The 57,418-nt window shown below is 54.9% G+C and overlaps 3 protein-coding genes across 4 annotated transcripts; 1 reads left to right on the forward strand and 2 right to left on the reverse strand.

Annotated features, from left to right (window-relative positions):
- Window positions 1–12,205: 12,205 nt before the first annotated feature.
- On the reverse strand, window positions 12,206–18,517 carry LOC112859405 (cytochrome P450 11B1, mitochondrial). Its single transcript, XM_025922616.2, has 9 exons — window positions 18,279–18,517; window positions 17,735–17,890; window positions 16,547–16,746; window positions 16,214–16,417; window positions 15,826–15,980; window positions 14,637–14,803; window positions 14,128–14,206; window positions 13,833–14,030; window positions 12,206–13,601 (listed from the first exon to the last, which is right to left on the reverse strand). The coding sequence occupies exons 1-9, from the start codon at window positions 18,515–18,517 to the stop codon at window positions 13,488–13,490; spliced, it is 1,512 nt and encodes a 503-aa protein (XP_025778401.2). The 3' UTR covers window positions 12,206–13,487.
- A 6,847-nt stretch (window positions 18,518–25,364) lies between these two features.
- Window positions 25,365–32,670, reverse strand: LOC147571775 (lymphocyte antigen 6K-like). 2 transcript variants are annotated; one of them, XM_086695499.1, is made up of 4 exons: window positions 32,597–32,670; window positions 27,749–27,844; window positions 26,887–26,991; window positions 25,365–25,721 (listed from the first exon to the last, which is right to left on the reverse strand). In XM_086695499.1, exons 2-4 carry the CDS (start codon window positions 27,822–27,824, stop codon window positions 25,462–25,464), a joined length of 441 nt encoding a protein of 146 aa, XP_086551625.1. In that variant the 5' UTR covers window positions 27,825–27,844; window positions 32,597–32,670; the 3' UTR covers window positions 25,365–25,461. The 2 variants fall into 2 exon arrangements, with proteins under 2 accessions (XP_086551625.1, XP_086551624.1); XM_086695498.1 differs by lacking the exon at window positions 32,597–32,670 and adding an exon at window positions 32,391–32,479.
- Window positions 32,671–34,404: 1,734 nt separating this feature from the next.
- LOC112859700 (glycosyl-phosphatidylinositol-anchored molecule-like protein) lies at window positions 34,405–43,432 on the forward strand. Its single transcript, XM_086695495.1, has 3 exons — window positions 34,405–34,495; window positions 35,042–35,149; window positions 42,979–43,432. The coding sequence occupies exons 1-3, from the start codon at window positions 34,432–34,434 to the stop codon at window positions 43,266–43,268; spliced, it is 462 nt and encodes a 153-aa protein (XP_086551621.1). The 5' UTR covers window positions 34,405–34,431; the 3' UTR covers window positions 43,269–43,432.
- Window positions 43,433–57,418: the final 13,986 nt, after the last annotated feature.

The following is a 57,418-nucleotide window of genomic DNA, read 5'->3' on the forward strand; positions in this document are numbered from 1 at the left end:
AGAGATTCTTTCATTTCAGGGCCCCAAACTATACCCAGTTTTGTTTTTTTTTTTAATTTTTTAATGTTTGTTTATTTTTGAGAGTGCACATGGGGGAGGGGCAGAGAGAGAGGGAGAAAGAGAGAGTCCCAAGCAGGTTCTGCACCGTCAGCACAGACTCCAATGTGGGGCTCCAGCACACAAACCGTGAGATCATGACCAGAGTGGAAATCAAGAGTTGGACGCTTAACCGACTGAGCCACCCAGACGCCTTTATTGCGACTGATTTTAAAAGTCATGATGTTTAAGGGCTTATTGCTGATACAGAGGAAAGTTTGTGATTTTTGTTTGCTGTTCTTACTACTTGAATGTCAAGTGTATGGATGAATCTATACAGGTATGTGTGTACGGATGTGCATACACACGTACATAGGAATGCACGCAGACGTGTACATGCATATGTGTGTGTGTTTGAAGATGAGAGGCTTCGGCATGTTTGCAAGTCGGTGGAAGTTCTCCAGCCCAGAAGCCATGGTCAAATGTGTGAGTGGGGTGCGCTTGGTGCTGTGGAGACCCCGGGAGGTCACGCGGCAGCCGGAACACCACTGAGTCCTGGCGGCCAGATGGGACCTGTGCTGCATTGTTAGGGGTTCGCGGGACTCCGGTGCCTCCATCTCACCTACAGAGAGTAATTTCTGGGACTCTTTTTTGTTATTTTTTAACTCTTCCGAGTTCATTGCTAAGAGCTGCCAGTTGGGTAATTAATTTACAGGTCTCCCATGGTGGGTCCGTGTGGGCTCAGGGCTTTGGAGCAGAAAGGCCCCCTTTCTTCTTTCTTCATTGTTGGTTTTCCCTTCCTTGTCAGGTGTGTTGTGACAGGCCTTCTTGATCGTACTCACTTTGTGTCCACTTTAGGAGGTGGTGGACAGTTGCCGTGACCCTGTCAAGTTGGGAAGTGGTCCTGGGACCCCCTCGGGTTGGGTCGTCCACCAGGAGGACTCCCAGCACCCCCGGGGGGCGTCACGCTCGCAGTCACGGTTTATCACGGGGAAAGGACACACACCACCATCAGCCAGGGGGAGGGGCGCACCGGGCAGGGCCCAGGAGGGTGCAAACCGTCCCCTCCCCGTGGGGCTGTGGGCAGCGTTGGCTCCCCTGGCAGCGACGTGATGGCACGCACCAGCGTCGCCAACCGGGGAAGGCCCCAGCCCCGGCGTGCGAGGCCTTTATCTGGCTTCCGTCGCGTAGACCTGGTTCACTGCCCGCGTGGCTGACCTCAGTCTCCGGCCCCTCGGGAGGCCGAGCCGATCCCGTGTGGCCCAGAGCCCCGGGGAAACAAGGACGCTGGACTCTGGATGTCCCCGGGCTTGGCAGTGACCTCCCAGCAGCTGAGGGCAGGGGCCAGACCTCCCTTGAGTAAGATTAATTTCTTTTACTCACAAGGAGCCACCTTCCTGCTCCCGTGGTGTACAAGCAGGCCCCCCTTCCTTGTCCCGGCACAGGTGTCCCTGGGGCCTTGCCAACTCCTGGCTTGGAGCTCAAGGGCACTACCACTCCTCCCGTGTAACAGCCTGAACTGTGTCCCTCCCACGTTCAGATGTTGAAGCTCTAACCCTCAGGACCTCAGAAGGTGACTGTGTTTGGAGATGGGCCTTTAAAGAGGTGATTAAGGAAAAATGGGGTCCTACGGGTGACCTTAAACTAATATAGTCGGTGCCTTATAAGAAGGGGAAATTAGAACACAGACACCCCCACCCCCCACCCCCACCCCTCCCCAGGGTGGCGGGTGGCGCCCACATGAGGACACCGGGAAGCGGGGGAAGGGGGCGGAGACACAAGCACACGCCGGGGGGTGGGGCTCAGGAGGACCCAGCCCTGACTGCTCCTGGGTCGCAGACTTCCAGCTGCCGCAGCCTCCTGGCTGTGCCCGGGGGCACTTTGTTACAGCGGTCCGAGCACTCTAGCATCCAGCCTCTCAAGTCCTTTCACCATACAGAGGAGGGTGACCTGGACGCCGGTTCTCACCAGCGGTTTGGGGACTAAAGGAAGTGGGAGCCCGCACCCTGAGCGACTTCTCCCCCAGCGTTTAGTATTGTCTTTGTGGAAAGCCCCGCCCCTCCCCCCGTGTAGGGGGACCCCAGGTGGGGTCCGTGCCAGGGGCCCATGAAGAGCACGCTCCTGCCCCCTGCGCCACCCTCGGCCTTGCCCCCGTCGGGGGTCTGAGTTTCGGTTGCCGCAGCCTGGCCAGCCCCGCCGGGGTACCTCCTCTGGCCGCCCTGGTCCCCGTTGCCCAGGGGGGGGGAGGAGGCCAGGCCACCGGTGCCCTGGCTGGTCCAACTCCTGGCACCTGGGACTGTGGCCACCGTCTCCCCAGAGGGCACCCAAGTCACCCCCCCACCCCCAGCACCCTGAGCACTTCCTGTCCAGCCTGCTGCAGCCATTACACTACTTTGCGGGTTTTAATGGTTTCAGAAGGCAGAAGGAGGCATTTCCCCAGAGGCTTGGAACCCAGCACAGAACACATCCCCATCTGTTCCCCATGGCCACGCGGGGCACGCAGCTGGATTTCGGGTCTGGTTCTCTTATAGTTTCTTTCTTTTTAAAAAATGGTTTTATTATTTATTTATTTGAGAGAGAGAGAAAGAGAGAGAGTACATGCGCAGGGGAGCGCACGTGTGCGTCGGAAGGGGCAGAGGGAGAGAGAGAACCCTCACTGTCCGCTCAGAGCCTGACGCGGGGCTCCCACCCACGGCCCGTGAGGTCATGACCTAAGCCAACGTCAAGAGTCTGACACTTAAGTGACTGAGTCCCCCTGGAGACCCTGGGGTCTGGCTCTCTTGATGCTGAGGCGGAACTCACATGCATGAACTTTATTCCAGAAGCATCCCTGGGGGAGCAGCGAGGGGGGGGCAGCTGGACAGGGACAAGAGGGGCCACAGGAAGGGCCCAGTGCAGGCAGCGTCCCAGCCTGACCGGGGGCTCTGGGGTGTAAGTCAGGCCTCAGGCTTTACGCTCCTGAGCTGTGCCCTGGCCGCCGTGGACCATCCAGGAGACTCCTGTGCACGGCTGGGGAGGCAGCTCCCTGCGCGCCAGGGCAGGGCTGGCGCTGATGGCGGAAGGCCTGTGGACACCAAGACCCCATGAGGTCCTCTGCGTCGGCCTGCACACAGTGCAGGAGCCCCTGGTCTACACACATTTGTCACAGAGCTTGGCTCTGGCTCAGACCTCTCTGCTCACTGGATCGGCATCCCTCTCTCTGCCGACCACCTTCCTTCTTCCTGCTGCTGCCTGCCCTTCCTGGCTGCCACTCAAGAGGCAAGGGGGTGGGGTGGCGCTGGCATCTGAGGGAGGGAGCTCTGCCTGGCTCCCCCTTTCCGCAGGGCTGTCTGTCAAGGGAAGGGGGGTAGGGGAGGCTGCGCAGGTGGAGGGCTGTGGTCTGGCCGGAACCTGGACACAAGGCTGTGTGTTGCACCAGGTGAGCAACCCTCACTGCCTCTGCTTCCCCCCCCCCCCCCCGCCACCCGCTTTCAGAGCTCCTGCCAGAGCAAGGAGTGTGCTTCGGGACTCTAGCGTCTACTGAGTGCTCACCTTCCATGCCGGCTATTTGCAAGGTGCGATCCGTAAAACGGTGCCCAGTTCGGGCTTCATTACAGCATTCTCATGTACCTGAGGGTGTAGATGTGGATGAGGCCAGTGACTTCCTCAAGATCATGAATCTGATGGTGACAAAGGCTCGAACTTGCGGCCAATAGCTGACTCATTCGCTTCACCAGGCCACCAAATTGTAGTGTTTTAACAGGGGTCTTCAGGGTGTGAGGGCTGCAGGGACAGCCTGCTGGAGAAATCAGTGACCGTGAGATCTGGGTGGGGTAGAACAGGAAGGTCTGAAAGACTGCACCCTCAGGCAGGGAGAAAACAATAAAACAAGGCAAAGCCAAGGAGCCCGAAGGCTGAACGCGGCCGTGGGTGGATGTGGGGGGACGGTCCTAGAAGAAATGTTGGGGGATCCTGTTCGACAAGTGGGGTTTGGGGTCTGGGAGCGGACGATTGGCAGATGGCAGGTGCCCAGATGAGGTCCTGGGACGGGGTCGCTGGAGACCATCAGATGAGGTCAGGAACTGGGTGCTGGGGGCCAAGGTCTTCTGTGAACAGAAAGAGAGATCAGGCGGGAGGCACAGCGCCTGAGTGGGATGGGCAGCGCGGGACCCTTGGGGCAACGGCATCCCTTGAGAAATGTGTGCGGACGCCTCCTCGGAGAGCGGCATAGGACTCCTGGGTCACTGCCTCACCGCGTGGGACGGGAGCGCGGTCCCGCAGGCAGTCCCCGGGCATCCCTCTCCCCACTTGCCCGATGGCTCCTGAAGAAGACCCAGAAGCCCAGTGAGCTCCTGAAGCTCCGCTCTTCCTGGTTTCCCCGCCCCTGGAGCCCCGCAACACCACTACCTGCCACTCTGTCAGAGGGGGCCTGGCTGGGTCCCCTGCGCTAAGTCCTTGCCACCCCACAGCCCCTTTGCACGCAGCTTGCCCGCGACCAAGGAAGAGTTCTCTGAACCCGCAAAACCACAGGCTCTTGAGATAGCATCACAGCAACACCATGGCCTCGTCCTTACTGGGGCCTGCAGGGGAGGGGGCAGCGGGGTCTGCCCAGGGAGGGCAGAGGGTCGCTGCCTCGGGAAGGGCCCGAGGAGGCTTTTCTAGCGTCCGGGAGGCCTAGCACCCCGCTGTCCGCTCTCGGGCTCGGGGGGTTGGAGGGCGTGCTCCCAAGTCCGCTCCCCTCAGCCTGAGAAGCCAGGAGGTCTCACTGCCACTGAGGTGGCCGCACGGCCGGTGGATGACGCAGTGGCTGAGAAATGCTCAGTAAAAAGGGGAGTTGTTTCTGGACCGGCCTGAGGCCTTGGCTTTGGCTCGAAGTGGACGGTGGTGAGTGTGGCTTCCCTTCCCTCGCTCGTGTCAAAGGCCACCTTCTCAGGGGCCCTCCGCCAGCCGTTCTGACGAGCATCTGAGTCCTGTCCGGTGTCTTCCCCGAGCGCCATTAGTGCTCTGAGTTACCTCGTGGCCATGGCCGTGTCTGCGCCCCGATGCTCATCAGTGGTCAGCGAGCACCAGTCTCCGTCCATCCGGCTCCTCCACTTCCTGCCTCCTGGCCTGGCCTGGCTCCCCCTAAGAAGGGATCAATATTCCCCTCCATGCACCTCCCTGACCCACCCAGAGCCCCCCTCACGGAAGTGCGGGGCGCCTGGGGTGCCTCTACCCACCCCCCCTCCCCCCGCCCCCGGCTCTGACCAGACCGCTCTCCACTGGGTGCTGACGGAACGTGACGTGAGGCGGGGATTTGGGGGCCCGCCAGTTCTCCGCCAGCTACAGTGGCCTCTGTTTCTTTCTTTTCTTCACAGTTGTGTCCAAGGCTGTGGGGGTTCCCCCAAGGGCACTCTTTCCTGTGTGGGATACACTGGGGGGCCATGCTGGGGGCCGGGAACCCCTCAGGAGCAGTGACTACTGCCCCAGCCCCACTGGACCAAACACTCTGTGACAGCAAGACCGGGTCCTTGTTCCCTTGTGTCCTGCCCCTCGTGCCTGCTCCGCCCTGCTCATCAGGAGAACGTGTGTCAGCTGCCCTTCCACCCCATGAGACAATCCGCAGGCCCCACTCTGTCCTCACCTTTCCGCACTCAGCCGGTGGCCTTGCTTCTCATTTCACTGAGGACACCGAGGCCGTCCTCAGAGGAGGCCACACGCCGTGCCCACGGCTCGTCCCTCCGGTCGCCCCAGTGGGCCCCCGTCCCTCTCATCTGCTCAAGGACACAGCTCCAGCACTTGCCGGCGCTCTCTGGAACGCATTGGCCCCCCTCGGTGTAGCGATGCGCTGGGATGACGCCCTTCTTCTCCTGAACTTCAGTGCCCTCTCCAGCTGTCCTCCCCACCGTCTCTCTACTTTCTTTTATAGAAAAATGCGAGAAGATCGTCTCTAGGTACTGTTTCTACACCTCCTCCTCTGGAACCTGATCTAGATTTGCACCCCGCCCCCCCCCCCCATACTGCTTTGCTCACGGTCGCCTGGGCCGCCACGATGCAGACCCAGGGTTCAGTTTCAGTCCCCAACGTACTTCCTCAACCACCAGCGCTTGGTGCCACCCGCCTTCCCGAAGACCCTTCCCCTCGGGCTGCTCTCCCGCCTCGGTTTGTAGACTCACGATTTGTAACGGAATTTCTGGGTGGCCTCTCTGCCTTGTGGCTTCATGTGTCTCCTCAAAGAGGTATCTCAGTCTCCCGCTTCCCTGTTAAGGAAAAAAAAACAATAAAAACCTGGAAATAAGATGAAAAGATGGTGACCTCATGAGAGACTTGTTCAACTCCGCTGAGCCGGTGCACCTGTCCTCGCCCGACCCCCGGCCCCCACCCCACCCTCAGAGCTCACAGCACTGTGGACACACCCCATGGCTTGTCACCTCTGAGCTGCCCCTCTCGCTAGAACGTAAACTCCATGGAGAAAAGTTCTGCTTTGGAATCTGTTCTGTATCCCAAACACTCGTACAAAATGCACAAAAAACATACTCGGTGAGTAGTGGGAGCTCAGTGAACATGGGCTCAATGCCTCAATGAGCTGCTGGTCGTGCAAACACAGCTTCTAAAACACAGTCATTCACGATGTCCTTTGGAGAACGGTGTGCCCGTGTGTGTGGGTGAGACCGGCAGAGGGAGAGAGGCAGGGACAGAGATATCCAGAAATGCGGTGTCTCTCGTGTGCGGGGACGTATCACTAAAGCGTCTCAGTGGAAAAGTTGACTGTGAGCTGTCGAGGCTGCCCCAGGCTGCATTAGAGATTTCATGGGTCCAGGGCCATGGATTCTTGTCTCATAAAGAAAAAGTCACAATTCTATGACTGCCCCGGTACAGAGGCAACACCCCTCCAGGTTGGATTCTGACATTATTATACGTATTATCACGTATACATTATTATTATGACTCTTTCTTTGTCGTTTAACAAAATTAAATGGAAACATTTCCCTGGGCCCCAAAGGTATCTCAGAGCATGGGCCCCCTGCCTCCTTTGCCTGACGGAGAGGTCGCCCCGGGCGTGCTGGATCCCATAAGCAGGAGAAGAGCAGGACAGTCAGAGGTCCCGGTGTGGAGAACAGGGAGGAGGGGTCGGAGTGGGCCTTGCGGGTGGCAGCAAGGTAGGGGTGTTGGCGGGGGGACACGAAGAAGGCCGGGTCGGGGACCCCAGTCCTTCTCCATCCACAGGAGTCACCTATGGGGCGTTCTCACAGTGGAGCTCCCCTGAGAGGGCAGGGTTCGCGTTCCCAGATGGCATGCCGCTCCCCGCCCCGGTCAGACCTCAGCCCCTGCGAGTGGCCTCCTGGGCCTCGTCTGGGACAGAGGAGGAGTGCTTCCTCCGGTGGCCAGGGACCGGATCCCAGGTACCCTCCGTTACTGCCTGTGTCGGCTCTGAGCCCCAGCTGCCTCTCCAAAACCGGGTACCATAGTGGTGCTTGTGGAGAGGACTTGCTGAGTCGGGACCTGCCACAGGCTCAGAGCCCTTCCTGGAGCGATGGGCACTGTCTCTGCATCTCTGACGCGTCGCTAAGAAGCTAACATCCGGCCGTGGAAGCCTCGTGGGGGTGCCTGGTGTTGGGGGAATGGGGAGGGACATGTCTTGGGACTTTCGGTTTCTTTGCTGCACTGGATCCTAACCCCAACTAGACAGAGTGGTGTTCAGCAGGGGTGGGGTCCCCAGTGGAACTCCTGTAGCCATGCCTGGCCACTGGCCTCAGTGGGAACATGTCCAGACATGGGTCACTTCCTGGAGGACTGTCAGGACATCTGGCCCTCCTCCCAGACTGAGACCAGGGCCTGGTGTGGACCGTTCTGGAACCCCAGGGCTTCCTGTAATTGGGCTCAGTGCTCCCCAGACGGACAACCGATCCGTGAGTGCCACCCCCTCTTGCCCCAGGAATCAGCCTTGCCCCTCCTGGGGTCCCCGGTGGTGACCAGGGCACGTCGCCCCAGCAGACACCAGGCCAGTGGCTCCCCACGTCTGGGTCTTCCTCCCGGCGGCATCTACCACAAGGGATTGTGCACACACTCCCAGGGACTTGAATCATCCGAGGTGTGCGGGGCCCCTCCCTCCAGGCTGCCATCGCCCCTCCCAGATCTCACCTGGAAGGAAGGACAGCGGTTCCAGGTGGCTGTTCTGTGGCAGGTGTTTCCCGCCTTATCTTCTCTCTGGGAGAAACAGATAAGAATCTTATTTAGATGCAGGAAAGCAAAGTCTCCTCCAGGGGCTGCTGGAAGAGGACTGTGAAGTTTGCAGTGGACCCCGGACCTTTGGAAGCCCCACCTGGGTGGGAAGCCGCAGGTGCACCGGAAGGACCCCTCGGACAGAGGCCCTGACGGTGCTGGGGGTCAGTAGAGCAGCCAGCACCTGGCCTGGTGATCGTGGGGACTGAGCAGTGCGTGTGCGCACACTGTCCCTGGGTGGGTGGGTACAAGTTGGTGTCAGTCTCTGGAGGGGGCGTGTTAGTGCAGTTTGCTGGGGGCGAGGGCTGCTCAGAGGTTCCTCGCCTGACTCACATGTGGGGGAAGGTGGAAAGGGCTGGAGGGAATGCAGACTCCACTGAACCCCAGAGTCGGTCCCAGTCGGACCCAGGGGTGTACCTGGGGTCTCCTTCCCCAGGGCGGGTCTTCCTCATGGTCCCTGACCTCCCCGCCCCCACTGGCAGGAACGCTTCCCTCTGCCTGGCTTTGTGGACAAGCCCAGGAGGAGCCCGGGCAGCCACAGGGACGAACGTTCCAGTCCTCAGGGTCTCACGGGCTCGTCTTGTGTCCTCAGGCAAAGATCTTCATATTTCGGGCCTCCATTAGCTGATGGATAAGGTGGGTTAATTAATGCCTGATTCTCCATCGTAGCCTATAAAGTGTGGAGCAGGTAACTCGCCAGTGCTGTATCCTCATACCCGCTGCCCTTACTTACGCCTTCAGTATTGTTCTGCCGATTAAGGAAACATCCGGGGCACCAGAAGGGGTGAAACCGCCTGTCCAGGCTCACAGGGCTGTAGCTAAAACTGCTCAGACTTCCTGGGCCCCCCCGCAGGGTTGCCCGCAGCTTGTCATCAGGGGCCGCATCCGTCACTGTCCGGGAGCCCTTGATGGCGCAGATGAAAGGCTTAACATCAGCACAGTGTCCTTGGCATATACTGAAGGTCAACACCAGCTGATTATTTTATTTTAAGACGGGCTGATCTTGATTACTGATGAAGACACATCAGAGCCGGGACCTGATGGCATCGGGACCTTCCAAGGGTTTCAAAGTTCAGTGCGGTGGGGGCGTGGCTCATAGGCTCTCCACCGTCAGTGACTGATTAGTGTAGCCACAGAATTGCAGTGGCTGCTGTGGTCATGCTCACATTTTATATCCACGTATTAGTTCGCTTTCCTTTTTTCTTTTTCTTTTTCTTTTTTTAATTTTAATTTTAATTTTTTTTTATTAAAAAATTTTTTTTTAACGTTTTATTTATTTTTGAGATGGGGAGAGACAGAGCATGAACAGGGGAGGGTCAGAGAGAGGGAGACACAGAATGTGAAACAGGCTCCAGGCTCTGAGCTGTCGGCACAGAGCCCGACACGGGGCTTGAACTCACGGACCGCGAGATCATGACCTGAGCTGAAGTCGGATGCTTAACTGACTGAGCCACCCAGGTGCCCCCTCCTTTTTTTTTCTTTTGAAAGCCAATTCTCACTAGTTCCTTCTGTGGGGCTCTGGGTCTGTCACCCCTGCTTCCCTCAGCAGGTGTTGGTGAATGTGCATTTAACTGTGTTTAGGCTCCTATGTTGTTACTTGTCTTCCGTGTGCACTTTGAACATACTGTTCTCTTGTTTTCTGACATCTAATTGTGTCGTCATGACAAATTCAGCGGACATTTGTCTATGATTTCTAGAGGCTTTTAGACTTTTCTCTTCACTATTAATGTTCTGCTTACAACAGAATACACGTTTGTGTAGGGTTGAACAGGAGTGTGAGCATGGGTGAGTGTAACTGCAGGAATGTGTGAACCCAGGGACACGCCAGTGTAACTGTCCCTTGTTAGTTAACACACGGTGAGCATCATCGTACAAGAACACTTAGATATTTACCTCTGGTTTTGGTTGACTATCGGCTAGTCAACAACTAGACATTCAATCCCCAAAATGGACATGCCAAAAATTAGCAAACCTTTTATTGAAAGACAATTTTGTGGTGTGTATTTCTGAATGCCAATATTATTAAAATAAATACAATGACACCTATTTCTACACTTTGGTCTCGGAGTGCACCGAGGCCAAGAATGTATCTTTCACACATCTGCACAGCACAGTGCCTGCTGTGCAGAAGCTCCCAGTAAATATGCCGAGGGACGGGATGGAAATGTGCACTTGGCCGTTTGGCACGTTGGCAGGCATTCCCGTTGTGGCCAACAGCCAGGAACCACAGGACCTCTCTTGCAAAGTAGGCAGTTATTTCTGCAGGAAAGTGAAAAAACATTTGCAAAGAAAGTGAGACTTCAGGTCCGCAGCGGTGAGGCGGTGCCACACGCACGGTCAGCCCGGTCCTCCCCCGGGGCAGCCACGAGAGCGTCCGACGCCAACCCTCCACTTCTGTGCCCCAGCAAGGGTGTGCAAACTCTGGCGAAATCATGAGGCTGATGCTCTCAAAGTCTCTCCCCTTCCAGCAACTATAAATAATCACAAACTCGTACAAGAAAACTTGCGTGAAAAAAAAAAAAGAGAGGGCCCCTAATTCCCGAAATGAGAAGAATCACAGACTAGGGAGCAGCCCGCACAGCAGCTTCGGGGACAGGTGTGGGTCCAGTTCTGTGAGGGAAAGGATGCGAGGCAGAGGCCCAGGCAGGATCAGAAGATGGGACCAGAAGCCCCCGGGAAGGCAGGACTGCGGAGAATGGACGACGTGGTGCAGAAACTCTGCCCAGCAGCATCGAGAGAAGAGAAGGAAGCTGAGCTCCACCAGGCTGGGGCTGAGGACTATGTTCCCGCCTGAGAACGCGGATGAATGCCCTCAGGTTGGCTGAGGATCCTTCTCGCACCAGTGGAGCCTTCGGGGGCCCCCCAGGCTGAGTAATTCACACAAACGTGGCCCTGGGCAAGGGACCATGCTCGGGTAACAGGAAGAGGCCACCTAAAGGCTCAGGTGGAGCACAGCCTGGGCCCAGGCCCCACCTGCCGAGAGACCAGATGTCCCGGGAGTGGACGTCAGGTTTTTGTTATTTTATTTCATTTTATTTCATTTGAATTTTACTTTATTTTTGAGAATTTTTCTAACGTTGATTTTTGAGAGAGAGAGAGACAGAGACAGGGAGGCGGACAGAGAGGGAGACAGAGAATCCAAAGCAGGCTGCACGCTGTCAGTGCAAAGCCCCGTGTGGGGCTCGAACCCACAAACCATGAGATCATGACCTGGGCTGAAGTCGGATGTACACCCGACTGAGCCACCCAGCCGCCCTCGGAGGTCACGGATTATAAAGGCAAGGCTATTTGTGTATGGAAAGAATGACAAGGCATAAGATGATGATTCTTAAGCACGGTGTCTCGAGGTAAGAGGAAGGATTTTAGAAAGAGCCCAACGGACACCCACAGCCAAGCCTCAGGAGATGGCACGCAGGTTACACGAAAAGGGACCCCCACGAAGCACTCATACAGCACGGCTGGAGGAGCACAGAGAAGCAGGAAACGACCCGGAGACGCTTTCACTGCAGGATGTTTGCAAGATGTGTGACGCCACTCTCGATCCAAGGTCCTTCGAGGCGGAGGAGGCACCAAGGCCTCGAGAGGAGGGCCCAGTGGCGGGGGTTGCGCTGGCATGTCTGCCAGGGATGAGCTGCGAGGCCGTGCGGCTGCACGGATTCTCTGAGCCTCGGCTTTGCCGCGGGCGACACGGGGACAGTCCCGGTGCTCACCTGCCAGGGCTGCCATGGAGATCAGGAGAGCCTGTGCCCCGCTGCACAGAGGGACTCACACACACTGCCTCCGGGGGAGCAGTTTGGATTCCGGGCCTGCCCGCCAGCAGCCAGCAGGTGTCCCCACAGGGCAGGGCCTCAGGGAAGGAGACTTGGCAGTGGCAGGAGCCACAATCCCCCTGCTGAGCGCCTGTTGAAGCAGCTGCGCTTTCCCAAGGCCCACCTGCCTCCCTGGGGCCTGTGAAAGGGGAATGGCTGCATAGAGTGCCCACGGGAAGACCTCACAGCTCGGCGGGAGAAGGGCTGGGCCGGCGTGGCAAGCCCAGGCTCCAGCTTGTGCCCGTGTGTCCCCAGGTCCCCAGGGCCCTCTCTTCCTGCCTCCACGTGCCCTTCAGCTGCACCTGGCTGGGGCACGGAGAAGACCTCCTCCCGGCAGCAGCCCTCCTGCACTGGGCCCAGCAAGGAGGGCGCACGCTCTTTCCTCCTCCAGGGAGTCCGCACAGGGAACACACGCCAGCGGGCCACTCGGCGGGTGCCCGGGGCTGGCCCAGGCACATGTGCGGCCCCTCCGTCATTGCTTTGCGGTGAGCTGAGTGCCCGGTTCTCCCCCAGGGAGGTGGGGGTGGGGAAGGAGGGGGAGCAGAGCCACCCCACCACTCACCCTTGCCTCCCGGCCCCTTTCCACGCCGGGGGTGTCACCTGGCCGCAGGCAGCGTGGGACAGGCTGCTCGCTCCTGCCATCTAGGAGATCCCAGCCGCCTCACAGCTGTCCAAAACCCCTTCCTCCCATGAGGTCAGGAGTGGCCCCTGTCCTGAGGGCCACTGTGGGAGGCCAGCCGGGCACGGCACACAGACGGCTTCGTTAAAGGGAGCGTGTGGCTGTGCCTGGCTGAGGTGGCTTCTCTGTGGTCACCCTGCAGCCCGCCAGAGGAGATCACCATCCTCCCTGCTTTCAGAGGAGTCTCATGGGCCCAGATGTCCACCTCAGCTCCTCGGTGGCTATTGTAAGAAACAATACTCCTGACCTGCTTACCCAGGGCCTCGGCTGGGTGCTTCAGTCACAGTCCCAGAGCACTGGCAGGGCCGGGAGGACCCAAGTGGACTGAGCAGAGCAGGTAGGGGGACGACTCACGGCCCAGCTTCAAGATCTAGGCTGGCAAGACCAATGCAGACAAAGAGTCTGGCCTTTGGAGTGGCGGTGAGCAGGACAGGGCCGCCAACCTCTGTGTTGTGCGTGGGGGCGGGTTGAGTACAGAGGGGATATGAGATTGGACAGGCAGGTAGGTGGGGGTGGGGGCGGATCTGAAGCCCCTGGAGCTGGTGTTGGGGGCTGCGGGGGCCAAGGCCCTCCGATGGTGCTCCTCGCTGGAGAAGACGCTGGTGGCACTGGGCTCACAGGCAGGACCTGCGGCCAGATTCATCCCCCTGCCCCTCGGTGCGAGGCGCCGGCTGGACAGTGCTGTGGCTCCAGAAGCAGGGTCCGTGGGAGACAACAAGGGTGGCCGGGGGCAGGCAGAAGGGGGCTGGCAGCACCGCTGGCCCGACTGCGCGGTGACGTGACTAGTTGATGGCCCGGAAGGTGAGGAGGGGGTGGGTGGAGGGCACGAACACGAACTGGTAGGTCATCTTCACATCCTCCTGCCTGAGGGTCTCCACCAGGAAGCTCTTCAGCACCTAGGACAGAGGCACGGGTTCCACCTGGCCAAATGGTCAACCCCGATGTCCTGGTCCACCTTCCCTCGCCTTTCTGGACCCTACCTTTCGGGTCAGGCGCAGCGGAGGAGAAGGAGAGGCCTGTGGTCCCCGAGCAGGCCACCCGGCACCCCCAGGCCCCGCCCACCCGCAGGCCACGCCCTGCCCGGTCGCATCCCGTTCCGCCCCCCCGGGCCACCCAGGCCCGCTCACGTGGTGCAGCAACAGCAGCATCTCTGTCTCTGCCAGGCGCCGCCCCAGGCACTGGCGCAGACCAAAGCCGAAGCCTAGGTGTGGGTATCTGGTGCCAGAGCCCCTGTTGTCCAGCCAGCGCTGGGGATGGTAGCACTCGGGCCTCTCAAACACAGAGGGGTTTCGACCCAGGGAGTAGAGTTGCACCTTGACCAATGTCTGCGGAGAGGTGGGGAGGGGCGGGGTCGGTGGCCCCAGGAGTGAGAAGGTCACGCGGGCTTGGCGTCTGCTGGAGGGGCTGTGGGGCCTCACTCACCCCTGCCGGGATGTGGTAGTTCTGCAGCACCACGTCCGAGGCCACCTTTCGGTCCACAGACATCCCCACGGGGTACAGCCTGTGGATGGGGGCACCCGACAGGGTCCTCAGCTGTCCCTGGGACCCTCGCTTCCCCTCGGCCACCTTCCTATCCCAGGATGCGCCGGCCTGGGGGAGCTGCCAGCCACCCTCCCGGGTCGCCTCTGGCACCGGGAAGCCTAGATCACGAGGAGCTGCTTCCTTGCACTTCCTGAGTCAGACAAAGTTCCCTGAGCCCGAGCAGCCCCCGGACACGGCGGACACGGCCGAGGATGGGGCCCGGGACATTGAAGTGGGAGCCCAGGGGGAGAAGAGCTCCTAACCCTTTCGGGACAACGGGACGAGGTACAGGGTTGCATCTTGGGCGAAGCCGCTTCTCAGCCCCGGGACCTGGCCGCAGGCTCCCTGAGCACTGCTGTCCAGACAGTGGGGCCAGGACAGAGGCGGCAGCCGGGGCCTGCCACACCCACCTCAAGGTCTCCTTGAGGGCCGCCCGCAGCAGGGGCAGCTCCGAGGTTGCGCTCTGGGGATCCTGCGAGATCCTGGCCTCGGCCCCCAGGCTCTCCTGGCGTAGGGCCTGCTGCACTTCAGGGTTTCGAGCCAGCTCAAAGAGAGTCATCAACAGGGGGTAGACCGTCTGCAGGAGCCACGGGTGCAGGGCTCAGACCTTGGCCCAGGCCACGCACCTCAGCTCCCGGGGCCTCTCCACCCCGGAAGACGGTCCTCCCTTGGGGGTGGGTCGCCTCAGATCCGCGGTGACGTGGACGCCCGGAGAAGGACTCCTCCCAGGGATCTGGGACCTCAGGATCTAAAACCTAACACCTGACTCCCTCAGCGAAGGTGTCCCCAGGCTCAGTAAAGAATCAGGCCTTCTCCAGCCCCTTCGAGGCCTGGTTCTCACCCTCCTCTGGGGTCCTTCCTCTCAGGGGTGTGTATGGGGGGCGGGGGGGTTCTACTGCCCTAAACCGTTGGCACCCAGTAGGATTGTCGCCCGGACACCCGCAGGCAGGTCAGCCCAGACCCTGTGGTCGGAACACGGACGGCCCGCCCCGGCCCCTGAGTCGGCTGGAAATTTGGGGAGTTTCTCCACCGCAGGCCTGTGCCTCTCCTCGGAGCCCCGGGTGCCCGGCCCAGAGCACGACATCACAGATGCTGGTGCGTGAACCTGGGGTGGAGGGCCAGGAGGCTCTGGCTGCACTCCACACCCTGCGGCCTGCCCCCACCCCCAGGCTGCATGCCATCTGTTCTCTCTTGCACAAGCTGGAGCCCCGTGCGCCCCTTTCTGTCATCCGCCCGTCACCTCCAAAGCATCTCTGACCTGGGGCCAAATGGACTCTGTGCCTGGGAAGGGTTCCTGGTGCGGGCAGCCCTCCAGCCGCATCGCGGCCCTTCCCCTCTTCCCAGGACCCAGGCGACTGAATGGTGTCTGTGCTGCTCATGTCTCTGGGCTCGTCCACCCTGCACTGGGCCTAGAGTGTGGCATCCCACTCGGGGAACTGCAGACCCCTTCCCTTGAGGGTCAGTTCCCGGGCCCCCCACCCCAGGGCAGAGCCTTCTGTCAGCTCAGAACAGGAGCCTGAAGAAGACACAGGCACGGGGGCACGCAGCCTGGGGTCAGGAGGCTCCATGGCCTAGGGCAGGGCTGGTTGCTGTCCTGACCGTGTCCACGCTCCCGGTGGTGAGCTCGATGGAGTTGGCCCAGATGGCCTCGAGGCTCAGGTCCGCGTGCGTCAGCAGCTCCCCCACGATGCCGCTGTAGTGCTCCGGGCGGCTGAGGGCCAGCTCCTGGTAGATTTTCTGGATGGCATTGTTGGCTGTGGGGCACGGAGAGACAGGGGCCGGGGCACTTCTCCTCAGGCCCCTGCCCGTCAGCCTGCCTGCCCCGTGCCAACTGCTCAGGACCGGCCCGGCCCAGACTCACCGCCAAGCCTCTCGGGGCCACAAAGGCCCCCGAGGTGACCTCAGCCCTCCCCCAGCCTGTGGTGACAGGAAACCGGGGACCCTGGTGTCCCTGGCGTTCAGCGCTTGCCCGGTCTCTGGCCCTCACCATACTGGAAGATGTAGTCCCAGGACTCAAAGTGCTCCTTCCACAGCTGGGTGCTTGTCCAGCGTGATAGGACCCTGGGCATGAACATGAGCTGTGTGGTAGACTTTAACATGACCTTCAAAGCCCGGAGAAAGTTCAGGCTGGCAGGACTTGGGCTGTGGCCAAGGAGGCCCAGCCGCTCTCCAAAAAGGGCTAGATTGCTGGCTGTGGACAGGGAACGGTTGCTGAGCCCAGGGTGGCCGACAGCGTCACGGGGGCCTCAGCCCCGTTCCCGGCCGGTCCCGGCTTCCCCGAGCCCTGACCCCCCTTCCCTCCCACCCTGACCCCGCGGACCTTCTATGGTGTAAGAGAGGATGCTGGGCTGGATGTCCACGGTCAGACTCCCCCGGGCATTCTGCAGCACTCTCGACCTCAGGGCCTTCGAGAAATCCCTTGCCACCCAGTCCACCATGGGCAGGTACTTCTGGACGGCCTGAGGCGACAGCACGTCTGGGTTCAGCTTCAGTCGGTTCATGCGCCATTCGGGCCCGTTTCTGTAGAGCAGAGAGAGGCGCTTCAGGGGAGTCTGAGTCAGCAGCCTGGGGCCAGCCCTGGACCCATCTTCCTCGTCTCCGAGGGGAAGGGGCCAGGCAGGGAGCGGCCCGCTGATCCCAGGGGGCAGGCTGCCTGCCTGGGGGCGTGAGCGCCAGCCCTTTCCCTCAGGGAGGCCTTGTGTGCTGGGCCCAGGGTGCCCCCGTGAAAGGTGGGGCTGAGCCCAGAACTCCTGCCTGGCAGTGCCGCCTGGGTTCGTGGAGTTTGTTCACGCACACCCGCAGGCCCCTTGGCTGGCACGTCAGCAGCTGTCCGGGCTCTCCCTGTCCCTGAAGGCAGGGGAGAGGTGGGCCAGCCAGCTCCAGAGTGAGGGGCCCCCGGCAACCTTCTCCTTCCAACCCTCCCTGCTCTGAGAATGATGCTTCTGGGCCGGTCCCACGTCCCCTGTCCACCCAAGAGGATACACACGCACACACACACACACACACGTGCTCACACACACACCCACCTACAGCTTAGCTCCTGGGCAAAGGTGCCTTCTTCCCCCGTCCCCCTTCTCCCCAACGCCCCCTCCCCAGCCCCGGCCTCTCTCCTCCTCAGCCACCTGGGCTCTAGTCAATGCCAGTGGGTCCTCAGGCCCCAGCAAATGCTGACACGTTCCCGAGCCCCTAGCCCCGACTCTCCTCCCGCTGCCCCGGGCTTCCTACCCTGACCTGTAGGAAGGGAGAAGCCCACCCCGCACCGGGAGTCCGCGGAGGCCTGCGCAGCCTGGGGCTCCCTGATGGCAGCGATCATCCGTCCTCCTCTCTGAGGCCGTGGCCCCGCTGCCCCTCCTCAGCCCCAGGACACATACGATCCCCAAGGGGTGGGCACCCAGCGGGAGCCGGCGGCCGCTCTCCCGCCCCAACCTGGACGGGCCCTGAGCGGGCCCGCTTGCCATCAGCCCTGCCCCGCCCCTCCCCGCCCCTGCCCGCCCAGACTCCCTCTCACAGCAAGAACACGCCACATTTGTGCCCGCGATGCTGTCGGTAGGCCAGCCAGGGGTCCAGGGGCGGCCGCCACGGTTGATGGCCGTCCACTTGCTGTAGCCTCTGCACATCCTCGGGCAGCATCAGGAACACCATGCGTGTCCCTCCCACGTCATACCTGTGGGACGAAGCTCACAGCCCTGCTGGGGGACCCGTGCCCTCCCCCAGGCCTCACTGTGCAGGACCAAGGCGGCCCGTCTCCCGTGGGCCTGTCCCTTCTCCCGGACTGGGGCTCTCCCGGAGCGGGCAGCCCCTCCCGCGGTCTGACCCGAACCTCTCCTGCTCCGCTGTCCGCGCTCTGCCCTCTCAGCCGCGGCCAGGGAGTGCTCCCTCCTCCCCAAGAGCCGCCGTCTCCAGGTGCCAGGCCCAGAACCCCCGCTGCTCGGCACCCACCCCGCCTCCCCGGGGACGCGGAGCACAGGCGGGGGTGTGCCTGGCCCGGACTCAGCAGCCGCTAGGGAGAGCCGCACAGGTGCTGTGGCTGAGGTGGGCGGGGAGGCCTTTACCTGAAAATGGGCCCCAGCTCCTGGAAGAGCTGGTGCACCTCCAGGTGAAGGTTCTCCAGGCGCTGATCCTTCCAGATCCGCAGCAACCTCATCCACCTGCTGCCGGGACAGCGCGGTATGGCTTCGAAGGGCAGCACCGCCTTGGGGGCCGGAGCGGCTCCGGCACCCGGTGCGCGGGCCCTGCCCGGGGACGGCCAGGGCCCTGCCAGCCACACGCGTGCCTTTGCCCCGAATGCCATCCTGCTGCTCCCTCCGGCCCCCGTTGGCCCAATTCTTTTATCTCGCTGGAGGCCTGGGCCTGCGGCCTGATCGCGTCATGGGAGAAGTTGTCCCTGGACCCGGCCAGGAAACCCGCAGCGGGGGTCAGGGCTGGAGGCCTCCAGAAGAGACGGATGGGCACCTTGTGCCACGGTTTCGCAAGGCCTGCTGGCTGCTGGATGTGGAGAGCAGGGCAGGGTCTGGATCGTGGGCTGAGTGGGGCGGGCGGGGTTGTGAGCACTTCCCTCCTCCCCGGTGGGGGAAGGGAGCAAGATGGATGGGGCCCCTTATCTAATCGAGAGACACAGGGGCCTGCGCTGTTCTCCTCTCCTTTCTACAAGGACCAGAGCAGGAAGCAGTGGGCAGCCATGAGTCCCACAAACCTACGTGCCTTCTGTCCGCTCTTCCCAGATCATAGGCTGGGTGCAGGCAACGCCCACGTGAGCCGACAAGGGTCCCCGCCCGGGAGGGCTTTCAGGGCCCTTAGGGGACTCCAGCGACCCAACTGTGGGTGGCACCGATGTGGCCGGCACCCCGTCTCGCTGGCTCTGCTGCCTCAGCTCTGGGGCAGCGAATGCCCAGGACACGAGCAAGCCACTCCTCAGGCGGGGAAATGAGGCACCGCTTGCCTGGCCCCCCCCCCCCCCCCCCCCCCCCCCCCCCCGTGTGGCCCCCCGCAGGGGCGGCGCTCAGTGCCCAGGCCCTCCTTTCTCGCCCGGAAGCCTGCGCTCAGGGGTGCGGACCCAGAGCTCAGGCCAGTGGCGGGAGGATCAAGTCCACGATGGGGGCTGTGGGCGTGGGCTCCCACCCTCTGGAGGGTGGATCCCGGGTTTGGGGTCCCAGGGCACCTCACCCACGTCAGGCGGGCTTCCCCCGAGGTGGCTCTGGCCATCATCGTTCCCATTTTCAGATGAGGGGACACAAGCCCTGGGCTCCTGCCACCCCCAGGGCCCCCAACGTGTCACAGGGGCCCCGCGGCCCTGGCTCCTGCTGGGCCCCCAGCCCTGACCGTGATTTGGGGAGGGGAGGGGGCGGTGGGGTAGCCGCAGCTGGGGCTCTGGAGGCAGCAAGGAGGCTGCGTGCGGGTGTCGGTGGGAAGGGCCAAGATCTGAGTGTCTTCAAGGGTACTGCAGTGGGATCCTGTCCCTGCTCCACTCGTTGCCCCTGGGAGTCTTCGGCGGGGCGAGGAGTCACGACTGCCCAGGCCCCTTCAGCAAGCTGCCACGTGCGCGTGCCTCAGCCCCGAACGGTGGGCACGCCTTGCTTTGGCAGAGACGCAGGCTGAAGCCACAGCGGCCCGGGCCAGGCCGCCCCGCCTGCTGCCGACCCTCCACCCCCAGCGGCGGCCCAGGCGGCGGAAGTCATGGGCGCCCTCTCGAGGCCCGCGGGCCAACCGCAGCCGCGCCTCGGGCCCCGCCCCCAGCGGGGACTGTCCCCGCCCCCAGTCTTCTGCCCACCGAGGGTCCAGGCCCCTCTTCCGGAAGCGCGGCTCTTAAGGGGCCCTGGGATCCAGCGGCTTCCACGCACGTATTTCCACTGCATTACGCTGCCAACAAGAGTGTGGGCGATAGGAAGAGCCGGCCGAAGTGAGGACCACCGGCCAAGGCCCAGTCGGGGAGCACGGTCTTTGCGGCGGTGCGTTCCCACCGCTGAATTTGCAGGGTTGGAAACAAGTGTGTGCACCAGTCCTTCTGCGCTGTAGTGAGCAGGAGCCGCCACGGGACGTGGCGCAAGAGAAGCGCGTCATCGTGTCCGGGCACACAGCGGGCTTCCCAACGCGAGTGGGGAGCGCTGTCCCAGGGCCCACGTGGGAAGGACGCGCGACCGTGGAGGGTCAGGTGACAGGACGGCACTGAGGGACAAGAGACACGTCTCAGAAGCTCACGACAGCACGACACACTTTGCCTGGTTTCCAGCACGGCTGAAGTGCAGACAATGCAGTGCACCAAATAACGGCCGTTTACCACCAGGCCCCAAGGCCTGGGAGAGACAGGGACTGAGTGATGGGGCCTGGTGTTGGGGGACAGGAAGGCGGGTTCCCTGGGGATGTGCAGCTAGACGTGCGTTGCTGCTTGTTTGTGTTCTAGGGATTTCCTTCCCTGTCGTCCCTCCCCATGTCTCATATCATCCCAGAAAAAGGAAGCTTTGTGAGCAGAAATAGCCCGGTCTCCCCTGCCCCTGCCCCTCGAGGCCTTGGGAAGCTTGTGGTTCTGCCTGCCAGTTCCGCCCAGGCCCCCATTCCCTCCACTTCTGGCGGTTTGCTTCCTTCTGTATCAGACTGTTCCTTTCTGGTTCCAGATATTCCAGTCTCTGTATTTCCCATCTCCTTTTATCTGTGAGTTTCATTAATTTGCTCAGCTTTGTGAACATTAGTGAAGGGAAACTCACTAAAGTGGACTCCAGAAGCCAGAGGGGGATACGGATGGGGAGCCCCCTCCAAGTCAGACTCTAGCCTCCGGAGGGAGTCATCACCTCCGCACCCAGCAGGGAAAGGTGGCCACTGCCTCTGAGAAATCCACCACCCCTGCAACTCAGCTGCCAGAAACCTCATCACCCTGCACCGCTGCTGGTCTCCAGTGGACTTTCCTTCAGAAAAGCCCTCCCAACTCCCTCCTTGTTTGCTATGAAAGAAGGCTCCTCCCCTTTGTGGGATCGCCTGGAGTTCTGCTGCAGCTTAGCTGTTCTGAGTGGCCATCCTCTGAATACACCCATTTTGCTGGTAAAGTAACTGCTTGGCGGTTAATGGCTGAAATTCCGGTGTCTTACTCTTCATCTGTGTGTAATATGGTGTTTCTTTATCCGTCACGTTTCTACACTCAACTGTCAGATTTCTCATTCCTAGGAGTTCTCTTCGGATTTTTTTTTCTTTCCGTGAAATCCCCCTAATATTTCTAAAAAATTTTCAAGTTTATTTTGAGAAAGAGAGAGGGAGAGACAGAATCCCAAGCAGGCTCCACGCCATCAGCGTAGAGCCGGATGTGGGGCTCGAACTCAGGGAGCGGGAGATCATGATCTGAGCTGAAACTAAGAGTCAGACGCTTAAGCAACCAAGCCACCCAGGTGTCCCTCTTGTGTATTGTAAATTTTTATATTTTAGCAGGAATTTATGAGGTAATACTGGAAAGAATCTATGAATTCTGAGTTTTAAGTGTTTATTTTAGATAAATTAAATTATTGAAAAACTTTTATTAAATATTGAAATCTCCTTCTATTCCAGAATTTTAAAAACATCATAATAAGTGAATGGTGATGATCTACGGCTATTACTGTTCATTCTCGAATTATAGCGATAGACATCTTTGGATAAGATTGAGCCATTCTTACATTTCTGGGGAAAACTGTACTTGCGCGGAACCTATCCTTACTTCATTCACTTGGGTTTAGCAGCTAATGGTATTTTTTGTTCACCATTTGTTGGCCTCCAGCTTTCCTGGACCAGTTTTGTCTCGTGGTCGTATCCGTTCCGTGAAGGGAATGAGCGGGTAGGCGCTATCTAAGTGCTTGGGACAGAATGACATTTGAGACAGACGGACATGCTTGTTCAAACAGCAGAGGCCTCAGAGGCCCTGTGGGTTCAGGGATGTGCCAGCAGCTCCGTGGGCATCAGGGGAGGGGGCCCCGGCCGTGTCCGCAGCGCAAGATCTGGAGTCCACACTCCCCAGCTCCTCCCGTGAGCCTCTGTGTGACCCGTGGCGTCCGGCCACCAGAGGACGGGGACTGGCAGCTTGTGGAGCTTCAGAGACTCGTTCCCCTTGGAAGAGCACTGCCTAGACTCCACGGGGACCCTCGACGTCGCCTTCGTGTGTGTTTGCAGAGCCTACGCACAGGTGCTGGATTTTCCACGCAGGCGCATCTGGGCGCGTATACATTTGCCAGCGGGACAGCGGGGGCATTGACGCACCGGCCCCCAGGCGCAGCCGCACTCAGCAGGGGGACCTGCGGGCCCAGGGGCTCTCCGCCGAGCGCGCCTCCCTGTGACCACACAGTCTGGGCCGCGGACCTCTGCACGCCCTTCACGTGAACAAGAAACGACAGCCGTCCCCCTCGCTGCAGCCACCGTGCTTCGGGGCTCCGTGTCGCCTACATCACACGCGTTCTCGGGCCCGGCGGCCCCCGCAGCAGAGCCATTTGGTGACCACCCGTCCCCTCCCCGTGATGTGAGCCGTCACCTCTTCCCCGTGCCCGTGGCCCCTTCCCCTCGTGCTCCGCCTCCGATCACGGCCAATACACGGCTCTGCGCCTGCACGGGGTCGCCACCCGCCTGGCCCTGGGCCGGTCACTTTGCTTCGCCCTCCTCCTTTATCCGGCGGGTGTCCACGGGGCATTACTCAGCCGCTCTCCCGAGACCACCCGCACTTCGCTCGGCCGAGCCCTGGCGGATTAGCTCCCACCCACGTGTCACCCGGCCACCCGCGCGCGGCCCTCCCTCCTCTGGGGGGAGGGCTCCCGGGGAAACCCACCAGCAGGCGCTTCCGGGTCTCAGCCACCACCCCGCGTGTTCCCGCCTCTTCAGGCCGCCCATCTGGGGCTCCGACGCCCTCATGTTTACCTTCTGACCCTGGCACCTGTGTTGACCCTCGACCTCTTTTTCTGAGCAACCTGTGCATCGCCTCCCTTCCGCACTTTCCCAGACGAGTATCTACCACACTGGGGACAATATATCCCCAACTCACCGTCCCCCCTCCCCCCCTCCTCCCCCTGTCCCCTCCTCTTCCTCTCCACTCCTCCCCCTCTCCCTCCTCCCCCTCCCCCCTCCCCCTCTCCCTCCTCCCCCTCCGCCCCTCCCCTCCCCCACCTCCTCCTCCCCCCACCTCCTCCTCCTCCCCCCACCTCCTCCTCCTCCTCCCCCCACCTCCTCCTCCCCCTCCCCCCACCTCCTCCTCCCCCTCCCCCCACCTCCTCCTCCCCCTCCCCCCCACCTCCTCCTCCCCCTCCCCCCACCTCCTCCTCCCCCTCCCCCCACCTCCTCCTCCCCCTCCCCCCACCTCCTCCCCCTCCCCCCACCTCCTCCCCCTCCCCCCACCCACACCTCCCCCTCCCCCACCCCCTCCCCCACCTCCTCCTCCCCCTCCCCCACCTCCTCCTCCTCCTCCCCCACCTCCTCCTCCCCTTCCTCCCCCACCTCCTCCTCCCCTTCCTCCTCCCCCACCTCCTCCTCCCCTTCCTCCAACCCCACTTCCCTCTCCTCCCCCTCCTCCAAGAGCTTCATGCCTCACCCACCAGCACCATCAGGTCAGTGAAAGCTGTCCCCATCAGCTCACCAAACCCCCGCCAGTTCCAGCGGTAGGGCTTCTCCAGACGCCCACTTCTGGGCTCCCTGCTGTCTTTTTTTTTTAAATTTTTTTTCAACGTTTTTTATTTATTTTTGGGACAGAGAGAGACAGAGCATGAACGGGGGAGGGGCAGAGAGAGAGGGAGACACAGAATCGGAAACAGGCTCCAGGCTCCGAGCCATCAGCCCAGAGCCTGACGCGGGGCTCAAACTCACGGACCGCAAGATCGTGACCTGGCTGAAGTCGGAGGCTTAACCGACTGCGCCACCCAGGCGCCCCTGGGCTCCCTGCTGTCTTACAAGGCATGTCCCTGGCCTGTCTTTGAAGACACTCCACCGTCAGGTGGCCGGCCCAGGTCCTGCGTGGGGGTGACATCCCGCCTCTCTTGCTCTTTGTGGGGAGGCGCCCACTTTTGCCTGCCCTTACAGAACAGGGGCCCCCCAGCTCCAGTCCCAGGCTGTGAGTTCGGGGAAGCTGGGGGACGCTGTTCCTGAGGACGAGCGTGATCGGCAGGACGCGAGCACACAGCCTGTGCCGGGGAAAGGGACGTGCACACGGTAGGAGGTGACAGACGCTGTTTGAAATCCTCTCCACTCCTGGCGTTGCGGGTCAACCCTCGGGGGGTCCCCCTCTGCACCGGCCCCCAGGATGCATTTAGGCCTCTGCCGTGGAGGGTTCAGACGTGACAGAGACGGGCCTCGTCCGTGCCTCAAGGATGGCCCAGAAACCATCCACGGACTGCACCATGCTGCCTCCTTCTGGGGCCACGGAGACTCTTTCTGGAAGGTTCCCAGGGTGCCGCGCCCAGCCGTGTCCCTGGGTCAGCCCTGTTAGAGCAGGTGGGGAGGGGGCGAGGAGAGGAAGGTGCAGGAGGGAGGTGTTCAGTGCAGCCCCCACAGGGAGTCAACAGGGTCAGGAGAAGAAAGCCCTTGTCTTCTGCAGACAGGGAGTGTGACCCTTGCGCCTCTTTGGCGGCTGCAGCTCAGCTGAGAAATGAAAAGAGGACCCTGCTCCCTCTCCCTGGCCGAGGCTCACGTGTTGGTCGAAGGCACGTGGGCGAACCTGTGAGCCCAGGCACCTGTGCCAGTCGCTGGGCGAAGTCCGAGTTCATCCACAGGATCCCTGATGTGGGAGGAGCTGAGGCAGAGCAGCCATGGTGCCGCCCCCGTCACAGGAGGGCCGTCCCTGGGACCACATCCCCGCACCCCGTGCCCTGCCCAGGAGCCCTTCCCTGCTGGCGTCTCCCGCCCACTGCATCCTGTCTTCCCACCGACCCTGATCCTACAAAGGCCGGGAGCCTCCGAGCGCTTCCCTTGCCGGGTGACCCTCAGGCCCCCCAGCAGTGCTGAAACCCTCGGAGACGGACAGAAGGAGAGAGCGTCGGCCACGAACAGTTAGAAGCCTTTCGTTCAGAGACGAACACTAGTACTCGAGGCCTCCCCCCCCCGCCCCCCTCCCCCAGGGCCGGACTTGCTCGAAAGGGAGCTGCGGGCTGGGCCGACTGGATTTGGTCCCCCCCACCTGTTCTCCGGCCCCTCGAGAGGCAGACCACGCGTTAACCAGCGGAAAACAGGTTTAATGCTGAGGTTCCCAGCACCTGCGGCGAGTCCGGGTCATCGGTGCCGCGCTCCCAAGGCACTGCCCGAGGCCCCTCACACAGAGGACAGAGTCAGGAAGGCGGCCAGCCAGGCCCCGCTGCTCCTCAAGCGGCTTGCTCGTCCGCCTTCTCTGAATTCCGGCTCGCGGACGTTCGGCTCCTGCGTATTGCACAAGAACCCCGAACAGCAGTGCGCATACAGGAAGGGCATAGGCTCGACGAGGACAAAGGTCTTGAGTCCCGGAGCAAACGGAGCACTTACTGGACAATACCTGGAGCACTGCTTCGAAACATAGAAGAAACGCGGAGAGATTCCTGACAGGAAGTGAAGAAGAGAAAGGCACCACGTGAACTGAGAGCAGCGCCACCAAAGCGCTTCGGGCCTGTGCCCGTCCCATCCCGACCTTCCGGTGCCCCCGCTCAGAGGCCACGGTTGAAGAGGCCCCTCGTCTACAGGGCGGTCGGGAGCCACCGCCCAGGACGGGGTCCGGCCTTTGTGTTCACGGCTGCCTCTGGGGGCGGGGGTGGCTTGCGTGCAGTGTGACCACGAGATGCTCCCCCCCCCGCCCCTCCCCGGCTGGCCTGTCCACGTACAGGGGGAGCCCGGGTCTGGGGCTCTCCGTCCGGGGATGTACAGGCTCCCAGGCCTCACCGCTCACCACCAGGTCACTCTGGACTTTGTAACCACGGGACAGGCAGGGGAGCAAGGGGCTCTTGCCCATCCTGGCCACTGCCCGGGGCTCAGCGCCGGCCTCTCCTTGGGCCGGCGCGGTCACCGCGAGCCTGCTGTACACGGCCCGGCTCCGCCCCGGCCGCGGGGTCACGCTGCTGGCTTCGCCTCATCTGTGGTTCGCGGTGACAATCGCTTTTCCCTACGAGGTGATGACGTTCACGCGGGGCTGGCGCGAGTCCCAAGCACCCCCTCGGCACCCCGCGTGTTTCCGGGAACGCGGACCCGCCGGTAGGGGCTGACACTCTGCCTCCGAGCGCCGAGCGCCGGGCGCTGCTGGGCCTCCGCACTCCCCTTCGGGGGCTTCATGCGGCCTGGAGCTCCCGGGTGACATACGCCAGACAGAGAGGTGGTCTCCACCCGTCCTAAAGCACACAACACTCCTTCCAGAACATAGCGTAAGCCCCGCCCCTCATTACAAACACCTCTTGTAACAGCACTTCTGGTGGGGCGGTTGAAATGAAGGCTTTCGTCGTTCATTTAAAATGAATACAGATAACCCTATGCTTTTCTTCCCGCACCCCAATATTCCATCGCGTCCAGTCCTGGCGCCCCACCCTCCGTCGGCACGGCTCTCACGCAAGCTGGCCTGTCACCTGCCTGTGTTCTGACGTCTCAGGACTTTCCTCCGTTTCTCTTGAACGAACGTGATTACCTTAGTTACTCCCTGTTGAGAAAACCCCACAGACCCCAACTGCTGAAAGGATTGACTCACTTTCCCGTGAACCCGGGATGCACGGAGATACTCACTCACGGCAACGGAAGTACAAAAGTGAAAATCCCTAGGACAGTTGGATGGATTTGTGCAACCGAAACTATTCTCTATCTCGCAGACGTGACACTTCAGGGTTGCAGCTGAAAGGGGAAGAAAACCAGAGTGAAACACCACCGCTCTCCAGGCCTATCGGATGAGCACCGCCCCTTCCCCCATCTCTCCCTCCTCCAGGGAGCACAAAACCACGGGTCCGAGTCCTTGTATTCTCCCCTGGGCCGCCCTCACCCTACCTCTCACACACACACACTCACCCACACACACAGGCACGCACGCGCACACACGGCACCTCAAGTTCAATGGCTCAAGAGATTTGCAATCTGCCTTCCAGGGCCCTTCCCACTCACCTTCCCCACTCCTCCCTCCCCCGCCCCAGGCCCTGCATCCCCTCCCCTGGGTGTGGCCCGCTGCCTGGTCTGCATTAGGGCAGGACTCGCTCCCCGCTCCCTGGGGACAAGCCGGTCACCCTTCTGCGGCTGGTCCAGTTCTCTGACACAGCCCTGGATGGACCTGTGAGGGCCGGGCCACGCGTGGCGCCCAGCCTGATGTCTCCCAGGAAGGCAGGGACACTGAGGGGACAGCACGGTGCTGGGGAATAAGCCAGGATTCCGGCCACTCCTGCCGGCCCTCGACAGGGGAGCCCCAAATCAAGAGGCTCCCCCATCGGGTGTCCAAATACAGAGGCTGCCCTCCTGACGCTCTCTTGCTACCTGACCCCCGTGCCTGCCACCGCCCTGGGGCCCCCGCGGGGTCCAGACACGGGTGGCCACCCCGTGTCTGCAGAGGCATCCTGGCCCGCTTCCTTCTCCCAGCCCAGGGGGTTGAGGGGCCCAGACTTACCTTGTTTTCCAGACACGGTGACGTTTGTCTCCACCCGCGGCAGGCCCGTGACCAGGAGCAGAGCAAAGAGAATCATCGTTTCCGTGGTGCCTGGCCCTGGACACGGGGAGTGAGGCCACGCGGTCAGCTCTGTGGCTCCGGGGTCAGACCCGGCCGCCTGGGAGGCCACCCCGTGGGCCCAGGGAAGGCAGGGCGCTCCCTTGAAGAGTGCGGACGGCTACTGGCCATTCCCTAGTCCTGTGACCCAGGTCAGGCCCAAGCATACACGCACACCAGATCCCAGTTCTGGCACCGTCACCCTTTGTTCCCACCCCAGCCCTCCAGGACGGTCTCCTGAACCCACCCCGCGCGGGCCCCACCCCACCCTTGACAGCAAAACATGCCAGGGGTGGCCCTCTAGGCCTTCCCAGCAGATGAGAAGTAACTGCAGCCATGGACGCTCACTGAAGGGACTGGTGTGTTTGGCTTAAACGCCCTCAGAAAGGCTCTCCGCACGACGATTATTAGGTATGTCGATCATTATACAGGCAGCTGGTCGTTTCTTTATGTGACGCGTACGCGCTTCTTTTTAAGGTTTCTCTCGGTAGCCCCATTTTGTATGTTTGTTTGAGTTTTACCTTTAGACTTACATCTCTCTCTTTTCTTGAACGTTTATTTATCTTTGATGGAGAGAGAGCGAGACAGGGCACGAGTGGGGAAGAGCAGAGAGAGAGGGAGACGCAGATTCCGAAGCAGGCTCCAGGCTCTGGGCTGTCAGCACAGAGTCTGACGTGGGGCCCGAACTCACAGACCTGAGATCGTGACCCGAGCCGAAGTCGGATGCTTAACCCACTGAGCCACCCTGGCGCCCCTATATTTACATCTCTTGAAACAACTTTCTTTCTCCAAGTTTTGTCGTGTAATATTTGCTCCCCGGGTTGTCACTTTTCAACGGCACCCTATCCTTCCCACCCATCACCCTGCTTCGCAACGGACCGCTTCCGACACAGTGAGCCCGCGCTCCTGTCCTCTCCCTTCGTGGCCCGGTTTTAGTTGCATCATTTCTGCCTCATCAGATCAGACAGAGGAGAGCAGAAGTATTCGGTCCTATAGATAAAGAACCATCATTCCCCAAAGCAAACACTGGCCACACCGAAAATCAACAACACGTCTTGCGCCCGTCAGAGCACTGAGGTCACAGAACTGGCGCTCCCAAGTCTGGCGAGCCAGGTGTGCCCCGCGAGGCAACCCTAAATATGCTCACCTGGAGCAGAAGCTGCGGGAACCATGAGCCGGTGGGAGCCCTTCACTGTGATTTTGACAGAGGGCTGGAGGCTGAGTGCCAGAGCAGGAAGAGCCGTCCCCAGGCTGGGGGGGGGGGCGGTCTCCCGAGCGCACAAGAGTCTCCATCCAGCCCCCAGCACTTCGTCTCCGAGCCCTTTCTTTCTCTGAGTGGGTAACAGCCGACAGTGCCACACAACACGCCCTCCCTCCAAGGAGCAACACGTGAGAAAGATTCGAAGCTAAAGCGGGAGACGAGAACAAGGACACTGGAGAGTGTACAACCTAAGGCGACGACAGCTACGGCAAATTGGGCACAGAGTCCAGGCCCCGGGGCCCGTAGCGTGAGTGCTCGCGCTCAGGGCCTACTTACCGCGCTTCCTCTCAACCCACAATACACGACCAACTGGCAGCCGGACACACAAGGCATGCCCGGAGCCAAGATGAACCGTCCGCAGAGGAAAAGCCAGCACGAGGATGTGACACAGGTGACGGACGAGTCACCCTCGTCAGAGAGGGGATGTGAAATGACTAGGACCAGGACACTAAGAGCGCCGGTGGAGAAGGCAGACCACACGTGAGAACAGATACGCAACGTGAGCTTAGGAAGGAAAACTCTGAGAGTCACATGGGAATGCTAGGAAGCAAAACCACGTCTTTAAAAAAAAAATTTTTTTTTTAACGTTTATTTATTTTTGAGACAGAAAGAGACAGAGCATGAACGGGGGAGGGTCAGAGAGAGGGAGACACAGAATCCGAAACAGGCTCCAGGCTCTGAGGTGTCAGCACAGGGCCCGACGCGGGGCTCGAACTCAAAAACCACGTCTTTTTTGATGAAAACGAGGAATGTGTCGGGTGGGTCACCACTGCCCTCGACACAGCCGCAGAAAGACTCCGCGAACTTGAAGACGGGTCAGTAGAACTCTCCTTGCCTGAAACGCCAAGACAAACAGCAAGAAAACAGAACAGAATGTCCAAGAACCGTGGGACGAGCTTCTTTTCGGTAACACCCAGCTCCCCGAAAGACCAAAAGGAGGAGGAGGGATGGCACGGAAGCATCCCTGAAACCATACCGGCTAAGGGCCTTCCAGCGGTCCCGACAGACATCGCTGTGGAGACTCGGGAAGCTTAGAGAACAGGACGGACACAACCCCCGAAACAAACAAATACACACACACAAAACCACCTCTACCGAGGCGTGTTCAAAGCACAGAAAATCAGAGAAAGCTTTCCGGAACCCGGAGGAAGAAACAATACACGTGATGTGCAAAGAAACAAGAGGAGGGCCTTCCGTGCACTTCACATCGAACCACCCAAGCAAAAGCGGGTAAAAAACATTTCAGGTGTCGGAAGACGACGTCTGCCAACCTAGAACCCGGTAGCGAGAGGAGCTCCCCTTCGAAGCACAGCAGACTGTAGTCTTTTAACGACCATGACACCCACCACACAGTGTGTCCACTGCTCACTTCATCTCTCTTCCAGTGTTGAGTCCACGTTAAATATAGCAATACGTTTGGAGTGGAAGTCCCATCACCTTTCAAACATCCCAGTAAATAAAAACTAAAACACACGCTAAAAAAAAAAAAAATTGCGAGGAAGCTCTCTTGACACATTTATCTGCGATTTCTGTACGTCCACACCTTTTCCGCCACATGCACTGAGCACAGAGGCTCGGTGCACATCAGCAGCGTGCAAGGCAGCTCCCGGAGGGTCAGCATCCAGCAGCCCCCTGCACAGGCCCCACCGCTCCCCTCCCCTCCTGCACCTCCCCTCCAGGCTCCTCTCCCCACCCGCTCCTCCCCTGCACCTCCCCTCCTGACTCCTCCACCCACCTAAGCCTCCCCTGCACCTCCCCTCCTGGCTCCTCTCCCTACCCGCTCCTCCCCTGCACCTCCCCTCCTGACTCCTCTACCCACCTAAGCCTCCCCTGCACCTCCCCTCCTGACTCCTCTCCCCACCCACACCTCCCCTGCACCTCCCCTCCTGACTCCTCTCCCCACCCGCTCCTCCCCTGCACCTCCCCTCCTGACTCCTCTACCCACCTAAGCCTCCCCTGCACCTCCCCTCCTGACTCCTCTCCCCACCCACACCTCCCCTGCACCTCCCCTCCTGACTCCTCTCCCCACCCACTCCTCCCCTGCCCTCCTCTCCTGACTCCTCTACCCACCTAAGCCTCCCCTGCACCTCCCCTCCTGGCTCCTCTCCCCACCCGCACCTCCCCTGCATCTGCCCTCCTGGCTCGTCTTCCCACCCACACCTCCCCTGCACAGCAGCTACCAGGCTCCCCCACAGGGCACTGCCAGCAGCAGGCAGGCCTTTCCACACACCCCTCAGCCCTCCTCTTGCAGGAAGTCATCCACCTGGAGCTCAGCGGAGTTCCCCTCGTCGAACCCCCTCCACCCCCCCATCCCCCCACCCCCGCAGGACAATGCTTGTCCTGATGTACTTGCTGACCCCGACCTCAAGAGCAGCTGGGGAAAAGTGCTGGGACACTGTCCACGCAGACGTTTCCTGCTCCTACAGGTGATGGGCAAACGTGCCCCTCCGCCACCCCCCCCCCCCCCCCCCCGGCGGCCCTGAACGCAGACCCTGGCCCTCTGCTCCAGGCTGGCCCCCCAGGCACCTGGCAGGGCCCGCTCCAGCTGCAGGGTCTGGCGGGGAGGCGGGGACATTTCCGTCCCTGGAACTGGCGGGACCCAGCCAGAGACCTTTCCAGAGCACAGAGGCACCAGCAGGGAGGCCCAGAAGGACAGGCAGGAAACGGTGGCCTTGCAGAGTAAGAAGGCTCTTCCAACCGGGACCCCGCCCTCACCGGTCCCCGCGGAAAAGATACGCGAGGGACAGCCACGCGAGGGACGAGGGACAAAACGAAGCCCGACGGGACCGGCCCCGGCGCCGGGAAGGAAGCGCACGCTCTGCGGGCGGAGGTCAGAGAAGGTTCCAGGAGGCTGAGGGTCGCAGTCAAGGACCCGCTTTCCCTTCTCCAAACTAAACACAGGACATCAAACTGGGCCCCGCACAAAGGGCCTGGAAGAAGAAAGCGCAGAAACTGCGGGGAGAAGAGGTCCAGGCGGTGCGGGCGGGGCGGGGACTCCAGGGGCCGAGGGACCCCCGGGCAGCGGCAGTGGCAGCGCCGCCGGTTGTGCCCGTGGGACTGAGGGGCGCCGGCAGGACCCCCGCCGTTGCAAGCACCCCCCACGCCAGCCCTGGGCCACGCCCCGAACCTCCTGGACCCTATGTCGCCCCCCCCCCCCCCCCGCACCCTTCACCCTACTGAGACTAGCCAGGCCTTCTGGAACCTTCCAGCACCCCCCCCCCCCCAGGCGTCCAACCTTCTGCCAATTAACTTCCACGCTGCCTGCCTGTGAGGTGAGCCCCGAACCTTCCGGAACCTCTGGCGCCGCCGGACTCTCTGAGAGTGGGGCCTTCAAGGCTCGTGGAACCTTGTGGAACCCGAGTGTGCGCGTGCGCATGCGTGGGCGCGGGGCCTGCCGGGAGTGGCGCGCGCAGCGACGGAGACCCCCTCCCTTGGGGACGCGCCAGGGCTGTGGGAAGCGCGGCTGCGGCCCGGAGAGTCTTCGTGCTCACCCTGCTGTGCCCGCCGCTTGGAGGCATCGCCGCCGTCCAGGCTTCCAGAAGGTTCTCTGCGGTCGCCGTGGGGACGCGTGGGGACGCGTGGGGACGCGTGGGGACGGAGGGCGCAGGGAGCCGGCGGGGCGGCGTTCGAAAGGGCGGTGGGGGGCGGGGGGCACCGTGGGCGCCTGTCCCGGGCCCTCAGCGGGGGGCTGCTGGGCTGCCCGGGTCCTCGCGGCGTGGGGACACGGCGGGTGAGGCGCTCCCCCAGACAGGCGTCCCCCCTCTGTCAGGTACTCCCCCAGAGAGGTGCTACCTCAGGCAGGTGTTCCCCCCCCCCCCCCCCCCCCGCAGGCAGGTGCTCCCCAGACAGGCGCCCGCTCAGGCCATTGGCTCCTCCCCCCACGGGTGGCCACTCTCCCCTTACAAGTGGCCAACCCCCTCAGACAGGAAACACCCTCCCCTCCGGCAGGTGCTCCCCCAGAAGGTGTCCCCTTCGGGCAGGTGCTCCCGCCCAGGTGTGGGGGGCTGGGGGGTGGGAAGCAGTTTTCCCTCAGGATCCCGGGCTCGCAGACTTGGGGGTGCAGATGGGTCCCCGCGGGAACGCTGGGCGGAAGCGGGCACTGCCAGGTGCCGGGGGGATCCTGGAGCATGGGCCAGGGTCAGGGCTCAGGTGTGGGGACCCCCGGGCCCTCCCCCGCCCGCGCTTCAGGGCCACCTGATTCCGCGGGAGGGGTGGGGTGCGGGGTGGGGGGCAGCGGAACGTTCTGGCGCACACTGTGGCCACTGCGCAAGTCAGGCTGCAGGCCTCCAAGGGATCAGGGTGGTCGCCGCGTGCTGCCCCGCATTTGTCCATCGCCTGTAGGAGCTGGAAACGCCTGCGTGGACAGTGTCCCAGCACTTTTCCCCAGCTGCTCTTGAGGTCGGGGTCAGCGAGTACATCAGGACAAGCATTGTTGGGGGGGGGCATGGGGACCTCAGCTGAGCTCCCAGTGGAGGCAGCCCCAGGTGACCTCGTGCAAGAGGAGGCCTGAGGGGTGTGTGGAAAGCCCTGCCTGCTGCCAGCAGTGCCCGGTGGGGGAGCCTGGGACCTGCTGGGCAGGGAGGTGCCCGTGGGGAGAGGAGCTGGAGGGGAGATGCAGGGGAGGGGTGTGTGGGGAGAAGAGCCTGGAGGGGAGGGGAGGGGAGGTGCGGGTGGGGAGAGGAGCCAGGAGGGGAGGTGCAGGGGAGGGGTGGGTGGGGAGAAGAGCCAGGAGGGGAGGTGCAGGGGAGGTGCGGGTGGGGAGAGGAGCCAGGAAGGGAGGTGAGGGGAATTGCAGGAGGGGAGATGAGCGAGGAAGGGGAGATACAGGGGAGGTGTGGGTGGGGAGAGGAGCCAGGAGGGGAGGTGCAGGGGAGGGGTGGGTGGGGAGAGGAACTGTGAGGGGGGGTGTAGGGGAGGTGCAGGGGAGGTGTGCGTGGGGAGAGGAGCCAGGAGGGGAGGTGCAGGGGAGGTGGGAGTGGGGAGAGGAGCCAGGAGGGGAGGTGCAGGGGAGGTGGGAGTGGGGAGAGGAGCCAGGAGGGGAGGTGCAGGGGAGGTGGGAGTGGGGAGAGGAGCCAGGAGGGGAGGGGAGGGGAAGTGCAGGAGGGGAGAGGAGCGAGGAAGGGGAGGTGCAGGGGAGGTTGGGGTGGGGATAGGAGCTGGGAGGGGCTGGTGGACGCTGGTGGACCCCAAAGCCTCCCTCCGGGATCCCCGCAGCCTGCTCACGTGGGTCCTGCAGACACGCATCCTGTGAGGTGGCCTCTGTGACGTGCAGGCTGCTGACGTGTGTCCCGGTCTCCTCACCTATAGGTTCAAGTTCCTGCAGGAGATGATGCTCCTCTGGGCCTTTCTCCCTGTCATCTGGTTGCCTCAGGTCATGCTGGGAGGATATTGTAAGTATCGGTTCCTCTCCCTGTCTTCCCGGCGATAAGACTGTACTGTTATCCAGGGTCAGAGAAAGGGTCTGGGTGGGATTCCGTCACCTTAGGCAGCCGGGACCCCCGATGTCAGTGCAGTTGGTGGGCACAGGGTGGGTTTGGAAGGGTCCCCGAGCTAGGTGAGGGTCGGGAGGGTGTTTCTAGCTCGGCCCTCCCTCACCTGGGAAGGGCAGCGTTGGAGAGTCCAGGGAAGTCTGGGAGGGCGCTGGCCTTTTCTGACTGCCAGGCTCTCTTGGGCACAGGGGCTGTCATCTGCGGGGCAGAGGGTCCCCTCAGCTGGCTCCCTGGCGGTGCTCGCCCGCGTCTGTCTCTGGGAACAGGAACAAGTCCCGTGTGTACCCGGTCTCTGCCCGGAAGCTACCCTGGCCAGAGCGGAGCCTGTTGAGGGCCAGGCGGTGGAGGCCTCCAGAAGTCCTTCAAGGCAGGGGGAGGGCACAGCCAAGGGTAAAGGTGGACGGTGCCCGGGGCACTGGAGCCAGATGCTGCTTACTGTTTCCTCAGGGACCTACAATCTGAAATGCTACGATTGTTGGACCATCAACAATTTTAAGTGTCCACAAATTACGTTGTGTCCAACAGACCTCAGGCGCCGTATGACCATCTCTGTTCGTAAGTACCTGTTTGTCTTCCTTGCGCGTTGTGAATTAGGCACCCCACCTGAGCACTTTCAGGGAGCTGTCTGATCTGCTCTGTCTTGGACCCAGCCCCGTGGCCCTTGGCCTGCTCTGTCCCCATCCTGAGAGCCCACCCCAGCCTCTAGGCTCAGCCCCAGGAGAGGCCGGTGTGCACCATCCTGGAGAGCCAGGCACCCCGCAAGGTGGGGCTGTCAGGGTCCACGCGCACCATGGGGTTTGCCAGACCCTAGGCCTCCGCTCCGTGTCAGTCCTCGGTGGCGGTGCTGGCGCCCCCGAGTCGCCCGGGCGGTCCCTCGTTGCCCATTTGATTCAGGCTGGTGGGGGGAGGGCTTCCAGCTAAGTAGGCCCGAAAAGCGGGCATCCTGCGGACTTCTCAGGACAAGGACTACTGCACACGGAGGGCAAGGCCAAGTGTTGGCTCAGGGCAGAGCATGACCTTTCGGAGTGCTCTTGGCTCGGGCTCAGGTGCTCTGAGAAAGGCGTCCCGCTCGCCAGAGCCCTAAGCTGAAGCACAGGGTCGGCCAGAGGCCAGTGACCATTCGATGAGTCTGGGAGGCTGCAGCCAGTTCAGGGCCTGGCAGGGAGGCAGTGGCCCCGTGTGGGGCCCTGCCGGGGGCCTGTCCTCTGGCCCCTGGCCTTCCCCAGTGTCTCTTTGCACCTTAACGTGCCATTCTGTGTTCCAAGCCCCCTGCAACACGGTCTTCTTTCTGCCTCCTCTCGGTGGTACCAGCTGGCCTAGCCTGTGGGCATCTGGGGCTTTGGAACTCAGGAAGGAGCTGGAATCTGTCCCGGGTTCCTGCAGCGGGCACCTGTTGTGTGCAGGTCTCGGCCTATCGACGTGCAACGATATGGCGGGACTGGCCCTCGTGGTTCTTGTGATGACTGAGGACGCCCTCGGCGCGGCCGTCAGGAACTGGGAACCCACAGGGCTGTGGCTCACGAGTCCTGGAGCTTCCAAGGCACACGGCCAAGTCGTGGTGGGACGGGAGATGCACGGGCTGGGAGTGTGCCTTTTCTGGGCTCAAGGGGGGCATCTGGGGTTTCCCGGGCCCGTCTTCATTGGTCAGTTTACAACACGAGGGCAGGACTCTAAAACGCGAGAAGAAGAGAAACCAGAGACCCGTGGTCAGCTCTGGAGCCCCACCAAGAGCCCTGGAACGAAGGAGCCTCGGGCGGTAGCGGTGCGGGGGTGCGGGCTCTGTATCTAGTCCAGCGGCTGGTGGTGTTTCCCCCAGAGAGCCGTCCTTGAGGTGGGTGCCTTGGCAGTCAAAGCTCCTCAGGCACTTGCACCACAGGAGGAACAGAAGCCACCTTCAGAGCTCCGCTGCTGCCCCTCTGTGAGACCCCGGTGGGTGGCGGGTTGCCGCGCTGGGAAGGCTGCTTCTGAAGGGGGCGTTGGGCTCTGTTTCCCAGCCTCTCGCCCTGTGTGGCTCTGGGCTATACTTGGCCCTGGGAGAGCCCTCGTGAGGTCTGCAGGGCTGAGGTGAAGCAGATGGTTGGTCTGGAAGGTCGTGATGGTTCTGCTGTGATGGACGCCAGGGGACCCCATCCAGCATCTCCACACTTCATCCTGCTTCACGTCCATCCCATCAGCTCCGTTGCCCACGAGCAGTTCCTAAGAAGGTAGCAGTTGCATGGCCGCTGGCCTGCACAGGCGACAGGTGTGTGGGTGAACACCTCACACATCTTCACGAGAGTCTCCTGTGCGTGGGCCGAGACGGGGGGCGGGGGCAGAGAAGCATGGCGTCCATATTTTCCTCCCAACTGGGCTTTTCCCCCCGGCCCCGCCCCGCCTCAGCATCAAATGGACCTGGTTTTGGACTGTCCCTCTCATCGCCAGCCGGCACCGATAAGCAGATAAGCCTCTAAGAGATGGTCGACATCTTTGGTCATTAGGGAAATTAAAATTGAAAACACGATTAGGTGTCTCTAATCAGAGTGACCGAAGTCAAAAACAGTGGCCACACCAAAGGCTGGCTAGGACGGTAAAGAAACCAGATTTTCGTATGTGGCCAGTGACAGTGAAAAATGGGACCACAAATTATGGGAAACACGGTCCGGTTTCTTAAAAACACAACATGCAGCTACCGTCGATCCCCGAATTGCACTTCTGGGGGTTTTCCCGGAGGAGTTGAAACTTCGCCTGTGGGAAACCATGCATGGGTGTTTGTCGTGGAGTCATTTGTAGCACCTTGATCCCTGAAGTAACCCAGACATCCTGGAGCACCTGAACGGTAAAGACACCGTGGTGAGTCCACCGTGGGCGTTACTCGGCAGTAAAGCAGGTCAGCTACTGCTCTGTTATCCTGAATGAGTGTCCTGGGAAACACGGGGAATGAGAAAGGGCCAGCTCCAGAAGTAACTGTCCATGTTTCCTCTTATAAAATGTTCTAGAAATGACCAACTTCTAGAAGCGGACCCCGGAATCGTTTTGTGGGAGTCAATGGCCGGGCATTTGGGTGTCAAAGAGGTGGGTGTGTCTATATGAGGGATGACTGTGGTGTAAGCCTGGTGTTCACCGTCACCACTTTGAGAGCCGGTGCCCTAGTCGCGCTGCCGCACTGAGGTCTGGCCACGTGGTACCGTTGGAAGTGACTGAGTCCAGGTACACGGGAGCTTTCGTATTTCCTGAAAACGTTTTGAAGATACAATTATCGGAAGTAAGACACTGAACTTCAGAAACAATTTAAGATCTAACGGATTGTTAATGACACTAATATTAAAATGGCTACAAGTAGGAACCCATGATTTCAGAACAAACAAAATTCATATGTTTTGCTTCATAGAGGCATGCTTTGAAATGAGAACATAAAAACTCTGAGAATAAAATACAGAACATGGTATACAACGTAAATACCAACCCCAAGCTCTTAAGCACACACTGTGGCAAAGCTAACGTGAACTCAAGGGCGTTGCTTGTGTGAAGAGCAGAACAGCACTGGATGGAGATGAAAGGGTGAGACAACCGGGAAGACACCAGCATCGAGGTGCACACACGCCCAATGATACAGTAGGAAGGGCCCCACTGAAAAATGGCCCCAGAGCTTAGGAAATGTAGGTAGGGGCACAGTCATTAACATACCTCTGCCAATGGCTGCCAGGTAGCTAGAGCAAGGACCCCAAATTTACCAGAGTCATACAGCTGGGGTAGACCAAGTCTTTCTCTAAAGGAGCAGAAGAAACCCCACTTAGCTTAGTAAGCCACCTAGACTCGTGGCAAGTGCCCCGCACTGCCTATGAGGGGATAGGAGAAACCATGGAGCGTGGGTAAACAGAGTGATCATTCCTATGTCCCAACAGATCTTTACCCATAGACACAGCTGATGGACTGGGGCTGCCCCGCGGGCTCTTGTTTGCCACCCTCTGCTACAGAAGGTCTGAAGGACGCTGGTTACGAAGGAGGAATACTCATGATGTGTGACAGCAGAACCATCCATGACCCAATACACGTCTTTCACAAGATCGCTAATGACGTTTGTGATACTGAGTTCATGCCAGGACCTAATGCAAGCATCTACACGTGTCAAAGGAAGCCATTTCTGCAGAGTTCCTTCTCTGTTACGGCGGACTTAAGCTAGAAATTGTGACTCCAAAGAGAACTGGGGAAACCTCCACTCCTTATAATCACACAGAGCAGTTCTGAATAACCAAAGACCCAAAGAGAAGCCACACGGAAGTTAGGAAAGAAGAAGGACTCCATGATTCTAAAGCTAGGACGTGCGGAAAATGAGTGGAGTGCAGCGAAAGCAGAGTCGAGAGTGCAAATAGACACTCTCGGCCTCTCGTAGAAGAGAGAACGTGTGCCAAGGCCCCAACTTCCGCTCAGGAAGACAGAAGAATAGGAAATCCACCCAAAGAAATGAGGTAGGGAATGTCAGGAAGACAGCAGAAATCCTTGTAATGGGAATACAAAAACCCAGGAAGAATCCCCACAAAGCCAACAGTCGATTCTTTGGAGGGATTCGTAGTATGGGTAAAATGGGGTAGGGGAGCTCAAAGGCAGAAATGTAAAATTCACACTTTCATTATCAGAAATGCAAAGGGGGGGGCATCCATCAGAGGCCACTTTTTTCTTTCCCTTGTAAAGAAAACAAGAAGCCACTATGATAGCCTTCCTGTGACACATTGGAGAATCGTGATGAAATGAATCACACCTTGAAAAACACAGTTGAATTGGCTCTGACCCACAATGAGATTCTAAAGCTGAAGTGCCCTGAATCCTTTCTGGAAAACCTAGAAATGGAAAACCTGGAGAACCTGGAAATCCTTTCTGGAAAACCAACTAGAGATAGCGTCTCTGGCAAAGTCCACTAGCTTCATAGGAGAAATCACTCTACCATACACAAACTCTTCCAGATAATAAAGAGGATTTCTCCCCAACACATTCATGACGACAGTCTGACTCTAACACAAAGCCTAGGAAGGACATTGGAAGGATGGAAACCACAGACGAACCTCTCCTGTGACTAGAGCTGCAGCGGTACTAGCCAGATCTGAACCAATAGAATCCTCCTGTGGATAAGCTATACCACACCCAACGGAATGTTGTATCCTGCATGGCATCCTGGAACAGGAAAAGAACATTAAGGCGAAAAGAATGAAATCTGAATAAAGTGTGGGAAAATGTGCCATAGGATGGCAAACGATGAGAGACAAGAGGGGCCTGGGTGTAGGTGTTTAGAACACACAGACACACACACACAGACACATACACACACTGCAGTGTGGCTTACAATTGAAACCCACTAGTTCAGTTCACCATCTTAGCAAAGAAAATGGGAAACATCACAGCCACAGGTGCTGAAAACTGATGAAATCCAGCAACCTTTCCGAATTAAACAAAAAAATTGAAATGGAAGACGAGAGGTCATTTTCTGTCCCAAGGAAAATACTGGAACACTTTTCCCTTGTGGTGAAAGTGGGGTCAGATGCGTCTTGTCACGACCTCCACTTCCATGAGGCAGAATTATGGGTGGCTCAGGAATTATTAGGTCACGGGGAGAAATGATACACACAGCGGCTGGGATAAAGGAAGCAAGCAGCTACTACTCACCAAAGATGATGAACTTTGGACATAAGCAGTGCCTTGGGCAATGGCCCGAAATACAAGGTCAGTACTCAAAAATCAAATTAAAAAACCCATGGTGTATTTATACAACAATGAACACGTGGAAAATGAAATGTGCAAAAACACACATAGCATTTGAAAACCACCACATACCTGGAAACAAACGCAAGCAGATTTCTGCAAGATTTCCATATCGAAGCTGTGAAACAGGTGAAATGGAAGGACTTAAACCAACGGGTGAGCCAGGCTTCTGGGTGGAGCAACCCAGTAGAGGTAGGACAGCTGTTCTCCTCAAGTGCATCCTCAGATTCCATGAAATCCCAGTCAGAGTCTCACCAGGTTAGTGTGTGTGTGTGTGTGTGTGTGTGTGTGTGTGTGTGTGTGTTGGGGTGGGGGTGGGGGCAAGTTATTTCAAAATATTCAAGTGTTTATGGAACTTTGGGGGCTAGGAATGTCCAAGTCAATCTCGTGGAAGAAGAGAGGAACAGAGAACTTGCACTCTTACGCAATATTCTTTCGTCTCGTCAATGCACATGGTCTAGTGTTGGTGTTGGGATTGAAAAATAGACCGACAGTAGAGAAAAGAGGTCTCAGAAAAAGCCACATGCTTTCTGACAACGTTGACCCACAAGGTTGTAGGGAAAGACACTCGTCGGCACTCACCAGTAGTGGATGCAGGAAATCTTATACACATGATTTACACAGCAGAAGCACTTTCAGATGCTTTCTAGATCTCCATGTAAATAGTAAAAGAACAAAACGTGGGCTTTATTTTTTTGGAAGGGAAATGTAGAAGAATGTATCCCTGGGATAATTAAGAATTTAAGACACCTGAACAATATAGTGCTGATCACAGATGAGGAAAAGCGGTAATGGGATTACATAAAAATTCACAGCTTCTGCCCCTGAGAGGATACTGACAAGTGTAAAGATGCCAGAGATGAAGAGAAGGCCCTTGAAAACACTGTCTGCCCCAGGGCTTATATTCCGTATATGGAATGAACTTCTTCTACGAATCACTACTTGAACAAGCAGATCATCCAATAGAAATTGGAGCCAAAGGCTTGGAGGCTGTTTACCAGAAAATGATATCCAAGTGGGTACTAAATATAAGAAAAGTCATCCAACGTGAACGTTTCTGGTGGAAATGAAACTCAGAACTATGGTATGGTAACACCAAAAGGAATGATTAAACATTCACAAACAGCTACTTGTGTGGTGGCAAGATGTTGAGGTGGACACGATCCTTTGGAGTATAAATAGGTTCACCCGCTCTGCAAAACTCTTCAGCAGCGTCTGCTAAAGCCATATGTATGCATCTTAAGGACTCAGCATTTACCACCATGTCAAGAACTCACACGTGCTCACCTCAAGACGAGGATGAGAATATTAACTGCAGCACTCTGGGGGAGGTGACAGCCAGAAACAATGCTAATGCCCATCAGCGGTCAACCATGGAATGTTCATCAGTGGAAAAGTGTACAAAGGGGAGAGTAAACCATACACAGCACTGGGCCACATCAGGGATGGGTGTCCCAAACACAAAGCAGAGAAAAGAAGCCAGACCCCAAAACAGACAGTACAGGAGTTCATATTCACAAAGTGCAAAAACAGACAAAACTAACACATAGGCTTGGAAATCCAGACATTTCTTATCTTTAGCCTTGGCTGCTTTTAGTGCCTGATGGAGGAACAGAGGCGGGAATTCGGTAGTTTTTATCCAGTTCTGTTTCTGGAGCTCGTGCGAGTTCCATGGTTATGAGCACTTCCTGAAATCCAGTCAGCTGTCGGCTGGCTTATGAGTGTGCACTCTTCCGTAGAACGTTGGACTTCCAGAAACCCTTCATGTGGCAAATAGAGACAAGCAAGTGACGGGAGCTTAGCTGGGTGTTCCTTCCTTTGACCTCAGAGCCATGAGTGGAAATGTCAGTGGTGGCAAGTTCCAGGGAGAAAGTATCGGGTAAACACTGGGGTCACAAGGGAGCAGAAGTGGTGAGTGAGCGCCGAAGAATTTAACTCAGGGACTCTCTAAGGAGGCCTCAGATGGCGCCTTGCTCACATGGCCAAGATACACATGCTTGTGCACCTTAAGGACTCAGCCTTGGTGGTTGGCCAAGGCTGTTGGGTGAGCCCACCAGTGAAGGTAATCACAGTAGTTGTGGGACCCTGCTTGCGGTGGAGCACCCTGTCCGTGCTGGGGCGCAGGTTGGCATTAAGGGTGCATCGAGGTTTATATGTTGGGCCAGGAGCTGGGAACACCTGGCCGAGGGTCCCAGGCGGGAGCTCGTCCTAGAGGGGCCACACCGAGTCTCAGAAAATCAGGTGAGGGCCACATGGACGGGGCACTCCACTTCAGGGTCTGTGTGATCCTGTGAGACATGAGCAAAACATTTCTTTGGGCTCTGTTCTCTTTCTAGAGCCCTGAGATTCTTAGGACAAATAATGAACAGGACATTTCATCTGTGCAGCCATGTGCCAAGACACCTTGATACTATTTAGAGACAGCCAGAGGCAGAGATGAGATGGGCGTGTAGACAGAAAACCATCTCCAGGAGAAGTTGTCCATGGAGGAAACAGACCCTCTGGTGGCCTTTCTTGGGCGTTCTTTATCCGTGAAAATTCTAGGCAACGTAGTCACATCTGGGGATGTATAACACTAGTTACTGGGTGAACTGTGCTTTGTTGTTTGCAAGCAGAAAACCTGAAATCAATGATTTTCATGTCTACTTTTTAAGGTTTGAACAGTCGGGAGCTACTTGTTTACAAGAACTGTACGAGCAACTGCACGTTTGTGTATCCAAGCGAAGTGCCTGATGAAGCCCCAAGAGTCTTAAGAACTAACAGCTTCTATTTCATCCGTTGTTGTGGTGCAATGACTTGCAATGAAGGAGGGCCCACTAATATGGAGAGGGAGATCACACAGGACCAGACTATTGAGGATGAGTTAGAAGGAACTGTATGCTTGGGGGTGTCAACACTTTCCCTGAGCATTGCCTGCATCCTGGTCAGCCATACACTGACATGAGAAGCCCTCTGGGAGGGTCTGATCTCTTCCCTCATTCCTCAGAGCAAGTTCACTCTCCTTTCCTCCCTTGTGAGCCAGGGATACTGACCCACAGGGCCCCAGATGGACCAGTTACCCTTTCCCAGCTTATTTCAAGAGAGAAATAAAGAACATTATTGCTTGGGTACTGCTTACCTAGAGATGTGTTTGTGGTTTTGGCATTTGATCTGTTTCTTCCTCTTTAGACATCATCTTGCAAATAGACCAAAACATCTTGTTGCTTTAGCATGCAGAGATAGAGTATTTTTTTAAGTTTATTTTTCAGAGAGAGAGAGAGAGAACATGCATGGGAATGTGAGCAGGGAGGGGCAGAGAGAGGGAGACAGAGCCCCATGCTGGGCTCAAACTCAGGAACCATGAGATCACGACCTGAGCCTAAGTCAGACGCGCAACTGCTCAACCAACTGAGCCAGGTACCCCAAGAGACTAAGTATTTTAATTAAAAGCAAACAGTTATGGGGGAGAGTGTACGAGTTCACTCAGAGAGGTCCCAACTATGCTCAGACCACAGGCACCTGAGGCCACCTGAGACTCTGTGCTTTAGTTCTCAGGTGGGGATGATGGAAGCCGAGAGGGAGCTGGGCAAGAGGTGGCATGTGGATATCATGGCCCGACGTCAGAGACTGTGCCCGGTGCCCAGTGTGGGCCAATCAGACAAGTTGTGCACGAGCCGCAGTCCTCCCTCAGAGTTGGGCCTATCCTCCCACCAGGGCTAGAAGGTCTCCCAGGTGCTGACATTTGAGCAGGGGGAGAGGCTGGGAGTCTGCTGGTGACCACCTTGAAATGGCATGGAGACTTCTGTGCTGAGGTTGTCATTCTCCTTGCACATGTGGTGGTTTCAGAAAAGAGGTGTGAGGGGAACAGAAAAGGAAGATCTTCTTAGCCCTCATCCTCTCCTCCTTTTTAAAATCAAACTTGAGTTTAAATTAGATGAAATTCATGTAACATAAAATGCATCATTTCAAAGGTATAATTCAGTGTTGTTGTTTTTTTTTTTTTTTTTACTATATTCACAATCTTGTGCGGCCATCACCACTATTTAATTCCAGAATATTTCCCCTTCCCCCCAAAAGGAAACCTGCATCAGGTAAGTGGTTTGTCCTCATTCATCTGTAGGTCTTTGCAACCACTGATCTGCACTCAGTCTCTCTGGATTTGCCTCTGCTGGGTCTCTTGGACTTGGTTCCGGAGAGAAGCAGAATCAGTATGAGACATAAATATATGTGGCCAGAGAAGAAGGGAAGAAGAGAGGTATGGGAGAAAAGGGAGTGAGAAGAGAGACCTAACTTCCATCAGGAAAATTAAAAAGGGACTTCTACATACCCTTCATATAGTAAAGCCAAAGCCAAAGAACACAGAAGACCAAGAGTTGATCTTAAAAGCATCCAGAGATTAAATAAGGATCACAGTTAGGGATGTTAGTGCAACTCCCGGGCTACCTTTCGTTGTGAACAATACAAGCCAGATGATACTAGACCCGTGTGTTAGTTCTTGTTTACCGCTGTGACAAAATACCAAATGGAGAGTATGGATCCAACACAGAAGAAACTTATTCCTTCCATAAAGTGTAAAATGAGAATTCCTAGAAGGCAAGTAGCTCTCCTGCTAGCAGTAAATCCAACGTGTACTGTCCAATGTTTCCAGGTCCAGCTGGTGGGAGAGGGCAAAACATGGAGAATTGTGTGGGACGTTTCCATGGTCTAACGCCAGAGGAGGTGCACATGATATTTGTGGCAATTCCATTGACGAAAACTTAGACACATGACTACACCAACTGCAAGGTAAGCTGGGAAGTGTAGCCTGTGTATGTGTCTAGGAAGCAGAGGACGTGTGATTGATGGACAGTTAACATCATCTGCCCCCTTTAACATCTTCAGAAGGCTAAAATAAAAGCACTTCGTAACTGGAAAAAACACTCTACAAAATGATCATTGAAGACGGTGGCTAAAATAAACATTTTCAGATCAACAATTTTGAGATCGACCTCTACCAGCAGAACCTTACTCACAGAAATTTTAAAGAATGATCTTTAGGAAAAATGGAGTTTATCTACTAGGAACATTTTAAATACAGAAAAGAATGGTGAGCACAGAAAATAGTGAACATGTGAGTAAATGGAAACACAAACCCAATCACATCTTTATGGTGTTAAAGAAACAAAATAGAACTTTAGCTAAAAAGAGCTCTAGGGCACCAGGGTGGCTCGGCTGGTTGAATATCTGACTCTTGATTTCGACTCAGGTCACGATCGCACGGTTTGTGAGTCCGAGCCCCATATCAGGCTCTGCGATGACAGTGTTGCGCCTGCTTGGGATTCCCTCTCTCCCTCTCTCTGTGTGCCTGCATTGCTCACATGAGCGCGTGTGCACGTGCTCTCTTGCTCTCCTTTTCTCTGTATTTCTCTCAAAATAAACATAAAAAAATGATTCTATAAAAAAATCTCTAAAGTTAAAAAGATAAGCTCTAAAGTGTCTGCATTTTGTTTTGAGACGCCGTTGAATACTTTTGTATCTTAAGTTACAAAATTCTTTTCAGAATGTCTAAGATAACGACCAAGATGGTAGACATGGAATATATATCTTCCAAAATGGGAGAGAAAGGGGAACAGAGTTTAAAAGTGGAGAACTTGGAGGAGGATTCTGGGAAGAAGTAGGAAGGGCAAAGAACCTGTCTCACCACCTGGACAATGATTGCACTGGCAGAATCAATCTTATGTAACTATTTTGGAAATGTGGCATCTGTTTAAGGCTTGAAACTTCCAGGGAAAGACTTGGACAGTAAGATGTAGTCAATTTGAGCTCTTAGCATGGTAGCAACTACCCATCTCCCACCTCATCTCACAGCGGACACCTGCCCATATGCTCCTGGAGCATCTTGCACACAGCTGTGGGAGCTTGGGTGGACAAAAAGCACCCTGTCTTCCAGATGTTGGGGATCTGTGCTCTGATTGCTGATTGCTGCTTCCAATCACAGAGGTTCCAAGAAGTTGAATGAACTCCAAGGAAGTTGAACTCAATGAGACCCCATCAAGACAGCTTAAAATGAAAATTTCAAGAAACAAAACAAAACAAAACAAAACAAAACAAAAATAGTATCTTAAATGCAGCAAAGAGTAGTGAATCATCCCATACAGAGGATCCTTGAGAAGATCATTAGCTGATATCTCATCATAAATGGAGGCCAGGACAAAGTGATAAAAGAAAAAAATTGTCAATCAAGGATCCTATATCTGGCAAAACTTTCCTTCAAAAGTGAGGGGGAAATTAAGACATTTCCTGATAAACAAAAGTTGAGTAAGTTTGTGCACTCTAGACCTGCTCTGCAAGAGATTTTCAAAAGAATCCTGATAGGTGAAATGGAAGAACACTAGACAGTAATCAAAGCTATGTGGAGAAATGATCTCAATATAGATAAATGCTTTGGCAATTATAAAAGCAAACATTATTGTAACAATAACTTGTATTAGTCCTTTAAGTTTAAACTGTACTTTAACTTTGCTTTCTACATGATTTAAGAGACTAATACATTTAAAGGAAAAAAAGTATAAAAATTACTATTACTGTAACTCAGATTTTAACTCTAAACTTTTTTGCTATGTAATTTAGAAGACTAACACATATAAAAGAATTTTTAGTTTATGTTTGGGGACACACGGTTTATAAAGATGTAAGTTTGTGATATCAACAACTAAAATGAGTAGGGATGGGTGTGTAAAGGAGCAGAGTTTTTGTATGCCACTGAAGTTAAATTGGTATAAATTCAAATTAGAGAGGTACAACTTTAGGATGTGAAAGGTCATTCTCATGGTCACCACAAAGAAACTCACTATAGAATACATACAAAGGGAAATGAGAAAGGAGTATAAATTTCACTACAAAAAAATCAACTAAACACAAAAAAAGACAGGCATGCAAGAAAGAATGTACAAAAAGCTGTCCAGATATAAGAAGTAGGGAGCACAATGACAGTAGGAAGTCCCTCTTTATCAGCAAGTACTTTAAATACAAGTGGATTAAGTTCTGGTCAAAAAACAAAGATTGGAAGAACGGATATAAACATATGACACATCCAATAATGGATAAACAAATATGTGATATATATATACACATATATATATTTAATGGAGTATATATATGGATTGTATATATATGGAATATTATACTTATATAACAGAGTATTACACATCCTTAAAAAGAATGGGATCTCGCTATTTGTGAAAACTTAGCTGGACCTAGAGGGTATTATACTAAGTGAAATAAGTCAGACATGGAAAGACAAACACCATATGATTTCACTTATATGGGGAATCTAAAAAACAAAGGAAATGAACAAACAAAACAAAACAAATCAAAACAGAAACAGACTCATAGATACAAAGAACAAACTGATGGTTGCCAGAGAGGAGAAGGTGGGGGAATGAGTAAAAGAGGCGAAGGCGATTAAGAGGTACAAACTTCCAGTATACAATAAATAAGACATGGGGATGAAAAGTACAGCATAGGAAATATAGTCAATGATATTGTGATAGCATTGTATGGTGACACATTGTAGGTATACTTGTGAGCATAGTGTAATGTATAGAATTCTCAAGTCACTATATTGTACATATGAAACTAATATAGCCTTGTATGTCAACTATACTTCAATTAAAAAAAACAACAAAAATAACCACATGACCTAACTATATGCTGTCTACAAGTGACTCGCTTGAGATTGAAAGACACAAACAGTTTGTAAGAGAAAGGATACAAAATGATATTCCATGCATATAGTGACCAAAAGAGAACGGGGGTGGCTATACCAACATTAGACAAAATAGACTTGAGATTTAAAATAAAAAAGCTTAGACAAAGAAGGACATCATATATGAACAAAAAGTTTCAGTACAGCAAAAAGATGTAATAATTATAAACATTTGCACACATAACAGACCATCAAAATATATGAAGCAAAAAATGACAGAATTGAAGGAAGAAATAGACATTTCTACAGTAACAGTTGGAGAATTCAAGATCTCATACATGATAGGATGGAAAACCATAGAGAAGATTAGTGAGGAAATGGACAATAATCCAACTGGACCTAACAGACATATTCACAACACTCTTCCCGACAACATTCTTCTTAGGTGCACAGGATAGACCTGATAGACCTGGAGAGACCATATGGTAGGCCATGAATTAACTCTCAGTAGGTTTCAAAAAAGATATTACACAAAGTATCTCCTCTGACAGGAACAGGACAAAGTTAGAAGTTAATAACAAAAGTAAAACTGGAAAAGCCACACAACTGTACACAAATGGATCAGGAAGAAGTCATACGGGTAATGAAGTAATAAAAACTCAAGATGAGAAAAATGGAATAGAGAATAGAAAGAAATAGATAATGAAACCAAAATTTGGTTCTTTGAAGAGATCAATGAAATTGACAAACCTTATCTAGATCAACTAAAGAAAAAGAGAGACAGAGAGAAGGCTCAAATTATGAAAATCAGAAATGAAAGTGGGACATAACATTGATTCCACAGAAATAAAAATGATTATAAAAAAAATAAAAAATAACATGAACAACTGTACACCAAAAACTGGGATAACCTAGATGAAATGGATATATTTCTAGGAAAAAAAAACCCTACCAAGAGTAAGTCATAAAGAAATAGAAAATATGAACAGATCTGTAACTAGCAAGGAGATTGACTCAGTAGTCACAAATCTCCCAACAACAAAAATCTTGGATCTGACAGCTTCACTGGTGATTCTACCAAACATTTAAAGAAGAACAAACACTACTCCTTCTCGAACCTTTCCAGAATTTTATAGAGATGGGAACACTTCCTACCTCATTCTATCAGGCCAGCAAGACCCTGAGAACAAAGCCAGACAGTCAGTACAAGAAAACTACAGACCAATATCCCTTATGAACATTGATGCAAAAATGCTTAACAAAATACCAAGGAACAGAATTCATCAGCATATTAAAAGGATAATACACCATGACCAAGTAGAATTTATTTCTTGGATTCAGAAAAGTTTCAAAATATGAAAATTGATCAATGTAATATGCCACATCCACAAAATGAAGGATAAAAACCACCACAAATCATCTCAAGTGATACAGAAAATCATCTGACAAACACTCTTTTGTGATAAAAACACTCAACAAAATAAGAAAGAAAATACTTTGACATAATAAAGGGCATGTATGAAAATCCCACAGCCAACATCATACTTAATGGTGAAAGACTAAAATTTTCCCTCTAAGATCAGGAACAAGGCAAGGATACGTGCTTTCCTCACTTGTATTCAAAATAGTACTGGAAGTTCTAGCCAGAGCAGTTGGACAGGGAGAAATAAAAGACATTAGATTGGAAAGGAAGAAGTAAAATGATCTCTTTGCAAATGATGTGATCTTATATGTAGAAAACCCTAAAGATTGCAAAGAAGTGTTAAAAGTGATAAATGAATTTAGCAAACAAGCAGGATCCAAAGCCAACATATGAAAATCAGTTGCATTTCTATGCAAAAACGTGAACAATCTGAAAAGGAAATGACCACAACAATCCCATTTACAATAGCATGAAAAAGAATAAGACACTTTGGAGTTGACTTAACCAAAGAGGTGAAAGACTCATACAATGAAAACTACAAAACACTGCTGAAAGAGATTAGAGAAGGCATAAATAAATGGAAACACATCCCATGCTCATGGATTAGAAGACAGTATTGTAAAAATGTCAAAATACCAGAAGGGATCTACAGATTCCATGCAATCCCCATCAAAATCCTAATGATGTGCATTGCAGAAATTTTTAAAAAATCCTAAAATTCATATGGAGTCTTAAGGGATATCTACTGGCCAAAACCATCTTGGAAAAGAACAACCGGGAAGACTCACACTCCGTCATTTCAAAACTTACCACAGAACTACAGTCATCAAAACAGGGTGGTACTGGCATAAAGACAGGCATATAAATTAATGGAATAAGTTAGTAAGCCTGGAAATATACCCTCACAAAATGGTCAAATAATTTTTTACATGGTTGTCAAGACCATGCCATGGGGAAAGGACAGTCTTTTCAATAAATGGTGCTGGCAAAACTGGGTATCGATATGAAAAAGAAAGAAGATGGAGCCTTACTTTAAACCATGCATAAAAGTTCAGTCAAAGTTGATCAAACACCTAAGGATAAGCCCTAAAACAACAAAACTCTAAGAAGAAAACAAAGGTGGAAATCTTCTCAACATTGGATTGGATAGTGATTTTTTTTTTTTTTTTTTTTTGGTATGACAGTAAAGGCACAGGAGACAAAAAAAAATTAGCCAAAATTGACTTCATAAAAATTAAAAAATTTTTTGTATCAAAAGACACTATTCACTGAGTAAAAGGCAACCCACAGAAAAAGAACATATTTATAAGTCATATATATGATAAGGTATTAATATCCAGAATACATACTCTTAAAATTCCACAACAACAAAAAACAAATAATCTAAATAAAAAATGGACCAAAGACAGGAATAGACATTTTCCCAAAGCAAATATGGAAATGGGCAATAAGCATACAAAAAGATGCTCAACATCACTAATCACTAGGGAAATGCAAATCAAAAATATGATATGACCTCACACCCATTAGGTTGGCTACTATCAGCAAAAACAGAAAACGATGAATTCTGGTGAGGATTTAGTGAAATTGGAAACTGTGTGTACTGTTGGTGGAAATGTTAAATGTTATAACTGCTCTGGAAAAAGTATGGTGATTCCTCAAATTATTAAAAATAGAATTACCTTACAACCCAGCAATTCCATTTCTGGGTATATATACACAAAAGAATTGAGAGCAGGGACTCAAAGAGATATTTTTACACTCATGTTCATAGCAGCATTATTCACATTGGCTAAACACGGAAGTAACCCAAGTGTCCATTGACAGATGAATAGAAAAGCAAAATGTGTGTATATGTATACAATGGAATATGATTCAACCTTAAAAAGGAAGGAAATTCAGCAGCTTCGTGTGACTGTAGTCCCAGCAAGCAGGCTGAGGGCAGGCATCTGGTTTCACTGCTGACACCACCTAACTACAAGCCCACAGCAGCCCCAGACTGGCCCTTTAATAGCACAGGGCCCACCCCCTGTTGTGGGCCACTGCAGCCAATTAGACTGAAGACAAACACAGCTCAGCCACAACAGCAGAATGCATGCAGTCCACATAGAAGACACCACTAAAGTGCATGATTCTGGTGAACAAGGGGCATTGTGCTGCACGACACCCCAAAACCTCTTCTTCATAAGGCCGCTACTTTCAAGATCAAGAGATGTAGCTGACCTCCCTAACACACAGAGATGAATAGAAAGCTACACAAAATGTAGAAGAATGTCTCCCAAATGAAAGAACAGGACAAAATCACAGCAAAAGAACTAAATGAAATAGAGATAAGAAATGCCTGATAAATAATTTAAGGTAATGGTCATAAAAATGTTCACTGGACTTGAGAAGAGTGAGGGGTCCCAGTGAGACCTTCAGCAAAGAGATAGAAAATATAAAAAAGAACGAATAAGAGATGAAAAACTTAATACTGAAGTTAGAAATACTCTAGAGGGAATTAATAGCAGATTAGAAGAGGCAGAAGAACAGATCAGCGACCTGGAGGACAGAGTAATGAAAAGTAACCAAGCTGAACAAAAAGAAAAAGGAACAATAAAAACTGAGAACTAAGTTTAAAGGAACTCCGCAACACCATCAAGTGTAATAACATTCACATTATAGGGGTCCCAGAAGGAGAATAGAGAGTAAAAGGGGGCAGAAAACTTATTTAAAGAAATAATAGCTGAAAACTTCCGAAATCTGTGGAAGAAAACAGAAACCCAGATTCAAGAGGCACAGAGAGCCTCCAACCAAATCAACACAAGGAGGTCCACACCAAGACACTTAATAATTAAATGCAAAAAGTGATAGAGAATTTTAAAAGCAGCAAAAGAAAAAACAGTTACATGTAAGAGACACCCCGTTAGGCTATCAGCAGATTTTTCAGCATAAACTTGGCAGGCCAGAAGGAAGTGGCATGATATATTCCAAGTGCTGAAAGGGGAAAGCCTGCAGCCAGGAATTCTCTATCCAGCAAGGCTGTCACTCAGAACAGAAGGAGGGGGAAAGAGTTTCCCAGACAAACAAAAGTTAAGGAATTCATCACCAATAAACCAGTCCTACAAGAAATGTTAAGGGGAATGCTGAGTGGAAAGAAAAGACCATAAGTAGAGTAAAAAACAAAAACAAAAAAAGGTAGGAAGCACAAAAGCAGCAAAATTAAGTATATCCCACTAAAATTCAGTCAAAGGATTCACAAAATAATATAGAAACAAAAATGAAAGGATGTAAAGTATGATGCCATATGCCTAAAACATGGCGGGGTGGGGAGGAGTAACGAATGTGTTCAAACTTAAGCGACCATCAACTTAACACAGACTGACTGCTATATGCAGAGGAGGTTGTATACAAACCTGATGGTAACCACAACTCAAAAACCTATAATGGACACACAAACAATAAAGAGAAAGGAATCCAACCACTAAAGAAAGCCAGCAAGATGTGAGAGAAGAGAGCAAGAGAAGAAAGGAACAGAGAACTACAAAAACCACCGTAAAACGAGAACCAAAATGGCAAGAAATACATCCTGTCAGTAATCACTTTGAATGGAAATGGACTAAACGCTCCAATCAAAAGACGTAGGGTGATAGAATGGATAAAAAGGCAAGACACATCTTTATGCTGCCTACAAGAGACCTATTCCGGACCTAAGGATACCTGCAGATTGAAAGTGAAGGAATGGAAAAGCATTTATCATGCAAGTGGAAGTGAAAAGAAAGCCAGACTGCAATACTTATATCGACAGAATAGACATTAAAATAAAGCCTGCAACAAGAAACAAAGAAGGATACTACATAATCATACAAAAGACAATCCAACATGAAGATATAACAATTGAAACTCTTTATGGACCCAAGATGGGAGTACCCAAAACATAAAGCAGCTAATTACAAACATAAAGAAAGTAATCCATCATAACACCCCACTTACATCAACGGACAGCTCATCCAAATAGAAAATCAACAAGGAAACAATGGCTTTGAATGACACACTGGATTAGATGGATCTAATAGGTATATTCAGAACATTCCATCCTAAAAGAGTGGAATACACATTCTTTTCAAGTGGACGTGGAACTTTCTCCAGAATGGAGCATATGTTAGGCCACAAAACAAGTATCAACAAGTTTAAAAAGACTGAAGTCATATCATGCATCTTCCAAACACAATGCTAGGAAACTAGAAATCAACCACAAGGAAAAATCTGGAAAGAGCACAAACACATGGAGGCTAAATAACATCCTGCTAAACCAACAAATGGGCCAACTAAGAGATCAAAGAAGAAATAAAAAGACATATGGGGACAAATGAAAGTGAACACACAATGGTCCAAAATATTTGGGACACAGCAAAGCTGATCTAAGACAGACGGTTTTGCAGGTTAGGCCTACCTCGAGAAGCAAGAAAAATCTCAAACAAACAAACTAAACTTACACCTGAAAGAGCTAGAAACAGAAGAACAAAGGCCAAAGCCAGTACCAGGAAGAAAATAATAAAGATTAGAGTATGAATAAATCAAATAGAGACTAGAAAACAATTGAACAGATCAATGAAACCAGGAGCTGGTTTATGTTTTGAAAACATAAAATTGATCAACTGTTAGGCTGATGAAAAGAAAGAGAAAAAAATAAATGAAATAAGAAATGAAAGAGGAGAAATGACAGCTGACATCACAGAAAATAAAAAAGATTATAAGAGGATGTTATGAAAAATTACATGCTAACAAACTGGATTCCTAGAAACATATAACCTCCCCAAACAGAATCAGGATGAAACAGAAAATTTGAACAGACCAATTACTACCAATGAAATTGAACCAGTAATCAAAGAACTCTCAACAAACTAAAGTCCAGGACCAGATGGCTTCACAGGCAAATTCTACCAAATATTTATTTATTTATTTATTTATTTATTTATTTATTTATTTACTTTAATATTTTTTTAAGTTTATTTGTTTATTTTGAGAAACAGAGAGAGAGTGCACGAGCAGGGGAGGGGCAGAGAGAGAGGGAGAGAGAGAATCCCAAGCAGGCTCTGCACTGTCAGTGCAGAGCCCAATGTGGGGCTTGAACCCACGAACCGTGAAATCATGACCTGAGCCCAAGTCAGATGCCACTGAGGTGCCCCTCCACCAAAGATTTAAAGCAGAGTTAATATTATTCTTCTCAAACTATTCCAAAAAATAGAAGAGAAAGAAAATCTACCAAACTCATTCTATGAGGCCAGCATTACCCTGATTCCCAAACCAGATAAACACACCACTAAAAAATAAAACTACAGGCCAATAGCTCAGGCGAGCATAGACGTAAAAATCCTTAACAAAATATTAGCAAAGTGAATCCAACGGTACATTAAAAAAAATCATTCGTCACAATCAAGTGGGATTTATTCCAGGGTGCAAATGTGGTTCGATATTCGCAAATCAATGAATGTGATACATCATATCAACACGAGAAAGAATAAAAACCATATGATCATTTCAGTAGATGCAGGAAAGGCATTTGACAGAAGTACAACATTGATTTATGACAAAAAACCCTCAACAAAGTAGGTTTACAAAAGGGAACATACCTCAACATAATAAAGGCCATATATGAAAAAACCCACAGCTAACATCACACTCAGTGGGGAAAACCTGAGAGCTTTCCCCCTAAGGTCGGGAACAGCCAAGGATGTCCACTCTCACCGCTGTTATTCGACATAGTCCTGGAAGTCCTAGCCATGGGATTCAGACAAGAAAAAGAAATAAAGGCTATCAATTGGTAAGGGAGAAGTAAAACTTTCCCTATTTCCAGATAACACAATACTATACACAGAAAGCCACAGAAAGCTGGAGAAAACAAGACACACTGGCGCTCCAGGGAGGAACGTCTCAGACACAAGTCACTGAAAGGTTTAAAGTCACAGGATGGAAATTTACATCCCAGGCGACTATCGACCAAAAGGAAACAGCTGCACCCAGGATCCTGGGATGGGAGGTGCACTAGTGTCTTCAGTGGCCAGAGGAGGGCCCCTTGGGACCAAGAGCCAGCATGGGTCCCTTTTGCAACCTGCTCAGTAGGCACCTAGAAGGACGGAGGCCCCGGAGCCACAGGTGCAGACGAATGCACTGCATGAGCCCTTGGGCTTTCAGAGGCTTCTCCAGCGACCACCCAGAATAGAGATGCATTGGGCTATGTCAAGGGCACTGCAAGAGACAGCTGCATAGGAGAAGCACCCGCCACAGAAGGTGTCAGGTCTAAACACCTGCCCGCCTTAGAGAGTGTGAGGACAGCTTAGGATGGCAAGATTCGGTGACACCCTTCTTTCCGTCTTCCACTCTGTTCCATCTCAAACTGGCTGGCATGTTGGGTGGCAGAGGGAGAGAACTAGGAGGAGGGCAACATGCACACACATGAACACACACCCTCCTACTGCGGGCTGCAGACTCATGCAGACCCAAGTTCGAAGCAGTGAGCTCTGTGTTTTTAAAAGTGTAGGACAGGGAAGCAGAATATGAATGATACAGACTCAGACTCATAGGGGCCAGAGTTGATCCTGCACAGAGTGATTCCTGTGCAGGAAGCACAAAGGTATGGAGCTTGGAGAAGCCCTGATCCCTACAAAGCCATTTGTGTTCTCCACGGCATCATCGGAGAACCCAGGGGCGAAGGGGACACCACGCGCCGGGGCAGCGGCTGGTGTGTGCACACGAGGGCTGTATGTGCTCAGGCGTTTGTTCATTCAAGAAACACAGACTGAATCTTAAGCCATGGCACCCCTGCAGGCCATGAGGCCGGGCTGGGAAGATCAAGCTAGAAGGCCGGCATGCTGCGCGTGGAGTCCCTTGACCTCTCAGAGCTGCCCACAGGACCGCGGAGTCCTGACTGGACGCATAAGGTGCAGGACGCTGTGGGATCCATTCTCTGGTTTTCGGATTGCTGGTTTGTTTCCAGCCGGTTATTACACTGGAATGGGAGCTCCGAGCATCAGTCAGCTCGGAGCCCGGGGGCACCTCCCCTCCCTATGATGGCTGTGGGAGCACTCCCTGTGTTCACAGCTCTAGACCAGGTGCCCCCTACGGTCCTCAGCAGGCAGCAGGGGAGGGGCCGCTGTTGCCTTTGACCCTTAGCAACCTGGGGACTGTGTCCCACCCCCACTCCGGCGAAGCAGCCTCTACGCACTAGTAGCGTGGACCACCTGCAGAGGACCAGGGGCCTCGAGACCTATTGCCTTTTCCCAGACCCGATCTTTGGGGGTGGAGCGAGCACCGGACCCAACCCAAGTCCTAGAAGACAAGCAGCAACGCACGTCTAGCTGCACATCCCCAGGGAACCCGCCTTCCTGTCCCCCAACACCAGGCCCCATCACTCAGTCCCTGTCTCTCCCAGGCCTTGGGGCCTGGTGGTAAACGGCCGTTATTTGGTGCACTGCATTGTCTGCACTTCAGCCGTGCTGGAAACCAGGCAAAGTGTGTCGTGCTGTCGTGAGCTTCTGAGACGTGTCTCTTGTCCCTCAGTGCCGTCCTGTCACCTGACCCTCCACGGTCGCGCGTCCTTCCCACGTGGGCCCTGGGACAGCGCTCCCCACTCGCGTTGGGAAGCCCGCTGTGTGCCCGGACACGATGACGCGCTTCTCCTGCGCCACGTCCCGTGGCGGCTCCTGCTCACTACAGCGCAGAAGGACTGGTGCACACACTTGTTTCCAACCCTGCAAATTCAGCGGTGGGAACGCACCGCCGCAAAGACCGTGCTCCCCGACTGGGCCTTGGCCGGTGGTCCCCACTTCGGCCGGCTCTTCCTATCGCCCACACTCTTGTTGGCAGCGTAATGCAGTGGAAATACGTGCGTGGAAGCCGCTGGATCCCAGGGCCCCTTAAGAGCCGCGCTTCCAGAAGAGGGGCCGCCTGGACCCTCGGTGGGCAGAAGACTGGGGGCGGGGACAGTCCCCGCTGGGGGCGGGGCCCGAGGCGCGGCTGCGGTTGG

This window comes from Puma concolor, chromosome F2 (genome assembly GCF_028749965.1).
Source record: "Puma concolor isolate L17-30 chromosome F2, mPumCon1.1.hap2, whole genome shotgun sequence".
NCBI classification, from domain to species: Eukaryota; Metazoa; Chordata; class Mammalia; order Carnivora; family Felidae; genus Puma; species Puma concolor.

Coding starts and splice junctions, on each gene's coding strand:
- LOC112859700 (XM_086695495.1), top strand. CDS start 34,432: ATGATGCTCCTCTGGGCCTTTCTCCCTGTCATCTGGTTGCCTCAGGTC. Junction 34,496..35,041: donor GGTCATGCTGGGAGGATATT/GTAAGTATCGGT, acceptor CTGTTTCCTCAG/GGACCTACAATCTGAAATGC. Junction 35,150..42,978: donor CCGTATGACCATCTCTGTTC/GTAAGTACCTGT, acceptor CTACTTTTTAAG/GTTTGAACAGTCGGGAGCTA.
- LOC112859405 (XM_025922616.2), bottom strand. CDS start 18,517: ATGGCATTCGGGGCAAAGGCACGCGTGTGGCTGGCAGGGCCCTGGCCG. Junction 15,981..16,213: donor GGACTACATCTTCCAGTATG/GTGAGGGCCAGA, acceptor CGTGCCCCACAG/CCAACAATGCCATCCAGAAA. Junction 13,602..13,832: donor TGCTGCTGTTGCTGCACCAC/GTGAGCGGGCCT, acceptor CCTCTGTCCTAG/GTGCTGAAGAGCTTCCTGGT.
- LOC147571775 (XM_086695499.1), bottom strand. CDS start 27,824: ATGATTCTCTTTGCTCTGCTCCTGGTCACGGGCCTGCCGCGGGTGGAG. Junction 26,992..27,748: donor CACCGTGTCTGGAAAACAAG/GTAAGTCTGGGC, acceptor TTCCCCTTTCAG/CTGCAACCCTGAAGTGTCAC. Junction 25,722..26,886: donor TTGTACTTCCGTTGCCGTGA/GTGAGTATCTCC, acceptor ACTTCCTGTCAG/GAATCTCTCCGCGTTTCTTC.